The 72089-nt window shown below is 44.4% G+C and overlaps 1 pseudogene; it reads right to left on the bottom strand.

Annotated features, from left to right (window-relative positions):
- Window positions 1–38289: 38289 nt before the first annotated feature.
- On the bottom strand, window positions 38290–38382 carry LOC123381052 (annotated as a pseudogene).
- Window positions 38383–72089: the final 33707 nt, after the last annotated feature.

Below are 72089 nucleotides of genomic sequence, written 5' to 3' on the forward strand. Positions count from 1 at the left end.
TCCACCTAGAGTCTCAGAGGGAGTGTGGCCCTAATGCCTAACACCTTGATCTTGGACTTTTAACCTTCATAACGGCGACTCTCTTTTTCTGAACCTAAGTTAGAAGCCGGTTGATATGGGAGCTGCCAAAATCTAGGTTTCAGGGGCCGGGTGGAGAATAGTTCTGAGTACAAGAAGACAAAGACAGGCATTATTAGGTGCTCTCCCTGTAGGCTGGTGGGAGCAGCCGTTGCTACTTCTCTGGACAAGTCTGGAAACATGGGATATCAAATACTGCACCACTTCTCCCTAAAAGTGGGACATGAAGCTCGTTTAAAGTGCAGAGATCCGAAACACAAAGGCAGAATATTAAAATTCATTATAGTTTAATGATTAAAAGTATTGGTCAAATGACCCAGAGAAAAGAAAATGGGCACAGATTGGATTTGGGACAATTTGGACATCTGGATTTTATTATTTTTTTAAGTTCTTTTATTTATTTTGAGAGAGAGAGAGAGAGAAAGCACAAGGAACAGGGGCAGAGAGAAGGAGAGACAGAATCCCAAGCAGTCTCGGCACCATGAGTACAGAACCCGGCGTGGGACTCAAACCCACAAACCGTGAGATCATGATCTGAGCCGAGATCTAGAGTCAGATGTTTAACCGACTGAGCCATCCAGGCGCCCTGGACATCTGGATTTTAGACAAAAAAAGACGTCTTTTTTTTAAAATCACCTATTCCAGGGGCGCCTGGGTGGCTCAGTCGGTTAAGCGTCCGACTTCAGCTCAGGTCATGATCTCACGGTCCGTGAGTTCGAGCCCCGCGTCGGGCTCTGGGCTGATGGCTCAGAGCCTGGAGCCTGCTTCCAGTTCTGTGTCTCCCTCTCTCTCTGCCCCTCCCCCATTCATGCTCTGTCTCTCTCTGTCTCAAAAAAAAAAAAAAAAGTTAAAAAATAAAATCACCTACTCCACCTAGTTTTCATCATTATTTAAAAAAAATTAAATGTTTATTTTATTTTTGAGAGACAGAGAGAGACAGCATGGGCGAGAGAGGGCAGAGAGAGAGAGAGGGAAACCCAGAATATGAAGCAGGCTCCAGGCTCTGAGCTGTCAGCACAGAGCCCGACGAGGGGTTCAAACCCACGAGCCGTGAGATCATGACCTGAGCCAAAGTCAGACGCTCAACCAACTGAGCCACCTAGGCGCCCTGAGTTTTCATCATTATTTTGAGAAGGATTGAAACAATGACACTAGACACTGTTATGAAGAAATAGAGAAGAAATTTACGGCTGAAAAACCTACAAAAAATTTTTAAACAAGAGAGAAAGAAAGGTTGCACCCAGCTAAAATCTAATGGCCAATCAAGAAGTAAGAGAGTAGGGTGTTAGTGTGGTATTTATACCATGACCGCTCTATGAGGGTCCCTGTATCTCATGTTCTGCAAAAAAAGTTAAATCGGTATGTGTGATGTGGTTGTTTCTAAAAGGATTTAAAACAAGTACGGATTAAAAAAAAAAATTAAGATACTTAAAATATCCCTATCATTCTTTACTTTTTACATTTTTTAAAGTTTATTTATTTATTGAGAGAGAGAGAAAAAGTGTGTGTGTACAAGTGGGAGAGGAGCAGAGAGAAGGAGGGACACAGTCCCAAGCAGCCTCCTCACCATCAGTGCAAAGCCCGATGCGGGGCTTGAACTCACGAATTGTGAGATCATGACCTGAGCCCAAGTCAAGAGTTGGACCCTTAACTGACTATACCATCCAGGCGCGCCTGTCATTCTTTAAAGGAAACAGTATTTGGTAATGAACTGGAGATAAAGCTTTCTTTCATATAAAACAGGAAAAAAAAATATATATGCATACATATGTATGTAAAATGGAATTTGTAATAAAAGCATAAATTTTTATATTATGTAGTGATATTTTATATAATATTTTTACATTTATGATTTAAAATGCATTAAAAAATCCATTTGCAGGGACAAAAACCCTGCAACACAAAATTTATCAAACCAGTCCTGGCATAATGGGTGGTGGGCAATATCTTTAACCAATATCTCGTTTGCGCTGCTGATAAAAAAGAGAACAATATGGTAAGTCTTTAGTCAAAAATAACATTCTGCAGTTCTTTGCTTTCCAGTGTTTTCAATTAGTATAGAAATAGAAGGTAAGAAATCACACCGCTGAATAACCAGTGTGGCCTTAGCACACGTTAGAGATCCTGAGGGAGCTTTTAACATGCGTGAGATCTTAGTAAATCCATAATTATTACACTTAACATGTATAACTATTCGGCCTCGCTGATTGAAGCGAGGGTTAGCGGTCATTGGAAACGCGATACACTGTTGGGAAAGATTGAGATCATCGAACAAATTCCTCAGTGCCGATTCAGTCCACAACGAACACGAAATGAACAACGGAAGCCCACGACGAGGTCTTGAGAGATCCTGCCTGCTCACGTGGAAGCGACGGCCATCAGGCACAGCAGGACGTGGAACACAGGACGCCTGAATGGCCTCCGCAGGGTGAGATAAATCACTGCACGTCTGTGCGGCTTCATTGTAAAGGGGAGGGAGAAAAATACACCTTCAACTGGTAGTGACACTCAGGGGCGGAGTGTCGGGAATTGATTCTTGAGCAGGACCTCCACAGAGGTCAGAATCTAAGAGGAAGAGAAACAATAAGTGTGAGTTGCAAATACAAAACCTCTATAAACCCAGGGAACAAGCTTTATATGTATAAGGAGGGAGATGAGTACCTCTCCTTGGGACTCCTTCCTGTTATCCCTGTAGGGTGCTGTGGACACATTCATATAACACCTTGTAGGCTACCCAGGGGGCGGTGCATTTTAACGGTCAGGTGGGCACAAAGAAGTGAAAGGTCTTGCCCAAGACAACCCAGTAAGTTAGCAGGAGACCCGGATTAGCCTTCACGGCCCCAAAGCTTCCAGGGCTTTGATCATTTAATTGAGTCAGGCTGCAGCTCTCGGAGGAACCTACCGGATGACTGGGCTTTCTCCAGACCCGAAGCACATGACCAGCTTCATGAGTGGTGCTACCAAGATGCAGAGACCATGTATGCACGGCACCTATCCCCCAGGGTCTCTGTGCGACTTGCAACTATTGTAAGTTTTTATTGCTGAGAGATGAAAAGCGGAAATTTGAGACAAAATCAAGCTGGGCAGAGCAATGCCTCTGTACTTTATATATATACATATATATATATACACATATATATGTATGTATACGTGTATACATGTATGCATGTATACATATATATGTGTATATGTGTGTGTGTATGTGTATATATGTATATGTATATATATTCTTAGTGTTTAATATCCAAATGCCTTACCACATTTGTCTATTGAGAAACATTTTAGTGAAAAGCTACACAGAGGATATTTTGGCAATTCTTGTATAAAGCCAATGCCATCTCTTAGAAAACACAGGTCCAGAGACACCTCTATTGGGGTATCTACAAGGAAAGTATACTTCATTGACGATTCCCAGAGGATTGTAAGCAGGAAAAAATGCTTCTCGGAGCGTGAAAAATAAACAGCTACCTAACCACATAAGGGTATAAATTATTTCAAGTGATTTTAAAATGCAGTAATTTGACTGATTGTCCCTGATCGTATAGATCCTAATGACGAAAAGAAACTCCAAAGAAATTGTTATCTACACTGAGTACTTATCTTGTTACTAATCATATTGGTATTGTTTTCCTGAAACTAATGCCCATCAGATAAAACAAATAGGTAATTTTGTTAACATCACTGCAGCCAAGATTTTCATAGTAAGTGATTACAGTTACAAATATAAAATCAAGAGGTAAAAACTCTCTAACTCTGATTTCAATTGGCTACATCATTATGCTCGGAGGGTATTCTTTTTCTTTTTTCTCTTTTTTATTTTTAGAGAATCAGAGAGAGCGTGAGCAGGGGTGAGGGGCAGAGGGAGAGGGAGGGAGAAGCCCAAGCAGGCTCTATGCTCAATACAGAGCTTGACACGGAGCTTGATCTAACCACCTTGGGACCATGACCTGAGCCAAAATCGAGAGTTGGATGCTCAACCGACGGGGCCACTGAGGCGCCCCAATTTCTTTCTCTTTTAAAAAATGCTTTGTTTCTAGTCTGTTGACTAAAAGAGCCACAGAAACACACCCAGGAGCAATGAGCATCCCTTGTGTTCATATTGTGATCTCTAAGTATATTTTGTTGCAAGACTCTTTGGAGAGATGAACACTTCAGATCTGGGCCGGGAAATAGACAAGATGATCCTGGCACATCTTACTGTGCCGGAAAATAAGAACAGTTATTTAAGGGGCACTTGGGAGGCTCGGTCAGTGAAGCGTCCGACTTCAGCTCAGGTCATGATCTCACGGTTGGTGAGTTCGAGCCCCGCGTCAGGCTCTGTGCTAATGGTGTGGATCCTTCCTGGGATTCTCTCTCCTCTCTCTCTCTCTCTCTCTCTCTCTCTCTCTCCCTCTCTGTTCCTCCTCCACTAGCATTCTCTAAAGAAATACAATAAACCTAAACAAAAAAAAAAGAAAATGTATTTAAGACCATTGAGATTGTGTCAAAAGGCTTAGGATCCAACCTGAAGAGGCCTCCAAAGATGGGACAGTTTGATTTTCAGACAGAATAAGAACTTTAATGAATGTAAGGGCTTCACCTATCTTATTATTTTTTAGTTCAAAATGATGCTGAAAAGAAAACCCCCCGTGGGTTGCTGTTGACACGTGCTAGGGAACTAACTCACTATTCTAAACACTGGAAAAAAACCTAACATTTATCCTGCACAGTACAAACTGTGCTTACGGGTAATCATATAGCTCAGGAAAGAAAGTCTTTCCTTATAGAACTCTGGCTGATAAATGGAGAAGGGTTAATGTGATAACATTGTTTCTCAGTGCCTAGTAAAATAAAGGATGTAGGCCATGATCACCAATGACTGATAAACCTTTCGGAAGAACACTGACAGGGAAATTTTAAAAAATGGAAAGTCTGACAAGACCTGAGCCAGTAATCAATTTTTTCATCATAGAAAGGGAGACAATTAGACATTCTGTGTCTCCTGATGGAAGGACACAACTATGAATTACTCTTCCTCCCAAATGGAAACTTAATCTGGTAAAGACTAGATCTAGTTGCCAGTTTTAAAGAAATATGGAAGACAGAAAAGCATGTTAAATGGCACCATGAGGAATGCAATTAACAAAATTTAGAGGGGACGGACTTGGTTTCTTCAACCTCTTCAATGAATAAATTACAAAATAAAATGGAGACATGGGAAACCCATAGGTTAAAAGAGACTTAAGTTATACCAACCAAATGCAGTGTGCACCTACTAATCAACCATAAACATGAAATAACTAACCATAAAGACATGTTGAGATACTCTTGGAAGTGGAATAATGACTGTTTTATGATGTTAGGGAACTATTACTAATTTTTCAGAGGTGATATTTAGGTTGTGATTATGTTTTCAAGGAGTCCTTAACTTTTACAAGTGACTGGTAAAATATTTACAGATGATATGATATGTTGTCAAGGATTTTCTTGAAAATAATCTAGTTTGAGAGAGAGGAGTTGGAGAGATATTTCAACAAGATCAGCTACCATAAGTTAATAGTTTTTAAAGCTAAGTGATAGATACATAGAGGTTTATTGTACAATTCTCTCCTTTGTGTGAGTTTAATAATTTCATAACAGAGGTAAGAATTTAAAAATCTGTAAAACCCAGGGCTCCTGGGTGGCTCAGTCGGTTAAGCATCCGACTTCTGCTGAGGTCATGATCTCACGGTTTGTGGGTTTGAGCCCACGTCGGGCTCTGTGCTGACAGCTCAGAACTTGGAGCCTGCTTCGGATGCTGTGTCTCCCTCTCTCTGCCCCTCGCCCACTCACATTCTGTCTCACTCTCAAAAATAAATAAATAAAAAAAATCTCTAAAGCCTACCATTGTTTAAATAATTAATTTTTGTTTTTTAAATTTCATTTCTACATTAGCGGAAGTTAAAAGAACATGCCCATTACGTTGCTCATGTTTCTGCCCCATTGTCTAAGGTCATTTTATCAATTCCAAATGTTATCATGGAGAATTTGATAACACCTCCCTGGCCTCTTTAATGATTAAAACAATGGAACTGATGTCTCAGCGACTCCTGTGAAGCCATGGAAAGACAGGTTGGTGCTGACTTGGATTTGCAAAGATAGCCTTTTAAACAAGTGGCACCTTAAAGCCCCTTGCTCTGAGGCTCACGCCTGGGGGATACAAAATGGCAAAAGCGCCATCCTTAGGCCACTAAGGGGAAGAAGTATTCTAGCATTTTGTAGCAAGTGCCATAACATCAATGACTTCCACTGTGTGGTAGAGGAGAGAGGATCTCTAGATGTCTTCTCACTACTTCAATGTGGGCAGAGAGAGAGAGAGAGAGAGAGAGAGAATGAAGGTCTACCGTTGTAAAGGAATAAGCTGACTGCTTTGAAGGTCCTGCCAGATCAGAGTGCTGGAGGGCAGGAGAAGAGACTGTGGTAGGAGACAGGAGTCCAATCGCATGCAAACCATGAGCTGTAGGTGAGACGTTTGGACTTTATCCCACGAGACGCCATTGTTGGGGTGTGAAGCCAGCAAGCGCAGGGACCAGACTTGCATTGTTAAAAATTCACTGTGACTGCATTAAGTAGCAGGGACAAAACCGGGGCAAGCATGGGAATCGTGGCAGGAGTGTAATTTTCTCACTAGACAGAATGGTAACTGACAGAGGTTATGGCAATGGAGAGAAGGAGGCAGATACAAGATGTATTTCAGAGGTGGAATTTACAGGGTTTGTTGATGTATTTATTGGTTATGGAGGAGCAGGGAGGAGGATTTCAAGGGTAACTCCCAGGCTGCGTGGCACAATCAACCAGAAAGAGGGGGTGTGCCCATAACTAGATGAAGAACACAAGGAAAGAGGCAGCAGACCAACAGTCAAGTTGCATACATCCGAAGTTTGAGAGGCTGATTAGATATTCAAGTGACATCCACGTGGTGCTAGCGAACAGAAGTTAAAATACAGGTTGGGAGTAAAGGAGTGTCATGATCAGACATTTGCACAGAGCAGAAGGTACTATCTTCTAATGCTGGTCAGAGTAGGAAGTATTGAAAAGCTGGGTGGATTGTAGGGAGAGAGCCAACTGGAGTTAGAAGCCCGCTGAATTGACAAGATGCACCATACTGAGGATCTTAGGTTGTGACCAACCAAGACCGACTTTGATTCACACTAGAGTGCAGACTGCCCATCTGTTGGGTTTTGCCACCCTCAACTTTCTGAGGAAGCTCTCCTAGGATGGAGTCATCCTTCTGCCGTCCTGGACGTCCTGATCTTTCAAGACAAGGGTGGGCCAGGGGAAGACCAGGATTGAGACAGGTTACTGAGGTCTTTGGATGGTCTCCAGGAACCAAGCGAATCTTCTGCCTTTCTTAGGGGGGACTCTTACCAAGGCACTTATTGTGAGAAGTAGAAACTGACCTATGGTACCATCCAGTAAGCCTCAAAAATTCCTGGAACTCACGCTTACAGCAAGGTGAGGGAGCGTTGTGCCCTCTTCAGAATGGCTAGTGCGTTTCTTCAGCATGCAGAGATGTAGCCCATTAATCCTGCTGTGACACTGTCACACCCTCAGAGAACTATTTTTTACTTTTGGGTTTGGTGATAAAGCTGCAAACATGATCAGGGTCTTATAGACTGTCAGAACAAGCAACGTAGTCCAAGTAAACATCTGTTTTTAATCTTTTTAGTATTGCAGCACTCTTTGACTACATGATGGACACTGGATCCTCGCCTTTGGAAAATAAAAATTACATATGGAACAATTCACGTACAATTTCAAGGAGTTTAAAGAATCTCTGCTATTCATGGATCCAGTCTGTGGGTCAGTGGATTCCTGACCAGGATTCTTGGGTCTGGGAGGTGACCTAAGATGTGCTTTAATGAACACGAGCAGACAAATGAGGCAGTCTGAGGATAAACAGCATCTTCCACGCATCATCTTCGAGCATATTCTGGACGTGGACTAAATCACAAGGTCGATTCACATGGAGCTGTTCCAGGAGCTCAAAGATCATCAGGAGAGGTCATCATCGTGGATACCCCAATTGAAGATAGTTTGGAAAGAAGCAAACTCAATCCTCTTTTTTCTTTACTAAAAACCTCAAGGTCCTTAGGAGCACGAAGGAAGTGGGAACAGAGCAGGTGAGCTCCGCGGTACTTACAGAGGACCTGGGCATCAGTCGTGTATAAGGAAGACATCCATTTGGCAGAGATTCAGGTTTGGCTTTGAGTGAATTCTCTGGCTCCCAATAGGATCTCTTTCAATCTGACAACAATTTGTCCTAAGTGATGTACTTGCCAGGACTCCGTTGCACAGAGGCAGCAAAAGCCTAGGAAATGTTGCTGGCAATGTCCAGAGTGAGGCGGAAAGGGCTTCAGTGGTTTCCTGCCAACAATCATGTGCTGGGCTCGGCAATCGGAAGCGCAGTCCTGAGCATCAAGGGATGAACCAAGATACAAAATACAGGTCAAGGTGAAGGAGGCTGCAGTGCAGAACAAAGAGGGTTTTTATTGAGATGCTGTAAGATGGGGTATGAAGCTCCCCAAGCCTTCTTTATCTGACCAACGGCCAGAATTTTATTTCCTTCTTCTCACCAAGAGATGCCAGGAAACCTGTGATCTTATGCCAAAACAGGAAAGTGAATTCTTTTTAAGGATTAGTTCTGAAAGCCTTTTACAGACAGTCCCAATGAGGTAAGAGTGGCCTTTGGTGGTTGAGTCATTCCAAACTCTCTGATTGGAGACATACCAGTTAAACCTGCTCACGACTCTTCCCGTACATTCCCAAGGAAAGGGCATTCTAGAAAGGCTCAAGTTACCTAGAAATATTGTGCATATTCTTAGTAGTTTCTCAGTCCTTCAAGGACCACACAGAACTACAGCGCACATTACCTGGATTTCTGCAAAGTTGCATAGATGTGCTCACCTTCCCTTAGGAGAGACTACTATGTAGGTGTAAAATGCAGAACGGGATCATTTCTACTCTTCAAGAGAGCTCGTTAACTTTCTTACATAGTTCATGTTGCCTTTAATAAATGAGAAAAGGGAAGCTCAGGCCCAGGTGGAAATGGGATTCTGCATTTCACTTCCTCAGACAACATGAAGTTGGATTTTCTGTGGTATCTACGGTAAGGGTGCGTAACAATCACCCAGCCTGACCTCCATGAATAACACTGATGCAGGGAGATCTTTGTTAACTCGGTTCCATTAGCGAAATGAACCTGGAGGGTCTTTCTTATGCCAAGTCCTTTAGGTTAAATACGTACTGGAAACAGCCCTTCCCTCTTTGGTTCAGGGAATTTCGGAAGACCTTGCTTGAGGGATCCACCTAGGGTTTTGGAGACAGGAAAGATAGCAAGACGAAGTAAGCGTGAAAAGAGAGGCTGCAATAGGCAATGCCCGGGGCTGTTAAAACGGATGGGGAAAAAGAGGTTTCCAATGGAAAAACCAAGCAATGTTTTATTTTACTGCTCTATCGAGACCCCTTGCTCAGAACACAGGCCAGGTCTGTGACTCTTGAAGGGGGTAGTTCCTGTGAGCACAGCAGTGGAATGTGTTTGTGGGGGGGGGCCCGGAGGAGCTGGGAAGAAGTGGAGGGTGCGGCCAACACATGTGCTTTGTCATTTAGAACTGCCCAGGGAGCAATTATGAAACACACACCTGCAAATTGCAAGGCGATGGCTTCCCCAGGTGATGTGTAATAAGACACGCGCGATGTCCATTCTCAAGTGTCTCTGTAATGGAATGCCTCCGGGGAGACCATCGCTTCCCTGTGAGGAAGGTGGCCCCAGCCTAGGAATTTGGCCACAGAGGATTTATGAGTCACCTTAAGGACTGAAGAGGTTTAAAGGCGAGACCAACTGAGTATGGAAGTGTGAGAAAAAACCGCTCTGGTCATCTGCCGGTCTGGGGTCACGGTCTCCCCTACGCATCTTAGAACTAGTGACAGCCCTCCTTTCGGCTGCCTGGGAAGTCAGGCACAGTGAGAGACTGTACAACCCTTCCTAGAATCTAGAATCACTGTGCTGTCAGTGAGGGAGAGAAAATAGAGAATTTTTTAAGTCTCCCCAGACAATACCTGTTGACGTTAGCTCTTCCTCAAGGCTTGTGTGAAGCTCCCCGTTTCATGCACACATTCAAGAGACCAACTTGGAGAGCCCATCGGGGACTAGACATTGCGCCGGGTGCCAGGCAGCACGTGGCCAAATGAGGCAACGTGAGTGACCACGGAGTCCTGCGGAAGTAGTTAACCCGCGCTTGGACGGTGCTCCGTTCTTCCGCACAACGCCCAGGTTCCGTAGCCCTGCCATTTTGAAATTCGAGAAACCCACCCTGGAGGTTGGAGGGAGGCAGGGACCAGATGGACCTCCGTGGGCCTTCCAAACATTCAGGATGGGAAAACTACTCAGGACAGCGAAGCACGCTTGTCACAAGCATTCTGATCATTTGCCTTAAAGGACGGATGACTTTCGGAGGAGTCACACGCTGGGAATCTTGCAGGCGCCAGTGGGCGCTCGGTTATCCGGGCTGCCCTCCCATTTTGCTGCCTAAATGGTCACATAACTAGCTTCCTCCCCAGACCCCAGAACTCCGCTCTGGGGTCTTTCTTCATTTCCCAGATGCTGTCACCTGGGCCCTGTGACCGTTGCCTGAGACCTGATTTCTCTGACCCCTTCTCAGGCCCAGTCAGCTGTGAACCGGGCAGGCTGGGTGGGAGAAAGGGGATAGATAAAAGCTATGGAACTGCTAATTTCTTCAGGAATCTTCCAAAGTTCTCTTTGATTTCTTAAGAGGATTTCAGCGAATACATACATTTATTGTAAGCGTTTTTTAAAAGTTTATTTTGCAGATCAGACTGTCATCTTATCATCTTATTTTTGCCCAGTGACACAAGGTAAGGAATTGGAAAATGACCGTAAAATGAGAGAAAAGGGATAATCCCAGAATTGACCCCCTGCACCTTACTCGTGCTTGACTAGTTCATGCAATACTTCAAAGCCATTATAGGTAGGGTCTATACAAATTCCAAGAAATGTGTGACATACGGTCTCTGATCTCTAGTCGTTATTTTTACTTACTTTGTTAAATGTTTAAAAAATAGGGGCACCTGGGTGGCTCAGTAGGTTGAGCATCTGACTCTTAATTTTGGCCCAGGTCATGATCTTGAAGTTCGTGAGATCGAGCCCTGCGTTGGGTTTCCCACTGACAGTGTGGAGCCTGCTTGGGATTCTCTCTCTCTCCCTCTCTCTCTCTCTCTCTCTCTGCCCCTCCCCCGCTCATGCTCACAGTGTCCTTCTCAAAATAAATAAACATTAAAAAAAATCACCTAGTAATATCAAATAAATTTAGAAAATAAAATGGGAAGTAACCCCAAATCCCACCTAATCCACTCTACAATTTTCACATTAACACATACCCACCTTTGTCTATGTCTCTGCACGTTATATTCAGAGATGACCATAGGTTGTGTTTGACTTTGTAACCATTTATTGTTTATTTGATGTCACAATAGATGATGATATAAAATCTTCCGATATAGCTTTATAGTCATTTTTTAAAATTTCTAATTGCTGTTATACTCACATATAATTTTACATTAAAGGGCCCAAATCCCACATGTTGGGGGTCTTTCATAGCTTGCTTTTCTTTTCTCCTTTCTCTTCTACTTCCTTTGCTTGCCAAACTGCTGACTCAGCCGCTAGCCCCAAATTTAGCTTTTCTTATGAATGTGATATGAATTCTTCCTTACTTTCCTCCAGGTTCATAAAATATAAACACACACACACACACACACACACACACGCACAGTCTTTCGCATTGTTTTACGAAAATGGGATCATATTACGACAATTCCTTTGCATTTCTTTTTCTTGCTCAGTAAAAGCACTAATTCATTCTCTGTGATGGCTTTCTAAAATTCCATGGAGTGGCCGTGTCATAAATAATTCAACAATTTCGCTATTCATAGTTATATACCGTGTTTACAGTTTTTAACTCTACAGACAAAAGCAGCGCCTTAGACAAACATTTTCTACATCTGGCCTTATACTGTCGATACTTTTATTTCTATGGCAAATATTCCCATGAGTAGGATCGCAATTTATTTTACTTTTCAGTCGATTTTGCCAGATTGCTTTCCCCCAAAGGCTATAAATATGCTCCCATTTCCACCAGCAAATGGGGCAGTAAGCTCTTTTCTTGCCTGCCGGCAGAAGGCCCTGAACCTGGCATTATGGATGTAAGTCATATATCACTGTTAATTTAACTTCCAGTTTCCCCACTACTGGTGAACTTGAATGTCCTTTCATGTATATATACCAAGCGTTTGGAGTTGCTTCCCTGCGAATTACTTGTTATACCCTGGTCCACTTTTCTATTGGGTTGTGGGTCTTTTCCTCATCAATTTATAGGTTTTCTGTACGGTCTAATTTTTACTTTGCCAGATTTCAAGTATAATTTCTGTTTACCTATATTCCTACCTATATTACCTTTTCCTACATAAAAGTTTTCAGCTTTTATGTAAACATACCTATTTTTCCTTCACAGATTCTGGATTTCCTGCCTTGATTAAGATGGTTTCTCAGTTTTGCATGTGATCTTTTAGACTTTTTCCCCAAGGTTTTTTTTTTTTTAATTATTATTAAATATTGTTAACCTTTATTTATTTTTGAGAGAGAGCACAAGTTGGGGAGGGGCAGAGAGGGAGGGGGACAGAGGATCTGAAGTTGGCTCCACACTGATAACAGTGAGCCTGGTGCAGGGCTCAAACTCATGAGCCATGAGATCACGACTTGAGCCAAAAGTCAGACGCTCAACCGACTGAGCCACCCAGGCGCCCCTGGTTTTTTCCTAAGATTTTTATGGTTATATGTTTACAATTCAATTCTTTGGTCTGTGTGGCATTTAGACTTTCATATGATTTGAAACAGGGCGCAATTTTGCTTTCTTTCACAGATAGGCATTTGTGACCCCATATTAATTAGCCAAACCATTTTCCCACAGAATTAAAAAAAATCACAGTTCTTGTATCTTACATTCTTAGATATCCTTGGCTGTCTTTCTAGCTTAACCGTATTGTTTCACTGATCTATGTTTCTACCCCAGAAGCATTGCCATATTTATTTGATCAGTTAATATAGTTCTGCAATTCCTTCCCCTCCCTAAAAAACAAAAACAACAAAACTTTTCTACATGTCTGCTGGTATTTATTTTCCCATTTAAACGTTTATGTATTTTTGGTCACAATTTTAAAAACCACTGTTGGGATTTGCATAGCTTAGGATATAGTTTTGGATGCTGTAATAAAGAGCCAAAGTAATAGTGACTTAAACAGATAGGAGCTTTGATTTTGTTTGTGTTTTACTTACCAAAAAATGGCAAATATAATCAGTCCGGTACTGATGTGTCAGTTTCATGGTAACAGAGCCAGGATCTTTCCATCTTTTGTTCTGCCATCTGCCTCGATGGTGAACTGCTCATCTGCATTCTGGGGTGCGTGGGGGTGGGGGGGAGCGGGAAAGGGAAAATGAACAAGGAGAGGTCCAACTTGCCTCTGCCCCCTTAAGAGTGGAAGTTGCACATGCAACTTCTGTCTGCACCTTGTTGGCCTGAGCTTGATCATGCGACACAGCACCCAGTTGTAAGGGACAAAAAGGAAGGTGGCTGTGATGTCCTGATTTATAAGAACTATGTATTTTGCCTTTGTCCCCAGTCCTTGACACAGGCTCCTAAAGTCCTTATAAATTCCTAAGTGATAGGAGCATCTTTTGTTCTATTGAGGCCATTCTGGGTGGGCTGCTGGATGGCTCCTGGTTGGGGACTGGGCACCAAAAAGACCAAGCCATAATGAGAAGCTTGGAATTTTCAGCCCCAACCCCCGCTTCTCTAGAGAGAAAAAAGGGACTGGAAATGGAGTTAATCATCGTTCGTGCCTACGTGAGGAAGCCTCTATAAATCCCAACAGTATGGGGTTTGGAGTGCTTCTGGGTTGGTGAACACACCCACGTACTGCGCGGGTGATACACCCCCATGGATGTACCCCCAACTCCACAGGAACCAAACTCTGGCACTTAGGACCCCCCGCCCAGACCTCTCCCCATGTATCTCTTCATCTATATCCTTTAATACGTTGGCGAATGTAAGTCAGTCCTCCCCTGGGTTCTGTGAGCTGTTCTAGCAAATAATTGAATTCAAGAGGGAGGAGATCAAGGGAACCTCCAATTCATAGCCAAGCTGGGCAGAAGTTGTGGGTAATTCAGGTAACTACCACTTGCAATTGGCATCTGAAGGTGGATAATGTCAGAATCGAGTTACGCTGTAAAACAGCCAGCTGGTGGCACAGAATTGCTTGGTGTGGGGAAAACCCCACCCATTTGAAGACCACAGGTGACAGAAGTGAAGTGTTCTGTGTGAAAGAGAAAAGAGAATGACGCAGGAGGACACCTGTAGGTTTTTCTAAGAAACTGGCAAATACGGTTTGATTACAAATAGCGACATTCTCATGAAGAAAAGGAGAATGGACATTGGAGGATAAAACATTCTCTCCCATAGGATTCTAGTTGGAATTGCATTGACCATATAGTATAAAATTGGAAAGACGCACATCTCATGAAAGTAAATTTTCTAATCCAAAAAGTTTGTCTTCTCGTTGGTCAGCATTTATTTTATCTCCTTCAGTATGATTTTTATACTCTATTTAGGATCTCTACATTTCACATTTTTCCTCTTGATTTATTGATGTTATCAATTACATTGGTAGATTTTGTGGTATTGAAGCGTCTTTGAAATACACAAGTAAATCCAAATTGGCCATAGCATGTTTATCTTGGGAAATCTCAAAAGTATTGAGTTGTATTTTTTATATTTTAGCTTATAATTTTTAGCCATACGTAATATTGGTTGAGATGTTTTAAAACATCATCATTTTTACTGGAATTTGGTATTAAAAGTATGCTAGCTTCATAACCTTAGTCATGGGGGCCTTTCCATGTTTTTATATGGTTTAGAGTTGACAGTTTAAGATGTTTTTTAAATAGTGTTTCATGTTTATTTATTTATTTATTTATTTATTAACGTTTTATTTATTTTTGAGACAGGGAGAGACAGAGCATGAACAGGGGAGGGTCAGAGAGAGGGAGACACAGAATCGGAAACAGGCTCCAGGCTCTGAGCTGTCAGCACAGAGCCCACGCGGGGCTCGTACTCACGGACCGCGAGATCATGACCTGAGCCGAAGTCGGCTGCTTAACCGACTGAGCCACCCAGGCGCCCCAATTTATTATTTTTGAGAGACAGAGCGTGAGCATGAGCAGGGGAGGGGAAGAGAGAGAGGAAAACACAGAATCCGAAGCAGGCTTCAGGCTCCGAGCTGTCAGCACAGAGCCTGACGCCAGGCTCGATGCGCGGCTCAAACCCAGGAACCCTGAGAGCATGAGCGGAGTCGAAGCCAGAAGCTTAACCAACTGAGCCACCCCGGCGCCCCCTAGAGTTGACAGTTTAAAGAACAATGAAATCTGGATCCTAAAGATGAGATTAAGCTCAGGTGTGAAACCATCTAGACATGGAAACTCTTATATTAAAAGTGCTTTACATACCTTTCTGAGCCTTCTGTGGTAATGACTCCAGGTATGTTCTCAACTTCCACTTGGGTCAATTTTGCCAATTTCTGTTTTGTTAGAATGTTACGCATTTCCTCTTGATCTTCATGTTCATTACCAAGAAGTTGTGGGAGGTATTATATTCTAGTTCTTTTACATTTCTTCTGTGTCTATGTGATCTTCCATATCTACGGTTATGTCTCCTGCCCTATTCCCAATCAGACGTATTTTTCACTCTTTTTGTGTTTCAACTTGCATTTTAATGGGTTTTTACAATCTTTGTCGAACTCATAAAAGATTTGTTTAATATAAGGGTATTCTCACAAAACTAGCCCTTAGATGTATTTATCTTTTCTCCTATTTTTTGTCGCTGTTTCTTTCTTATTACTGTTTTCGCCTTTAACTTTGCTAATTGCCTATTCATATTTTCTTTTCGCTTATTTGATTGTTGTTTCTCTAATTTTTCTATGATACAGACTGAATTTCATTAGTTTTAATCTTTCTCTTTAGATAAAAACATGTAAGTTTCCAGGTTTTCCCCTGAGTACAATTTACACTTTCAGTTTTGATCGCCTCTTTGTTCCCAAGTTTGTCTGCGGTTGTATTTCTTAATTTCTAAGTCCTAATTTTATCACTTTCTATATTTCATCTAATTCTATTCAATGGTGGATAGAAACACAGACTTTAGAATCTCCCCTTTCTTTGTTTCATCAACTTAGGAAATAATTTTTATTATCTATATGAGGGGTGATGTATTCATAAATGCCTTTATGTTTTCAATTTTTGTCTGTTGCATATGACTGATTCTGAAAGGTTTGTATTACAATCTCCCACTAATATTACCTTTTGATATAATTCCTCTCCTTCTAATAGGTTTTGCTTCACGTATTTTGCTTTTTTTTTTTTTTCTTTTTCTTTTTTTTTGCATGCACAGGGGTTTATGAGTCCTTCTGTTTGTCTGGGTTGTCTGAGCATCAGGCACCCAGCTAGGATTAAATTGGGCCGCATTATATCAGAAGAGAGGCCCGTGGGGGAGAATGCAGAGGGAGCTGGGGAGGGCTGGAAGAGGCACCAGACCCCAAGTGAAGGAGAGAGGGAAACAAAGTTGAGTTGAAGTGGCCTCGTCTGCCCTGCAGTCTAGTGAAAAGTTCAGCAAGTTCAACAAGCCTCCAGGAAACCCTTGAGCCAAAGTTGTCTGTCAGAGGACAGACTGTGTCTTCCAGTAACGGGCTTACCTGGGTACCCTGTTCTCTCGGCCTTTGCCTGGGAACAGCCTCTGAGAAACCTGGCCTCACCGCAGAGGTGATGATGGGTCTTGGAGGCAAGTGGCCGGTGCTCAGGGTCAATGATGCTCCCTCTAGTTGGGGGCCAACTAAGTGTATTCTGATGACAATCGCTTCCATGCGCCTCCTTCAAAAAGTACTGAGTGTTTTTAGCATTTTCTGAACATATCAGAGCACAGAAACCTTTTTTTTTTTTTCCCTACAGAACCCCTGGTTCACACTCTGGGAAATGCTCTTCGAGTTGCATGTCCTTAGGCACTGTCATTGGTCATGTCTAAAATAGTGTAACAATGGTATCTGTGAAGACAGAGAAAGCATTTCGATCAAGTTTGCAGCTGATATAGACCAAAATGGAAAACAAATTCAATAGATTTATAGAAGTTCCTCTTCCTATGTACCAATTCAGTTCTAAAAGGCCATTTGCTCATAAATCCAAAGTAGGAAGGCTGTTTTAAGTTTAAAATCCCTGGATACATTCCCACCAAAATGGGCACGGGTCATGACTTTGAAGCATTAAAATGAGGCATGTATTTTTCCTGGCTGATACTTGCTCTGCTGGCATCTGAAGTTTGAGAGGCAATTAATCCCCTTCCCAACCCCTCGGGGTCTTGGAAAGCGTTTCTGTTAACTCCTTAGATGCCATGCAACCCCTCACATGCTCTGCCCCTTCGCACTTTGATCTTGGGCAGATTCAAAGGATTGTCAAGCCATTCAGCCGTTCATGGATTGTGACCGAAGTTTCCTTGGCAGGAACGTTACCTTGCTTCCTCTGCACATTCTCTAACGCCTAGATTTAGATCACTTAGTCTAATTGACTGAGGTCTAAAGAGTTTACAGAGCAGACTAATACCACCTGATACTAAGGTTGAGCTTGCAACCGCATAAATCTCGCTCCTCACCTTGCCTGTTATTGAGGACGGTGTAGGCCTGGACCTTCTCATTCATTGGTGGTTCACATTTTATCCGAAAGGATAATTCCTCCTGTCGAACGATTCCTCTCGGGGGCACGTGTCACTTATCCCGTTTTCCTACCACTTGGAATTTGTAAAAGTCACTTCCTCTCCTCTCCTTGAAATTGTGAGTCTTTGGTAGGAACACTTTCGATATTTTCTCCGTGGTTCTTTTCAAACATTATGGGTCTAATGATGTTGTTAAGCAGCTCGAGCATAAACACAGACCAGTGAAGAACGTAATGGCTGAGTTCGCAGAATCATAATAATGGATCCCCGAAATGAAAAGGATATTGTATGTCAGTTATGGTTCAATAAAAGAAAATTTTTCAGCAAACTAAAAACATAAGATAACGTGCGTATGCAGGCCACTAATGTCATCTGTTGGTGGCAGGTGGGATCTGAAATAATTCGTTCTGGAAGAAAGCTTTCCTATGTCTGTAGAAATGTGTTGGTTGAAGACTCGTAAAGAGAGATGATTCTATATTAATCTATATTGCTAAAGGGAATATCCAGGCAATGCTACCTATGGCTGTCTGGTCCCTCTAGGAGACAGATTCTTTTCAATATAACCAGGTGGAAAAATGGCAACTATGGACTTCAGGTAACAAACGAATCCTCCCCTAAAGTCTCCTTTAAACCAACTTTCCTCTGCCAGAGCTGGCTCATTGGTAACCTGGGTTTTATTTCTAACCTGGTTCAGGTGGCTTTAACCTGTATCTGAAAGCTACCAATCCTTTACTGATAATCTGATATGGATATGCAGACTTCCTGCCTTCTTCCTCGTGTGCAAAAAATAAGTTCAAACCTCAGTCACGTGGGCAATACCTCGCCTGAGGTCCAAGATTCCTTTTATTAAGAGGCTAGACTTTTGGGGCACCAAAATTGAGAGTTAAGCATCCGACTCTCGATCTGGGCTGAAGTCGTGATCTCACAGTTAGTGAGACTCAAAGAGAAATGTGTACACCCAAGTTCATAGCATCATCATTCACACTGGCCAAAAGGCGGAAGCCACCCAAGGGTCCACTGACAGATGAATGGATAAATGACATGCGGCACATACATACGATTGAATAGTATTCAGCCTTAAAAGGGAATAACATTCCAACACATGCTACAACGTAGTACTTGGAAGACATTATGCTGAGTGAAATTACCCAATCACATAAAGGAATGTACTTTATGAGTCCACTCACATGAGGTACCCAGAGTAATTGAAGTCACAGAGATAGAAAGCAGAGTGATGGTGGTCAGGGGCGGGAGGAAGAGGGCAGTGAGAAGTAGCGTAATTGGTAGAGTTTCAGTTGTGCAAGGTGAACGGAGTTCTGGAGGTCGGTTGCACAACAATGGGCATGCACTTAACACAACTGAACTGTGTGCTTCAAAATGGTTACGATGAAAAATCAGATCAGGGGCGCCTGGGTGGCGCAGTCGGTTAAGCGTCCGATGTCAGCTCAGGTCACGATCTCGCGGTCCGTGAGTTCGAGCCCCGCGTCTGGCTCTGGGCTGATGGCTCAGAGCCTGGAGCCAGTTTCCGATTCTGTGTCTCCCTCTCTCTGACCCTCCCCAGTTCATGCTCTCTCTCTGTCTCAAAAATAAACGTGAAAAAAAAAAAAAAAAAGAAAAATCAGATCAAAAGACCTAAGTAAATATCCTGACTCCGGTCTTATTGTGCATATCCCTAACTTTTTAGAAATGGAATTGTCTTGCTGTATAGTGGGAAGACCAATTTATTCCTTGCATCCCAGGAACGCTGAGAGAGTTAAATGAGTTCATAGAAAATTACTTTGTAAACAATATAGGATTACGTTTATGTAAGATGCCAGTAATAAAGTCTAAAAAGTGGGGGATGCTCAGGTTGTCTCTAAGAAGCCAATGAATGAGGAATTTGAAAGACATTTGTAGAATTAAAAGAATCCCAAGAACCTGATGGATGACACCGACATACATTTCAAGTCAAGACATTTCACTGAGGACTTACCATGTATTGGGCATGTCCTCGACACAGGATACAAGGATTGCCCCCTGTCTTTGCTGAACATATTGAAATCAAAGACAAAAAACCAAACATCCATAAAGCACTGGATTGAGGGGCGGATACAGGGAGCTGTGAGAGGGCTCGAGCATCCTAAACAACGTAGGCTTCTTAGAGAAAATGACATTGATCTGCGGTCTCAATGTTGAGTCAAATCTCTCCAGGCCAACAGGAAGGAAAATGTGTTCTAGGGCAAATAAACAACTTGTGACAAGCTATGAAGGCCAGAGAAAGTCTGGTGTGTTTGAGGAGCTAGAAGAAACTCCTCCAAAGTGTTTGGGAGGAGAACAGCTAAGAGTGGACAGAAACTAGATTACACATGGACTCATAAGCCATCTTAAGGCATTAACACTTAATCCAAAGTGTGATAAGATGCTATCAAACAGTTTTAAGTAGGCAGAGGTGGCATCAGATTTCCACTTTGTGAAGAATTCTTGGGTTGTAGGGTAGTAGAGTGTTGGGGTGTGAGCAGGGGAGGAGGAGCCCAGGTATAGAAACGTCATACAACGGTGCAATGATGGAGAGAAAACAGCATTGACACTCGTGTCACATTTAGGAATAAGAATTGACAAGACACATGGAAGTCGTTGAGGAAGGAGGCAGGGGCACCAGAGCAATGGCTTGGGCAACTGCGAAGGGGGGGACACCGTTCCCGGAGGAAAGGAACGCAAAGGAATGTGTTCAATTTTGGAAATGCTGAGTTTGAAACGCCTGAAGGGCGTGCAAACGACATGTCTGGGTCAGTTGAATGCACACGTTTGCTAGCGGGGCAGAGATTAGAGCCAGAGGCGTAGATGTGGAAGTTGTCAGCCTACAGAGGAAGGTGGTAGCCATGGGTGCATAAAAACACCAGGTAAAAGTGTAGGTGATAGAGATGACAAAAAAAGTGTGTGATGGAGCCTCTGGGTGGCTCAGTTGGCTAAGCGTCTGGGCTCTTGATTTCGGCTCAGGTCATGATCTCAAGGTTTGTGGGTTCTAGCCCCACATGGGGCTCTGTGCTGACAGTGCCAAGCCTGCTTGAGTTCCTCTCTGCCTCTCCTCTGCACTCTCTCTTTCTCTCAAAATAAATAAATAACCTTAAAAAAAAAAAAAGATGTGTCATGTGAAAACTGCGTGATGGAAGTTAAAATGTACATAACCACTTATACGTGATAACAGAATATGTATAAAAGAGAATAAATGAAAAACAGTAGAAATGTTGAGGAAGGGGAGGGAATGTTTTCTTCAAAAAGCAGGTGCAGTCACTTGCTGATGTAGTAACTGGGGAGAAAACGCCATACATCCAATGTAAAGTAGAAAACGAAGGGGGAAAGTTAAACAGTGTAGTAAATGGAAAAATACTAAATAAGATGGCAGAACGACTTTGGCTCAGGTCATGATCTTGCGGTTCGTGATTTCAAGCCCCGCGTCGGGCTCTGTGCTGACAGCTCAGAGCCTGGAGCCTGTTTCCGATTCTGTGTCTCCCTCTCTCTCTCTGACCCTCCCCTGTTCATGCTCTGTCTCTCTCTGTCTCAAAAATAAATAAACGTTTAAAAAATTAAAAAAAAAAAAACACCCAAAAAGACTGACTGGGTTTTTCAAAATATGAACATATAGATGTCATTGTGTTGTTAGCAAGAGAAAAACTCTTGAATGAAAAGCAAAAGAAATATTTGAAGCAAAGATTTTTTTTTCTGTAGCTTCTTATTTCTACGTGACTTACCATGTGTCAGACGCTGTTCTTTTTTTTTTTTTTTTAATTTTTTTTTTTCCAACGTTTATTTATTTTTGGGACAGAGAGAGACAGAGCGTGAACAGGCAAGGGGCAGAGAGAGAGGGAGACACAGAATCGGAAACAGGCTCCAGGCTCTGAGCCATCAGCCCAGAGCCTGATGCGGGGCTCGAACTCACGGACCGCGAGATCGTGACCTGGCTGAAGTCGGACGCTTAACCGACTGCGCCACCCAGGCGCCCCTGTCAGACGCTGTTCTAAGCACTTCACTGTCATTTACTCATTTAATCCTTATAGCAACGTTATGAAGCAATGACTATAGGTATCCGCATTTAATGGATGAGGAGATTGAAGGAATGAGGTCAAGTAATCAATCCAAGCTCAAACAACTAGTAACTGTCACAGCTGGGATTTGAACCCAGGTGGTAGAACCCACATGGAGAAAGATATACAAATATGAATTGAAAGAAAGCAGGTGTCCAAATGTTAACATCTGACAAAACAGAATTCAAGACAAAAAAAAATATATACTGGTCAAAAACGTGCATCAGATGCTGGTGAAAAGAAAAACAATTGTATTTGGTGGTTTTCAACATGCCCACTTCCAACTAATAGATCAAACGAAGAAAAGTACATCATATTGAGATATGTTTATATATCACTTCCTCAGAGAGGTCTTCCTGACCCATCTTTTATGAATTAACTCTTGTCACATGTGCCCTAAATTCTCTACCACCCTTATTCTGCTTTATTTTTCTCCCAAGCATTTATCACTACTATATCTGTGTTTGTGCAACATGCCGCATGCTATGGTTTACTTATTTATTTTCAACCCCACCAGAATATAAGATCCATGAAAGGCAGGAATTTTGTTTCACTTATTACTGTATAGTGTCTAGCAAATAATAGGTACCAAATAGTCATTGACAACAATAACACATAGGAGCCCCTGGGTGGCTCAGTCAGTTAAGCATCTGACTTCAGCTCAGGTCGTGATCTCATGGTTCCTGAGTTCGAGCCCCCCATCAGGCTCTCCCACCCCCCACCACCACTCTGTCCCTCATGGGATTCTCTCTTTCTCCCTTTCTCTCTGCCCCTCACTCACTTGTGCTCTCTCTCTCTCTCTCTCTATCTAAGAAAAAATAAAGGAATGCTATAATACCTAGAAATTGAAAGAGGAGTTATTTACTTGTCAAATCTAAGAGGATGTGATAAAAGCATACCTAGGTAAAACTTTATAATTTTAATATGTTTATCAGAAAAAAAAGAAATAGTAAAAGCAAGTGAACCCAACTTTCAACTCAGGAGTTTAAAAAAAGAATGCCAGAACAAGGAAATGAAAATAATAATAATAGTAATAATATTAAAGGTAAAGGACAGAACAGAATTCAATCTTGTTTATGCTTAGGAAGAAGTTTAATATTATTTGAAGATAAACCATAATAAAGATGATATTGAAAAACCTAAAGCAACTTAAAGAAAGTAAAATAAAATTACATTTAATGAACCAATAGTGGAGTAATCATTATGGATAATGATAAAATGTACTCCGTTGATCCAAAGAAGGCAAGAAAGAATTAAAGAGCCAGACAGATTGGTCAACTAGGAAACAACCAACATACATGGGCATTTTGGTGTTTTCCAGTGAAAACTTTGGGTTTCTGCTTTATCCTCTGAGAGTAAAACTCATTTGTCAACAGACCCTCCCTATGCACATAGGGCTTGCATTAGCTTTTTGATTCCTCTCTCTGAAATATAAAAATAAGAAGAGAAGTAAAATAGAGGCTTCATCCAGGCGATCTAATATCTGAGTAGCAGACATTCCAAAAGGAGAAAACTGGAAAGTGGAGAAGGAAATATTATAGAAATAATACAAGTTCTCATAGAAGCATGTGAGTTTCTAGATCAAAAGGTAATTATACGGGATAATGAATAGAATTTAAAAGGGTCACTCCATGACATACCAGTGTAGAATTTAGGGATGAAAGGCATCTTAAAATCTTCCCAAGACAAAAGAAAACACCAAACTCTGGTCACATATAAATTATTAAGAATCAGAATGGCATGGATTTCTTCAAAAGAATACAGGAGACTTGAAGACAAATAATGTCTCCAGAATTCCAAGAGAAAGTACTTTCTAATTGATAATCCTATAGCCAACCAAACCATCAATCAAGAAAACAGAATAAAAATATTTTCCAACATTCAAGCTTTCAAAAAAGTTATCTCCTTTTGCTTCCATGTTGCTCAAGAAGCTAAAAATTAGTTCCAACAAACTGAGAGTGTAAACCAAACCAAGAGGAAGGTTTATCATTTAGGAATCAAGGATACAACACAGGAGAGGGGCAAAGGGAATCCACAGGACGGTTGTTAAGGAAAGTCCCACGGCGTCATATAATATAGAAAAATAAGAAAAACAAAAGAAAAGAAAAGAAAAAAGAAAAAGGAAAACAATAATTAATTTAGTTCATTGCATTAAGGAAAGTAAGTGAAATAATAGTGCTTTACATAATTGAGCTATAAATAATAATGACATAATCAGATGAAAACCTCCAATATTGATCTGAACAAAATAACAATGTAATTGGGTGCAGGGATAGTAGGGTGTGTGTGTGTGTGTGTGCGCACGCATGAGTTGGGGGTATGAGGGATAATGAAATTCTGTCTCTTATAATAGAAAGGTAACAGACAATGTTTGAATTTGAAAAATGAAAAGCTTTTTTACGGGGTGTTATTTTATTTATTATTTTTAAATAAATGTTTATTTTGGGAAGGAGAGAGGGAGAGAAAGAATGCTAAGCAGGCTCTGTGCTGTCAGCACAGAGCCCTACTGGGGGCTTGATCTCATGAGTGACGAGATCAGGTCCTAAGTCAAAGTCAAGAGTTGGATGCTCAAGTGAATGAGCCACCCAGGCACCCCAGTGAGATGTTATTTTAAGATAGCAAGTTATAAACCAGAAGAAACAGCTGAGAGAGTTAAAGTCATTCCACTTGGCGAGTGAAAATTAGGAAAGACAAGAATGATGTGGGGACCATTCTTTTATGATAGGCCTTAGAACACTGTTTGACTGCTTCTGGATTACTTTGATAAAAACATTAAAATTTAATTACAATGAGATGAAATCGTGAGATTGCTATAATGAATCATAGTTACAACCCTAAATCTATCCAAGATGATTCCAATATCTAGAGTGAAGAAAATAAAAGGAGCCTTAGCAGTGAAGTAATATAGGATATATTCCAGGAAAGTGGTAAAGTGGGTTTGAAATAAGGACAGCCAGGCAATTCTATAGAGTTCCACACCCACACAGGGTGCTAACCAGTCATTGTGAACATCCTGTTTTCCAATGAAACCCTGGCAGAACAAACATTGACTTATCACTATTTTATAAGGAGATAATTGGCAAAGTCTATGGACTAAAGAGTACATAAAATAAAGGTCTGAAACTGGAAAGTTTCCACTTGGATTTGCAGGAAACCGTTGTAGCTCACTGGGATATTTTTTGCAGTCAACGAAGACATAATGAGTCTTTAACGATAAAGCACGTGCCAGGCTCTGTGCGGGGAGGTGCTTATGAAGAGGAATGGGCTGCAGACTCAAGAAACGAACCATCTACTAGGGAAGATAGGAGCGCAATTAAATAAGATGTCACGGTCTATACATCACGAGCAAGCTGGTTTGACGGATACTCTCATACGTTTAGAACCAGGAGGGTAGTCACACAGCGATGCGTTCTTAGCTCCCTAACCGTGTTGTAGATTTCAAGGGAAAGAGCATGAGAAAGAATGCACGCGCGTTCTGTGAAATCAAACTGGTCTTTTCCAGAACTGGGTTTGCACTGAACAAAGGAGGGAGAAAGCCAACGCCTAAAACCCAAAGAGGAAGCGGAGTTGAGAAAGCGAGAGAGAACTCGAATGAGCATAAGAGCACTGGGACCTAAGGCCGCTGAGCCAACTTACGGAACCAGTTTCAAGAAAGAGCCGAAGGGAGGGTTCGGTTTCCTTGTTTGTGCAGGTTGATATGCACTCCCATGAAGTGTCAACAGGCGATGTGACCCCACCAAGTCCCTTCACAACGGATCGCTGCCATCCATACCTTAAAATTTGCACGTGCTGATTTTTGCTTCAAAGAAACAAGCTGTAAGTGGGTGCTTGTCATTTTTTTTTTAATTTTTTTTTTCAACGTTTATTTATTTTTGGGACAGAGAGAGACAGAGCATGAACGGGGGAGGGGCAGAGAGAAAGGGAGACACAGAATCGGAAACAGGCTCCAGGCTCTGAGCCATCAGCCCAGAGCCTGACTCAGGGCTCGAACTCACGGACCGCGAGATCGTGACCTGGCTGAAGTCAGACGCCCAACCGACTGCGCCACCCAGGCGCCCCAAGGGTGCTTGTCATTTTGATGTTACTTCGGGATTTTTGTTACAGTAGAGAGTTTTAATTCATATTTGAGTTGTATTTGGAAAAAATCTTTTCTTTTTATTAATGTTTACTTATTTTGAGAGAGAGAGAGAGCGAAAGAGCATGTGCACACAAGAGCGGGGGGGCGGGGGGCAGTAACAGAGAGACAGAGATGGTGAGAGAGAATCCCAAGCAGGCTCCATACTGTCAGCACAGAGCCCTACCTGGGGCTTGATCCCAGGAACTGTGAGATCGTGACCTGAGCTTAAATCAAGAGTTGACCGCTTAACCCACTGAGCCACCAAGGCGCCCCCGGAAAACATATTTTCACTGCTTTTTACTTAAATAAAAAGCGAGATGTGGCTTTCAGAGAAGACCATTAAAATGGTAAAAACTGAAGATAAAAAAGGGGAAAAGATTAACCACTGGGAAGTCTAGATGACAAACTTCAAAACGGAAGAAAATGTAACCCCATAACAGGGCGGAAGGGAAGTCCCTGGAAACCTGGGAAAATATTTGTTTGCCCAAGAGCTGTTCGGGTTTGGGGTGACAGAGGTGGTCTTGCAAACAGAAGGACTCAAAGGACGGTGGCAGAACATGGCTCCAAGGTTGTTAGATTTGCTGAAAATACCAGGACATTTCTCTGGTAGGTGCCATATTAGAAAAAGGTATCTGACAATTCCTTAGCGAAGGCCTCTTTGGAACAACAAATAATAAAGGCAGTGGATGTGAACACTTCAAGGAAGGAATGCAGATAGGTTCAAAAATCCAAGCACCACTGTCCCGTGGCGCTAGAGGATAATTAAAGTTACAGACCTATTACTGAAGGTCATGGCCACTGTAGCCATCAGTTTAGAGAACGGTGACAATTCAGAAATGGATTGGAAATGGCTCGTGTCAAAAAGACGAGAAATAGCCAGTGTCGGTGAGGAGGCGGAGGAAAAGGAGCCCTCATGCAGTCTTGGTAGGAATGTGAATTGGTGCAGCCACCGAGGAACACAGTATGGAGGTTCCTCAAAATATTAAAAGAGAAGCACCGTGAGAGCCGGTAAATCCACGACTGAATATTTACCCAAAGAAAATAAAATCACGTATTCAGAAAGACCCATGCACCCTTGTCTTTCTTGCAACATCACTTACGATGGCCACAATGTGGAGGCAGCCCAACTGTCCGCCGACAGGTGAATGGTAAAGAAGATGTGGTGTATATACACAATGGAATGTGACGCAGCCACAAAAAAGGATGAGATCTTGCCATTTGTGATGACACGGATGGACCTCGAGGGTACTGCGCTCAGGGCAATAAGTCGGAGAGAGAAAGACAAACGGCGTATGATTTCACTTACGTGTGGAGGCTATAAAAGAAAAAATAATAATAAACGAACAAACGAAGAGTGGAATCAGATCTATAGATACAGAGAATAGACTGACGGCTGCCAGAGGGGAGGGGGTGGAGGGGTGGATGAAACGGGTGAAGGGGAGAGAAGGGTACAGGGTTCCACTTACAGAATGGTTACGTCTCAGGAATAAGAGGCACAGCGTAGGGAACGTAGTCGCTGGTATTGTGATAACGTTGTGTGGTGACAGGTGGCAGCTATGTTTGTGAGTCTAGCATGATCCGTCGACTTATCCAGTCACCATGGCGTGTGCCTAAAACTCAGGTACCACTGTGTGTCTGCTGCACTTCAATTTAAGAAATGTAACATAGGGGCGCCTGGGTGGCTCCGTCGGTTAAGCGGCTGACTTCGGCTCAGGTCAGGATCTCGCGGTCGTGAGTTCGAGCCCCGCGTCGGGCTCTGTGCTGACAGCTCAGAGCCTGGAGCCCGCTTTAGATTCTGTGTCTTCCTCTCTCTGACCCTCCCCCGTTCATGCTCTGTCTCTCTCTGTGTCAAAAATAAACGTTAAAAAATTAAAAAAAAAAAAAGAAATGTAATATAAAGAGGGAATCTATATCTACATCATCTCCATCTGTGTACATAGAGAGAGAGAGATTAATTCGATAAACAGTGAGAATTCCAATAAGGAAAAAGAAAGCGTCAGTGGTCTAAGGGAGACAAAGCACGTAGGGAAAGTGGTTTGTGTTACTGCCTTTTGTTCTTCTGTTGGAGTGCTTTGGCTTTTCTCTGTGGTATACAGAATCTAGGAACAGAAGTATGTGGTCATTTGAGGCAATAAAAAATTCATATTGTACTAATAGGGACTTAGTCCCTGCTACGAATTACATAAGGCCGCTATTAATCTGGTCTAAACCACTGTTTTATTACGACATTTAAAGCCCTGATGGGTTCACGAGCATCTGTTCAGTTTTCTGGGCTCCCCTGTCGAACCAGCTGAGCGAGCACTGGATGGGACATCAGGAATCTGCCCCAGCAGATTCCGTTCCAGCCCCAGAGCCCCAGAAATCAGGCACACAGTTAGGCTGGGGGTGCAGAAACTTCCATGAAGAGCCTGGAGTAGCCATCTCTGATGAGCCGAGAGTAATCATTTCTCAGTTTCGCGACGTGCCCCTTGCGCTCCTTCCAGGGAGGGTTGCAGGCTCCCTCGACTGCTCCCCACCCCCCACCCCAGCCCCCCAGCCCTACTTCTCTGGAAGCCCCTGTTCCCTCCCACCCTCCCACAGCAGCACGGATGGCTGTTCCCCTGGGGGCCTCTGTCGCCTGGCACGCCCCTGATCACGGTTACTCAACAGTCTTCTCAGAAGAGGTCTCTGATGTTTCTCTCACCCCTCCAGCTGTGAATTTGGCCAGGAAGTAGGGAAATGCCCTGTGGAACATTTCACTGAACAATCAGCTAAAGTAGATCACACAGGTCAAGTGATGACTCCCACTCTGGAACTCTCTTCATCCCGCCAGGAAAAATCCATACTCCTTCCCTGAATCCTCCGACATAAACTGTAAAGGTTTAGCATGTCTAAAAATAAATGCTTCCCCAGCACGGAGTTGTCACTAGCAGCAAATTCCCATATGGTTAATTTCCTGCCCAGTAACATTTTCTAAATTTATGCTGCCCTCTGCCATCGCTTCAGAAGCTGCCGTGAAACCTTGATTTGTATTTAATGAAGAAACTGTCATAAGCGGTCAAGCAATGTTTCCAAGGTCACACAGACAGCAGGGAACGGGGTGGGGGGCTGGAGTTCTGGCACCTGCCTGTTGACCTCTGCCCCTACGTCTTCCAGCCGCCTTTCCTGCGATGTCCCTTTGCATGAGCTCTCGGTTCTCTGATTCCCTGGGGCACGCGTGTCCCATGCCACCCAATGCAGCTTCTGTTGCTCTGCGGTCTTTGGCTTTTTTTCTCTTGTTTTACTTCGGTTAATGCATTCTTCCCACAAGAGGTCAACGAGGGCAGAATCTGAGGACCTAACCAGGACCTAAGTTAGATGCCCTTGTCCAGACGGCACATTAGCTGGTCCAAACCCAAAGAAGGAGCAGGCTGGGAATAGGTGACTATCTAGCAAAGCTCTAATCCCCTCAAAGGCAAGGAATCCAGTTACTGTAGGACCTAGCCCAATACTGAGCAAAAATGTGTACAAGTAATGTTTCCATACTTGATTTGTTATTATTATTCCAATTGCCCTACTACTTTAAGTTTAAATGAATTTCATGCTCACTCAAATTTCAAGTAAACTGACTACTTTTTTAAATGTTTATCCTATTTCTCAAGATGCTTGTGGGCTTCCTGAGGAGCTGTATTTTAGAATGATCGCTGTGGTCTCATGGAAAGCACCCGGGGTCCATTTCCCTCCGGGAAGACAAGACTTGAGAATGTTGGAGAACTCAGCACTGGTCTGGGGTACTAGGTACATGATCACCAGCCGCACAACTGGCTCCCAGGGTACAGGTGCCGGAAGCCCTGGATAGTAGATGCCTCCTTTCAGCTGATAGGACTTCGGGGGGGAGAGAATGCCTAGAAAAAGATAAAGTTTTAATCAAACCATGAAAACTCTTGTCCCCAATATTGGTGGTTATATCTCCTTTTAGACACTGAAGGAAACTTCTTTATCTCTTTTATGGTACTACCAAGAGTTCTTTCAACAGGATGTCACGTTGATGGATCATCGATTCAGTTTACTTATTCTGCTTTCCACCTTTATCATTCAGAGCAGATGGGTAAGGAATTGGGTCAACAGTCTTCCCTTGGCTTTCTTCTACTCTAGAACGTTCAGATCACATTCTGATTGAAGGTAAACACCAATAGTGACAACTGATAACAGACTTGTGATAATAAATGTCCTGAATCTGTGAATCCAGAGCTCCCCAGAGGGCACCAAGCAGCTCCCTCAATCTCACTCTGAGTCGGTTTCTCTGTGATTCTGTTCCATAAACCCATCCCCTCTAAGGGTCATTACATTCCTATGTAAACACTTGATTCTGGAAGATTATAAGGTATCTCCATTTGTTCCTTGCCTACAACTGATTCCTCTCTCCCTCTCTCTCTCCCTCCCTCCCTCCCTCCTTCCTTCCCTCCCTTCTTCCTTCTTCCTTCCTTCTTTCCTTCCTTCCTTCCTGGCTTGTCAGTATCCCCTCAGTTTCCAGTAATGCTCTCATTCTCCACATCTCATCCTCTGTATATAAGGTTTGCTCTTCTGGCAGATGAGGCACTGAATTTTGAATCAGGAAAATTTGGTTTCAAATGCCAGCTTGCCACTTGCCAGCTAGTGAATCTGGCTAAGTCACTTCACATCTCTGAGTCTTGATTTCCTTGTCCGTAGAGCAAAGTTCAAAAATATATTCCTGAGAATGCATTAACCCCAATGACATAATAAGTGGGAGCAGCTTTAAAACTTATAAAATGATATGCAAATGGGACAGACCAATAGTTTTATGATGCCTTGTCTTCACGGATCCTTAGTAGCAACAGAGTATTTGTGAGGGTCCAGGGTTCGATACTGTGTGGGGTGGGTGGGATGTGAAATGTCCCCTTTCTTGTGGTTTTTCTCCCTCACTTGAACTACTTAATCTGTAAATTTTACCTTCCTCGATTATATTCATTTCTGTGAGCTATCCCAAATCTTTTGTAGATTGGGAGCAATAAATTACTTAAGAAATAAATAATTAATAAAACAAATGCAATTCATTAATCCACCGTTTAAGGCACAATCCCTGCTTGTAAATGGTGTATGTCACAATGGGAAGACACAAAAATCCTTTGGAAGACATCTAACAGCACCAGGGACATTTTAAAAGCCCTGGATAAGTGGGGGAGATGGCAGGTGGCCAGGGTGGAGGTGAGCAAGGTCCTCCGGGGCCGGGGAAGCGGGGAAAGGCTTTGAAGAGCTGTGGGCGCTCAACGTAAGCCTTGAAGTCAATGAAGAAGGGTGAAGAGAACCTTTGGGGCTAGGGGAGATGATGAGCAAAGTTGCAAACACAGGAGGGAGAGGGTGTTCGGGAGGAAGTCAGCAAGGTGAAAAGCAAGACAGGGAAATGGTTTTCCAGAGTCCATGATCCTCATACAATGGAACGCACACTCTGCTGGCTCTCATCTGGCGACACACGCCCATTTGCACGACGCGTACGATCCATGGAGCTCCGAGACAAGCCACTGGAGTCAGAGTTAGTGGGTTTCCGTGCCAGCTCTGCCAGCCCACAAAACATCTCTGAGCTTCTTCGGAGTAACAGCACATCAGAATGTAACATGAGGAACTTGTTACCCCTGGGCAAGTCTGAAGGTTTGAAATACTCTTATTTCATTAGAAATCACTTGTTCCAATATTTCTTGAGTGGCAAGAAAAGGGATGGGGTGATGGTTAGTACTGGGATAACTGGGAGGGCATCCGTACCCTCATTGAGAGAGGGGGCACCCAAATAACAGCACCCACAGCGTCGTCCCAAACAGAGGAGGGAAAATGGTGAGATTTTCTTCCCAGAACCTAAAGCTATGGTTCAATATTTCAAGGCTCCCCTTAACGAAAAGCATTCATACGTCCAGGTCTGGACTGTACCTATGAAAAAAATCTAAAGACACACTCTTGCCCTTGGAAAACAAATATGCGGCCTGTCTTCAGCATATTGGGCCACATAAAAATAAGGGTTATGGAGAAGGAGGAAGAAATAGGAGGCCCTTGCTGGTTCCAAAGCAGCCTGTCCCAGGACCTCTGACTTGGCTGGCAGGCTTGGCTGGCACCTGTGATGCCACATTTGGTTTGTGCAGCTCCGGGTCTGTGATTCTGAAGCTTGTGCACCTGAGATTGGTTGGGTTTTCAGCTTCCCTTCCTGCTTCCTGTCCTCCGGTTCTGCAGGCCGACCTTGATCCCTGCCTCACGCCCTCTGTTCCAGCCAGATCCTGAGAAACATAGGAGGTGAATCACCCCTTCAAATGATGTGACGTTGTTTCAAGGGACCTTTTATTAGGTGAAGCATCTCATGAGTGATAGGAAAGCCCATGTGAGTAACCTTTTGCCAGTCTATAGTCATACATGCAAAGCTGAGTTCTTCTCTTTGAGAGGAACACACGTGCCTTGCCAAGTGGCCGTCACATCGTGAAGGTTCCACAGGGCCAGCTGATTGTTTAGTTGTTCCTGATTTTCTAATCACTGCCCGCCTACTGTGCCTCCGTGGTAAACCCTCAACCCTGATTCACCCACGACTGGCCAGCTTCTCTGTCTCCGCTAAATGATAGCACATTTTACACAGAAGAAAGAGGAGACTTTCAAGTTCACCAGCCCAAATCCAAGTGTGAACATTCTAAAGTGAGGAAAAATTAAAAAAAAATCTTTTACTCTTCCTCTTGATCTCAAATAGTTGACAAAATGGAGTGCAGTTTATATACACATAGAAACATATCTAAGTTTAAAGCGGACATGATGATTTTGATACATGTGTAGATATTGCAAGATGATTACCACAATAATGTTAATTACTATCTCTATCTTCTCATATAATTATCATTTTGCGTGTGTGGTGAGAGCATTTAAGACCTTGACAACTTTCAAGTACATAATACAGTATCCTTTTAAAAAAATTTAAAAAAAAAATTTTTTTTTCAACGTTTATTTATTTTTGGGACAGAGAGAGACAGAGCATGAACGGGGGAGGGGCAGAGAGAGAGGGAGACACAGAATCGGAAACAGGCTCCAGGCTCTGAGCCATCAGCCCAGAGCCTGACGCGGGGCTCGAACGTGACCTGGCTGAAGTCGGACGCTTAACCGACTGCACCACCCAGGCGCCCCTAAAAAAAATTTTTTTAATGTTTATTTATGAAACAGAGAGACAGAGTGCGAGCAGGGAGGGGCAGAGAGAGAGAGGGAGACACAGAATCCGAAGCAGGCTCCAGGCTCCGAGCTGTCAGCACAGAGCCCAACAGTGGGCTCGGACCAAGAGATCATGACCTGAGCCGAAGTCGGCCGCTTAATGGACTGAGCCACCCACGTGACCCCCGTATTGTTAATTACAGTCACAATGTTAAATGTTAGATTCCCAGAATTTGTTTATCTTCTAAGTAGAAGTTTGTACCTTTGGGCCAACATCTCCCCACTCCCCCCCCACACCCCAAACCCCTGGCAGCCACCATTCTACTCTACATCTCTATGAGCTCGACTTTTCTAGATTCCACTAGATCTAGATCTAGATCTAAATATAAGCGAGATCATACACTATTTGCCTTTCTCTTCCCAACTTATTTTACTTAGCATAATGCCCTCAAGGTCCAACTGAATTGTTTCAAAAGGCAGGAGTGGGTCCTTTGAAGATGGGATGCTCCATACAATGCATTCTTTTGTGAGTTCTCAGCAGCGGCCCAAAGGAGCAAACGGACAAAGAAAGTTACCATTTTCCTGCAGCAGATTCAGGGAGGAAGGAATCCGCTCTGTTAAAGCCTTGCTGAGTCACTGGGCAGCTGATGTATTAGCAGCCATTAGCCAGCCCACAGTCGTCAGAAAACAAGTACAATTGTGCAATCTTTACAGAAGAGACCTTACAAATTGGGGTTGGCAGCTGAACTGACAGATCCAGGACTGTTATTAAACAGACGAGAACCTTTTGCCTGCTGACTATTTTGGAGACTTGAACCCAGCAACAGGATTGTTTACACCCCCCCCCCCCAAAAAAAAACGTTTGGTCACCAAGGACAGGTCACACAAGACTCCTTTAAATTAATCTCTCTGTTTGCTCCTCATATGAGATTATGTAGTCACACTCATTCACTAAGCGGCTAGATGGTACTATTTAGTCCCGATTTCACCGGGCCTCTTTAAGGAGCGAACTGTCTACTCATAAGGCTATGTTAGTACATGGTGACTCTTCTGTGCGTTATGCCAAGACATGGGTGGCAATGGAAGACACGGGACTGGGAACTTAGCTGAGCACAAATGGCCTGGGAGGATGAGAACAGGACATCTTTCAATTCAGGAGAAGAAAATGAGAAACCAGAAAGCCAGCCGGGGAGATACAAGGTGTTCACCAGTCGTTCGGGAATGTAAAGAACTTTTACATCTTCGTTCTTCGGACGCTGGTGGCCTCTTTATGGATGCTTACTTGTCATCGCATCTGCAGCCACTGGGCCTAGGTCAGGTTGTAGGTAAGGATTCCTGGAAGGGGGATGGGCTTTGCTGGCCATTAGTCAGTTAGATGTCTGGCTCATCCTACCTCTACTTTGGTTCCCTACTCCCTCAAGGTCGGGTTTTCCTGTCCGGTCACTATGTCCCTGAAACTCTAGCCTGGTACCTGTCTGGGCACCTGTCTAAACCCCAGCTCCTTCATGATGGAGTCTCCTGATGTCTACTTCAGTCTTCCCAAGTGAAGGTATTCTGCCAGCCCCTGGGTTTCTCTCCCATGAACTCCAGATCTCTCTGTCACTCTTGGCTGTATATTCACATTCTTGACCATCTGCTTGGAGCCTGGCGTTGTTCTAGGCACTAGGAATACAGTGGTGAACTATAAACTGTACGGCCAAGGTTCATGCTGGCACGGAGGTGAATTTACACACTATCTAGGGCAGGATGGTACGGTATGGGAGACAGAAAATAAACAAGCAAACAAATTTACGTGGGGTGATTTCAGATAGCGACAAGTGTTAGGAAGCAAAGAAATGTAGGATAGGACGAGTCGAGAGAGAGTAACTGGGGTGGGGATATTGTGGTTCAGATCGGCGACAGGGGAGGTCAGATTGGGTACCACCAAGGAGGCCGTGGTCACAGTGAGACACTGTGGGAAGGAAGCCAGCTTTGGGAACACCCGAAGGGAGAGAGAGGAGCAAGGGTCCACAGGCAGGAATGAGCTTAAGTTGCTCTAGAAAGACGTGGGTGGAACGTAGGGACAGGAAGGTATTCAACAGGAACGTGAATAGCAGGCAAGGTGAGAGGCAGAGCCTATGGTGTGGGACCTGGGTGGCCATGGTAAGGAGCTTGAATCCTGGTCTACATGCTGTGGTAGATCATGCCATGGAGGGATTTTCTGCAGGGAAGTGACACGATTTGCTCTGCATTTTTAAAAGATCATTTGGTGTGCCTTAGAAGGCAGGGGTCATAGAAGGACATGAGTGTAGAGAGAACAGTTAGAAGCCTGTGTCTAGGGGCGCCTGGGTGGCGCAGTCGGTTAAGCGTCCGACTTCAGCCAGGTCACGATCTCGCGGTCCGGGAGTTCGAGCCCCGCATCAGGCTCTGGGCTGATGGCTCGGAGCCTGGAGCCTGTTTCCGATTCTGTGTCTCCCTCCTCTCTGCCCCTCCCCCGTTCATGCTCTGTCTCTCTCTCTCTCCCAAAAATAAATAAACGTTGAAAAAAAAAAAAAATTAAAAAAAAAAAAAAAAAAAAAGAAGCCTGTGTCTAATCTAAGTGAGAAATTCTGGTAGTGTGGCTTGGGTTAGAAAGTACAGGGACATGGAGAGAAGCTAACACAGCAGAGATTTGTCTTGGAGGTAAAGCTAGCAGGTTGTGCCAACGGACTGGATGTGAGTGTAAGGGAGGGAATGTAATTAAGGATGATGCCCAGATTTTTCTTGAGTGTCTGGGTGCCTGATGGTACCTTTTACTGAGTTACATCTGTGGGGGAGAGAAACGCCAAGGGCAGTTTCTGGGGCCATGTTCTTTGGTCATCCTTCTTAAACAGCCAAATGAGGTGATATATCCGGTCGGCATTTCAGTGGAGAAGATAGGCATGGAAATGTCTAAGTACATGGATTGTTCGGGATGGGTAATTCCTATAACCATTCATTCATTCATTCGCCCTTCATTCATTCATTCATTCATTCAACAGTCCCTATTCTAGGCATTGGGGTTATAGCAGTGAACAAAATGCAAGTCCGTGCCCTCAAGGTGCTAATGTTCTAGCAGGAAAAGAAGGATAACAAACAAATACATGATTACAATATGTGTCAGGAAAAAGAGCAGGAACGACAGAGACAGGGATGGGGGTTGGGGGTAGGGGAGCAAATGTGGCCTCAGTGGTTGGAGAAGTCAGCCTTGAAAGGCAAAGTTCTGAAAGCAAGAGTGACCCGGGGAACGGCTCACAGAGGAGCGTGCCTGGGTAAGTCAAGGAACAGGGGCGAAAATCAAAGATAAAAGCCACTGCTTCGGTCCTCAGAGCTGACAGTCAGCTAGGCTGACAGACAAGAGGACAATTTCCGAAGGAAAATAAAACCAGTCTAGCTCTTCCTTATAGTCTGTGGCCTTCAGAAGCTCCCTGAACACTTTTAAATTAGAAGCGATAACAGAAAGAAGCATGTCTGTGCTGTGAAAAGGAAGAGTATTTGTACATAAACGCCTTCTATCTCTTCCATTATTGCTGCAACTCAGTTTAAAGGTTTGTGACCTCATCTTCACACCTGCAGGAGTGTGTCGCAGTTCCCGTGCCTCCACGCTTCTGTGAGATGAAGTGAAGATATTTGCTGGGGGTGGGGGGGAAGAGGTCTGCACATGGGCAGGTAGGGGAGAGGCAGCAGCAGAGGTGGCTGTCCAAGAAAGGGTGAGTGTTCATCAGATGGCATCCAACTGTCCACCTGAGCTGGCTCAGAACTCTAAACTCAGGGACTTGAGGAGTGTAGGTTGGCATGGGGAGAGGGTGGGCAAGGAAGGGGGCGTGGGTAGGCACAGGGAGGGAGAGGTTTGCTGGGGGTGGGTGGGCATAGGAAGGAAGGGTCTGGATGAGGGAAGGGGTGTGGGTGGGCAAACGGAGGGAGGGGCTGGATGAGCGAAGGGGTGTGGATGGGCACAGGGAGGGAGGGGCTGGGTGAGGGAGGGAACAGGTGAGGGTGGATGTGAGTCCTCTCAGCCCCAACCCTCCCGATGGGACTTGGGCTAACCAAAGCCTTCATTTCCATCACCGCTGTCAGCCTAGGGTCAAGGTGTAGCTCGTGACCATCAGCAAACTGAGCAACCCAATGGCTAACCCTAACCCTAACTCACTCCCTAGCCCGTGATGGGACTCTTGCCCCACAGGCTGCTTGCCAACTCCACCTCTGGGTGTGAGGAGTGGGTCCTAAAGCCCCCACCTTTGGGTGTACCAGGAACTCCCCTGCAGAAGGGCGGTCTGCGTTCGCTGACGTGTAGCTGTGGACGGATCAATTCCTCCAGCGAAGAAGCCAACAATGAAACAGAATTTTTACATCTTTTTGGCCTGGGCTTGAGCACTGTCTGTCCCCCATTCCTGAGGACGTGGCTGGGATGCCTGCCCTGGTCACCAAGCAGGGCTCAGGGAGACCCAGGGCTTAGGGCACCAGCCCCCCTGTGCCAGCCCGGGGCTATGGACTCATGGTTGCCTCAACTTGCTGCTTCCGCGGGCAGTCCCCGCTGGGGACTGGGTGACAACAAAGACCTGGGGCCAGCCAGCCAGCCTGGGTTTGATCCTGGCCCTGTCCCTGTCAGCCACGCGACCTTGGACCAGTCATCTTCTTTAAGGGTTTGTTTCTTCATCTGTAAAACTGGAGAGAAGGATAACTCCATCCGTGTCCTCGTAAGGCATCAGTGAGCTACTACATCTGTAATTATTAGACCTGTACTTGTCATGCATTAGATGCTCGAAATGAAGTGTCGTAATTAATGGCCAGTTATTAATGGCCTTTTGTAGTGCAGATGTCTGCCCCAGCTGTGTTTAATGAGCCCCCTAATTTTTTTCAAATGCTAATAATACATTTTATTTAACCTACTATGTCCAAAATATTATAGTGTAACATGATATTTTTAGTGGGCTCACACATACATAAAATTTACCCTGTTAACTATTACAGCAATGGCATCGAGTACATCCCCGGTGTTGTGCAACCAACACAACTCTCCAGCCCGTAGACTGTTCTTCATCTTCCCCCCCGGAAAAAAGCTTCTGGAGTCGTCCTGTCATCCTTACGCAGGGGCCATGCTAACTTTCTCTGTACCGTTTTCAAAGGACGTGCTGCCCGAGGGAGCGCCACGGCGTGACGTTTTCAAGGGATTCGCTGGTGGTCTGAAAGTGACCAACATGTGTGCAGGTAGCAATCTTACGAACTAAGGTTAACAAAGGAAACCTAACATGACTTGTTCACACCAAAAAAAAAATCTTCTTCAGAGACTCCGCATCCGGCGGCATGAACCTTGCACGCACAGCTTCCCGAGACAACTCAAGCTGGAACATTTTCATTTTTACTGGCCCCGTATAAGCTGGCCTATCACCCATGTGCCTTCTCATAGAGTATATTCCTGATTGATTGGAGGCACCGCGTCAATAGATTCTTCCCAAACATACTCTTTCCGCAGATCCGAGACCTGAGTCCTCTGTAGAGACATTTTTAACTGTCTATTATAGACATGGTCATTCAATTCCAGATCAGAGTTAAACAAGGCTACGCTTGTTTTCAATTCTTTCTGTGCCACGTGACTATTTTAAATTTGGCTCAGCATAGAAAAGGATGCCTGAGACAGGATTTGGGGATCAAGTCCCACCCAGGGCTCGCCTCTGGGTGCATAACCCCACCTCCCTTGAAGCTGGCTGTGGCCGTGTGACTTGCTGTGGCTGAAGGCATATGAGCAGAAGTGACCTTGCCCCAGCCAACTCTGAAACTCTGTGTGACGCTGGTGGTCATGAAATGACGGAGCCCCCATCAGCCTGGGTCCCTTAGCAATTACGAAGAGCAGAAGCGCCTGCTGTTCGGTGCTGGACATGTAGTAGAAGTAGAAATTGACTTCTGTGGCTTTAAACCCCTGAGATCTGGGGATTAGTCATTACAGCAGCCTGCACAATCCTAGCCTGACTAATATAGGTTCTAAGTAAGAAACCTGAAAAATTTGCTGAATCACCAAAGGCTTTCTTCCCTTCCTCCAAACTTCCCCCCGAATTGCACCACCACCAACTAAAAAACGTCTGGAAAAAAAACGTGTTGGGCACAGTTCTCACGTGACTAGTTCTTTTGTTTCCCCGCTCAGATTTAGTGATGGAATGAGCCTGTAAAGCTATTTTGAACTTATGATCCTCCAAGGTACCAAAGTTCTTAGCGGGTGGCAGTGTCCGAAAACCTGTCTCTGGATCTTGTTCAAGCCATTCCCATGTCACTCTCACTTGACAGAGGTATTTTGAGGCTGAAAAACGATGTGCTTCATTTTCGGGGGGTGGGGGGGGGTGGGGGTTAGAGGAAGCCCAGTCTCCTTTCTCATTTGAAACGGCAAGCTGGACACTTTCCAAAGGTGAAGCCGTGACCAGAGGGAGGGCTTTGGGGGATTCCATCCACTCAGAAAGGAGGGAAGGAGAACCTTTGGGAAACCGGAAACGGACACACAAAATAGTCTGCGTTCAGCTCTCGGAGGTCCACGGCACTCACGCATGCAAGGCTTGTCCTTTGCACGCCTGGCTTTCTGCTCTCCAAGGTGCTCTTGTGCCATAAGGAACAGGAGCTCTGTCTCTTCGTGTGCCAGCTTGGAGAGCCAGGACCTAACTGCAAATAACGTAGCACACGTGCAGGACTCTTAGAAGCTTCATGTGAGCCCCAGGCTTCCTTAGCTGAGTTTCCAGAAGAAAGAGCTTGGGACCCAGCTAGGTGGCACTGGACTTAGTCCAAAGTTGATGACGCAAGGCTGGGGGGCGGGGGTAGGGGAGAGGGGAAAGGGGCGGGGCGGGGGAGGGGAGGAAGCAGTTTGCTTTTCTCCTCTCATTCTGCAAGACGGGACCACAGCTTCCCTTATCCTTCATGAGGAGATAAGAAGAGAAGAGAAGAAGGAGATGAGAAGACTGGAATCTACATCAGCTCACAAATTCATCATCCAGCGTACAAAGAGAAGCCATGCATGGGAAGCACTTCTGTACTCGGGAACCTCCATGGCTCCATGATCGTGAGCACAACACAGGAGGGCAAGACCTCCCTCGCGTGAAAAACAGTTGCAGCCAAAAGCCGTCCTGGCTTGGCTGAGAATCCTATTACAAGCCCAAGACCCTACCCTATCGTGTAAGCAGACTAAACATTTACTCATGCATTCGACCGACACTTCAGCACCCACTTGTGTGTGCCAAGCTGAGAACAAGGTACTGAACAAGAGACATTTTCTGCCTTCAAGAAATTCAATCTCGTGGAAGATAAATGCAGGCAAATAGAAAATTGCAAGATAGCGAGGTTGAAAGCAAATGATGGGCCGTCAAAGAAAGGACAGCAATTCTGAGTCACAGGAAATGACACAACTCTTCTGTTGTATAATTTAAAGAATTCTGAGCATGTTCATAGAATCCACGAGGTTAAATGATACCCTTTCACAAATATGACGTACAGGCCTCTACGTTTCATGGATTATTACTTATGCATTCATTAAGATATTCATGAAAACAATGAAACGGTGTTTTAAGAGCAGATGCCGGAATGGGTTTTCGGGGTTCAGAGCTGTGGTCTGCTTTATGCCAGTGACATCAGTTCCCTGTTAGTCGACACTATTCAACAATCCGCCCAAGGCAGGCGGCTTCAATCAGGGTTCTGGAACAACGTGCTGTGGGCTTGTGTGGGGATTAGCGGAAGTGGAACCTTAATTTGGGGAGGGTGACTGCCAAGCGGGACTGGCCACGCACCCCAAACCACCTTGGATGGTCATATCTTTGAGTCTACATTTGCCTTTTGGGAGCCAGGTGAGTGCTGGCTGGACAAAAAACTCCCCTCCCCACCTAAGGGTGCTGTAAGCAAAGCTCTGTCCAGGCATCCTGACCCCTCGATTTGTTCTCCAAAATGCCTGCAGTGAGAGCCAGTGTTTCTCCAACCTTCTCCAGCCAGGGGCAGGGCGTCCTTCCGCGGTCCTGGTTTCTCCAGGATTCGCTTCGTGGCTCCTTGGTCCCTGGGTGCTGTGGCCAGTGCCTGACGGTGGGTTTTCCTACTTTCTCAAACCCAAGAGTGTCACTGTGATCTGAAAGTTGTTCTAGAAACCTTGCCCTTTTCTCCTCCACTAGTGTGTGGCGAAGTATTTCTGCAGCCGTCTTAAACTTTTACTGACAAAACACTTTGGCCTCATTTCTACTAGCTTGTCCTTAAAGCACCTTTGGGAGGCGACTCAATATTGTTCCTTATGCAACACGGAAGTAGCCTGCCTTAGGACTTAGCGCTTGGCTCTAGGTAGGTGACCGTGTGAATGCTAACGCAGAGAGCAGGAGAACACGGAATGCTGAATTTCTTTTCTCTTCCAGGGCTTCAAATCTAGTTTGGGAAACCAAACATTTGCAAATTATAAAAAGACAAAAACAAAAACAAAAACAATTTCACCTCATGAGTAAATGAATAGTCCTCTCTGTGCCCACTGCCCTCACTGGGACCCTCAGACATGGGACCGATATTATGATTACATGGCAATGTTGTGCTCGTCTGTCTTCTTATGGAGGTCAGCCCGCTGAGGCTAGGAACCATGTCTTTCCAACTTTGCATCCCCAGTGCCTGTCCTGGTGACTGTTATGTGTCGGTGTTCTAGAAGTATCTACTGGATGCCGAATTTGTGGAGTGCTGCTGGGGTGGGACCCACTTCTTCACATTGACTGTAGTCACCAAAAGTTTTGTAAAAGTTTTCATCCGGTTACTTAACCATTCAGAAGTCTGTTGCACATTGCTGGGGCGCCTGGGTGGCTCAGTCGGTTAAGCGTCCGACTTCGGCTCAGGTCATGATCTCGCGGTCTGTGAGTCTGAGCCCCGCGTCGGGCTCTGTGCTGACAGCTCCGAGCCTGGAGCCTGTTTCGGATTCTTTGTCTCCCTCTCTCTCTGACCCTCCCCTGCTCACACTCTGTCTCTTTGTCTCTGTCTCTGTCTCTTTCTCTCTCAAAAGTAAATAAATATTTACCAAAATTTAAGAAGTCTGTTGCACATTGTTGACGACAAAGAAAAATGTGACTAGCACAGTGTTAATATTAGCCGGCAACTCCCCAGGCTCCAGGAAGTATCACTTGAACACTGCTCAGGGTAATAGAATGGCCAGGACAGTTTTGTTCATCAACCATTGGGTGGTCTATATATTTTGTGTGTGTGTGTATGTGAATGTGCACACATGCATGGGCATTCACATAGAGAGATCTATATGTGTGAATATAAATTTATGTACGCATATACACTCACACGTATACCCCTGTATAATGTGATTTGAGGAAATACGGAGACAGCCTCTATGAAAACTAGATTTTCCTGTTACCTCCCCCTAGCCAAGAGTGAACATGAGGAAAAGAAGGGCTCAGGAGGAAGAGAAGGGCTAACAGAGTCAGGAAACAGGTGCTTGAGAGCCAGGGTAGCATCCCGGGAGAGGAGACCAGGAAGAAGATTCCAGAGTGGAGTGCCAAGCTATGATCACTCGCCCCAGGTTCCAGAGACCCGATGGCAGGGGTTGACAGCGATCCCGTATACTTAGAGGACCCTGGACAAAGAGGGTCCGAGAGGCTGACCTATGTGGGTGGCTGAGCGGGTTCGGTAAGCCCCAGGGTACACCCACCACCTGCTCCAGCTGCTAGGTCAGAAGTACTGACAGCCTTGCGGGGCTGGGCTCCTTGCGAGTGTCTACAGAGCCATCGAAAGCACATGTTTGGAGTTTGACGGAACCTCCCTCAGTGCAGCCGCCAGCTGTGCCCTCCGACAGTTGGGAATTAACTCTGACTGTCCCCCGTTTTAAAATGGACCTACTGCTCGACCTCATAGGTTATTGGCAGAATTCAAAAACAGGACACTCAATACGGTGCCTGCCACATAGGAAAAATGTGGGACAGGATAAATCATAAGAAAAGCTATCACTGAAGGGGAGGCGGGTCATCGGAAGATATCTGGACGCTCACTGTAAACAGCTGAGATGGGGCTACGCTGGGCCAGCCAGGAAGTCTTGGGAGATGCTATTTCACGCCGATTCACAAAGACTCCTGGGAAGGATAAAGTCCTCCGTTTCAGCAGGTATGTGAACCGTAGTTTGAAAGCACTTTTCCTGAGAGCTGGTCTTGATTAAAAAGGGGAAGAGAAATGAGAGAGGATGAGGGTAATTGGATGGGGGTGATATCATGGGAGGAACTGCAAGTTACCAGATGTAAAGGGCTGTCAGAAGAAAAGGCGGGCTGGGAATAAGCTCCTCCCATTCCCCCATGGTGCTTCGAGGCACAGACCCGGCCGGACTTGGGCTGTTCTCCTGTCCTGTCCCATTTGACCATGAGTAGACATGACCAACAGTCATGATTCACTTTTGCTAGGTCATCAATTCCTCGACGGCGCAGTTAAATCCAATCTTTTATTTCTTTCTCTGCTCCCCAGATGTTATTCAGAATACCTCCATTCTCCCTAATATTCTTTTTCCGTGTTGGAATTAGGACTGAATAGATGGAATGAAACCAACTTGAATCTCCGTCAACTCGGGAGTCAAATCTTAGGATGTTTTCTTAGAGACCGTAATGAAAAAGCCAAACTTCTCGAAAGACGGTTATTCTTGGGGTATTTCTGATTTATCTGGAGCCAGAGTATTGAAGACATTTATAAAAGGCAGATTTCTATGGAAAAAAAAAGATTTTTTTTTTTTTTTTGTAATCATCCCTTTACCTGAGAGCCAGATTGTGTTTAGAATGTGCAAATTGGAAGCAGATTGAGTAAGTGCTGCTTATGGCTTGGGCCTTTTGAAGTTGAGAAAAAGCCCAACTACGAACCAATGGATTTGTCCGCTCTTAGGAGGCTTATCTGTCATGAGCTATTATCTTATACTGAAGTAACAAACACGCCTTGCCTACTGAAGAGAGAGGTATGGAGTTCTGTAAATTACCAAGAGGATATTCACTCGGGCAACATATCCAACATATGTACTAAGAGGAACCAGTTCCCTGAGATCATCATGCATTATCTGTGCTAACCAAGCTTGGAAAAATACCAGATTAAATGAAATAAACTCAGTTTCTTTTCCTTGGGAATTTTCAGTCTTTTATCTAAACTTAACACACATAGTTAAGCTTCCTTCACTGTGATTTTTCAAGGGCGAGGAATCGCTATGTAGCATTTCCTGAACTTACTTGACCACGGGGTCTTTTCGCAAGTTGGGAAATTTTGCACAAAAGTTACTCATCAGTCTAGTGATGACGGTTTAATGCATGGGAGCTACTTAAAATCATAATACATTTACTAGCATTCTAGAATCTTTTGCCTTCAACTCCGTGGGAGACAAAAACTCATTGCTACTTCTAGCAAAATTAACTGCCACTTCTGGGAGCCAATGGAACATAAAACCTGCATGATTTCTGGTAGAAGATATAGAAACAACACATAAAAACAACTCTTTTTGGGTCTGGTCTGTGGATGGGATGCATAGGACCCCACCCCAGGGCAATAGCTTTTCTCTGTCGATCTCAGCCTGTAGAGACACATGATAGCCTGAAATCCAAAAGGTAATAATTTCCATTACATTGATTAACGTTCATTTCCATCCAAAAGGAGAAAGGCAGGACGATACAGATTCCTGACTCAAGACTAGAAGCCTCCAGCAGGACGCCTGCGCGGCTCAGTCGGTTAAGCATCCGACTTCGGCTCAGGTCATGATCTTGCAGTGCGTGAGGTCGAGCCCCTTGTCAGGCTCTGTGCTGACAGCTCAGAGCCTGAAGCTTGCTTTGGATTTTATGTCTCCCTCTCTCTCTGCCTCTCCCCGACTTGTGCTCCGTTTCTCTCTCTCTCCCTCTCTCTCTCAAATAAATAAAATATTAAAAACATTTTAACAAAAGACTGTAAGCCTCCAAGATGATATGCATTTGGGTGCTCTTGCCCAAAGATTTAGAGACACTTAGATCACCAGTATATATTGCAAAACAGTGAACACAGGTAACCTGTGCATGCTTACACACTGTTCCAGGCTCTGATGAAGATGAGAAAAGCAAAACCCAGATATGCTTCCCACTGGAACAGGAAGAGTTGGGGTATGAAGCTCAGTACTTTTGATTCTCGTTGCGCTGAAAGGAGAGCTTTTTCACTTACCGTCAGCTCACCGCAAGTTAGAGACTTCCGCAAAGTAAGACAATTAGAGTATGTCTCTTAATTTCCTGCTCATTGGACCACTTTGCTGCAACTCGATGGGCATTTTCCCAGGCAGCCTCTCCATCTCATGCATAGTAAAGGCTGCTGGAGGGAAAAACAAAGAGATAAAAGTTTGCTCTTGAAGAGAACCAAATCGAGAAATAAATGATATGGAGGCACTTATGCTGTTTTGTGTGTGTGTGTGTGTGGGGGGGGGGATGTGTGAGTAAATAACACAAGAGAAATACAAATAAATTACTGGTATGGAGAACAGAGAGATTATTTCACCTGTGGAAGCTGAGTTCGTCTTTGAACATTGGGTGGAATTTTAAGATACGAAGGAAGAAGGTGTTGTTTTACCGGCCTCTAGCGTAGGACTGGGGTTACAAGCAGGGCATCACTCGTGACTGACCAAACCAGCCCGACAGACAAAGGGGGCTCCGGTGACAATCCTCAGGCACCGAAATGGAAAAAAGAGAGCTGGGGAGGGAGGTAACAAACTTGAAATCGCGGAACTGGATCCCAAACTACAAGCTGCTCGGGACCGATGAGGCGCGGGGGACGAGCACGTAGCAAGCTGAGTGGACAAAGAGAGAAGACAGCCTGGCATAATTCTGATGGCTTGCTTGGAGTTCCTGGTTTGGTCTTGACTTTAAGGACCTGGCTGCATTCCTCCCTGCCTCTATGGCACCTTCAAGGTGCCACGGGGAAGTGACAGGGCGAAGGCAGAGTGAGGAGAGGAAAGGCCGAAGGCCTGGAGACCGCCTGTGCATTCAGGGATCGGTGAGTAACACACTGGGCTCAGTCCCCCTCTGCTCTAGGGACAATCTGGATATGCCTCTGAGTGAAAACGGTGAAATGACAGAGCAGAACCCAGTCTCTGCGGAGGGGACGACCCCCTCAGAGGTCAGGCCTCTCCTATTATGAGCCAAGCAACCCCAAATGCCTCCTCCCAAGTGAGTCTTCTCCGGAAGAAGCTGTCCCTGTCGTGCAGTGAATGACCTTGACACGTGAATTCTGAATCATTTCAAAAATGGAATGCTATTTTTAAGGACACGAAGGGCTGGTCCTGAGGGAAATTAAGGATGGGAGTCCTGGTAGAACCATCCAGACAGCCATGTAGGAAAATTATGAACGATGGACCCCACCTAAAATACTAGTCACTCCACAGGATAACCTTCTATTGATATTTAGTCCGACAAGAGGGCAGAGAAGAATCGAAAGAGGGAGTTGTAATAAAGGACTTTTGGGCTTACGACATCCGACAGGGAGGAAAGACGTTCCTAGTGCCCCTCAAAGAGACAGACGCTGGCCCCCCGCAGCACTCAGCATATTAGTGCCGAGTGCATGGGGCTCTGGACATGGACAGGGGAAGTTGGTGATAATCAGAGTTCAGCTAATGTTGTCTTTGAGTCATTGCTGCTGCTACCGAGCTGAGTCACAGCCCTGAACGAAGCGTGGGGCTGACGAGGACCAGCGTCACAGCAGACCTTCTAGCCAGTGCTGACTCAGGGACGGTGCCCCCCCCCACCCCCGCCCAGGGGAGCCTGAGACCTCCGAGCTGCAGTTTCCTCTTTGTTCTGCCTTAGTTGAGGTGACTTTGACTGAGTGTGTGTGTTCAGGGAGAACAGAACATCATCAGTAAGCCCAGGTTCTAATGACGCTCCCCGGGACAGGTTATCAAATGGCAACATCAGGCTTCCTAAGGAAGGAAGTCGGGATCAGAACAGGACACGGGCCCCCAGAGCCCGCACTGGGCTTGCCAACCAAGAGCAATGTTCCGTGTCTCTGGGGTCAGCTTTTCCTGACGGCTTGTATCCCATTTAGAAATGCGTTGCGGTCCTGTCCCAGCTAAGAGACATTATCATCAAGCAGTCTGAGCAACGAGGCCACCCAGATACTTCGTGTCTCTGAGGTTCGTTAATAAAGGAAAGCCAGGAAAATCAGCATATGGCTGGGACATCTGGCTGCCACCGTGGGGTCCTGGAAGAGGCAGCCGACAGTGGCTAGCCGTGCCCTGCGATCAGAGGCGGGTCTCTGCCAAGAGGAAGCTTTCTCTCTTGTCGAACATCTCCTGTCAGAAGCCCTTTTCCAAGTAAGCTGCCCATCAGGCATCACGAGAAGAGTGTCCGATTTGGGGGCTACCCGGCGGGTGTTCCCAGTGGCGGGTTTCAGTGGAGCTCGGACGACCTTGCGTGGAGGTCTGATGACACGCCGTGGTGGCCCGTTCATCCCAGTTCATGGAACTGATAGAAGCCTTCCGAACACTCTGTTACTGGCACAACAGGAAATTCCTCAGAAGGGGCCCTTCGGAAGCCCTGGAGGGCCTAGTCCACTGGGACGGGCGTCCCATTCCTTCGTGCCTTCATTCACCACACATTTATCTAGCACCTGCTGTATGCCCGGCCACTGCTCTGGGTGGCAGGGACTCAAACATCCACAGGTCATAGTCTTTCTTGAAGCAGCTTACGTGAGCAAACCCTTTATCAGGAGAAAGGCAGCTGGCGATACAGACGAGGGCTGGATTTGGCACGCGAGAAGTACGGCCCTTGTTCGCTGCATGACCAGGATAAACTACGTGCTTTTTCCTTTTTCAAAATGAGGGGACCGGACCCCAACTTCATTGGGCCATCAAGTTCAGACCCTCTGAGCTCGTCACACCTACCTGTGCTCCTTGGGGAGGCAGTTGCCAAGTCGGTGCTCTGTCATCCCCGCAGGAGAAAGGCCGGCCCCCTGGGGCAACACTGGGACCAGAGTGTCATGTCACCTCAGCTGTCTGGATGTGACGCTGCCCTCTCCTTCATGCGGGATGGAGGGGGAAGGCTCGCGGGTTCCCAGCAGGTGTGGGATGGGACATGTGATGGGCAAGCTACTTAGGAAGGGAAAGACTTGTTTAGTAAGCTCTTTCTCTGTGCCAGATCCCTTCACTTAGCTTATTTATATTCACGTCAAAATACTCGTAGGGCATTACTTCCCTCATCTTTAAAGATAAGAAAACTGATGCTTGAGGGCCTGAGTAACCTGCACGGGGTCATGGAGCTAGAAAAGAGCAGAGCCTGTGGGGCTCCAGAGCTCAGGGTGGCTTCACATACCGTGAATGAATGAATGAATGAGTTATGGGTGAACAATAGACTGCTGTAGCTATTGCCAGCAGAGCCTGGTCAGGGTGAGGGTAGAGATCATGGGCATTCGACTATCAGTTTGCAAAAGCAGATAAAGGTAGGCCTAGAGCACCAGGGTGGCTCTGACTTTCTACAGTGGCGAGTGGGAGCTACTGAAGGTCACGAGCGCCAGTGGAGAGGAGGGGTCGTCACTGTGCTCTAGGAAGGGCATCTGGCAGCGCCCGGTCTGGGGGAGGTGGAGGGACCAAGATATGTTTTCTGAAGTCGGAAAAGAGGGTCTGAGTAAGCTGGAGATGAGTGGAAAGGGAGAAAGAGACACAGAAAGATACATTATGGGGAAATTAACAAGACCCACTGAGTAGGAAATAGACGGGAGAAAGGGATCCACTCTAGCCCCGCAGTGATTTCTGTTCGCTTATGCTTAGTACTTCCAATGAACCAAGCACCGTGACAAACACTTTGCTTACATTGTCTTCTCTGGCCTTCTCAATAACCCCATGAGAGAGGTCCTATTAGGATCCCGTTTTACGGATGAGAACACTGAGGCACACAGAGCTCATATGCAATTTCTACACTCTGGTAGACATCTCACCCTGGACGGCCTGCCCCTCAAGCTCAACACTTCCTGAACTAAATTCTCCATTGTCCTTCAACCTGCTCTTTCCCTGAGCTTCTCTATTGTAATTAACACCATCGCCTTTCTGTCCGTGACCCGGGCCAAAGCTCAGAAGAAATGTTTCATGTCTGTTCATTTATCGTATGTTCCTGCAGAGCCACAGATTTGGTAAACCGGGAGCCTGTGCTCTAATGCCGTCCTCGCTGTTAGGCTTCTGGAAGAAGTCATTTATTTTCCGGTTATGCCCTGCCCATTTCCAAAACCGTTAAAAGCGCAAGTACAATAAAACTATTTAAGTGACGTGTGTGGGTTCAGCTCTGAGTAACGGGGTGGGGAGAATGGGAATCCCAGAAATCTAGAGCTAAGAGGAGGCAACCAGTGTAGGCATTGACTCTGAACTTCCTGGCAGCCAAGAGAAGAATAGGGAAGAAGAGTTTGATTTTTTTTTTTAATTTTTAAAAATGTTTATTTACTTATTGGGGTGGGGGGAGAATGAGCGGGGAAGGGGCAGAGAGAGATAGAGAGAGAATCCCAAGCAGGAGTTCAACCCCAGGAGCCTACAAACCATGAAATCATGACCTGAGCCAAAATCAAGAGTCAGATGCTCAACCAACTGGGCCACCCAGGTGCCCCCCCCTTTTTAACAGTTTTTTTTAATAGGTATAGAACAAACAGAGGGTTACCGGAGGGGTTGTGGGAGGGGGAATGGGCTAAATGGGTAAGGGGCATTAAGGAATCTACTCCTGAAATCGTTGTTGCACTATATGCTAATTAACTTGGATGTAAATTAAAAATAAATAAATAAATAAACAAATAAATACATAAATAAAAATATTTTAAGAGGAGCTTTAAAAGCATTAGCTAACTTTTAAAACTGTTTATTTTTTTACATGGGATGTACCCTCCTAACAAATTTTAAATGAATATTACTAGTATTGGCTCTAGAGTTCAAAACTTTGTGCCCTCCATTGTCTTTCCTTCCAGAAAAGGAAGGATTGCCTCTTGGCAATCACCATCCATTCTTTGATTCTGTGAAGTCAACTATTGAAATACATCATATAAGTGGAATCATACAATATTTGTCTTTCTGAGACTGGCTTATTTCACTTAGCATCGCGTCCTCAAGCCCCATCCCCATTGTCACTTGTGGCAGAATTACCTTCTCTCTCATGGCTAAATGATATTCCAGTACATTTTGCCTATCCATTCATCTTTCGATGAACATTCTGGTTGTTTCCACCTGTTGGCTACTGTGAATAACACTGCAATGAACATGGGAGTGCTAATACCTACTTTGAGACCCCGATTTCAATTCTTTTGGGTGAGCATCCAGAGGTGACATTGCTACATCACATGGCAGTTCTGTTTCTACCATTTTGAGGAACTTCAGTATTGTTTTCCACAGTGGCTGCACCATTTTGCTTTCCCACCAACAGTGCATGAGGGTTCTAATTTCTTCACATCCTCACCAGTACTTATGGTCTTGTCTTTTGCTGATAGTAGCCGCCCTAATAGGTGTGTGGTGATATCTCATTGTGGTTTCGACTTGATTTGCATTTCCCTAAGGATGAGTGACGTTGAGCTTTGTTTTTTGTTTTTGTTTTTGTTTTTGTTCATATACCTGTTGGCCACTTGTGTGTCTTCTTTGGAGAAATGTCTATTCAAGTCCTTAGCTCATATTTTTTTTTATTGGTGTGTTAGATTTTTTACTCTTCAGTTGTACGACTTTTTGTATATTTTGGATATTAACTCCTTATCAGATACACAGTTTGCAAATATTTTCTCCCACTCCTTGGTTGCCTTTTCACTCTGCGACTGTTTCCTTGGCTGTGCGGAAGCCTTTCAGTTTGATGTAGTCCCACTTGCTTGTTTGTGTTTTTGTTGCCTGTGGTTTTGGCATGATACCCAGGAGATCATTGCCAAGGCCAATGCCATAAAGATTTTTCCCTGTTTTCCTCTAGAAACTTTATAGTTGCGGGTCTTACATTTAAGTTTTTAATCCATATTGAGTTAATATTTGTGTGTGGTATAAGGTAAGGGTCCAGTTTCACTCTTTTGCATGTGGTTATCCAGTCTTCCCCATTGGATGCAAGTCTTACATAATTAGTGGAAGCAACTCGTGTCCCAGCTCTGATTCTGAGAGCATTCTATGTCCCCCACTAGTTTTCAGACTCTCTGAGGTCTATCTCTTAATGGCAAATAGGACAGAGCTTTAGGTAAAAATTTTGAAAATTGTGGATGCTGTTAATTTGACTATATCTGATGTCGGGGCTCACTGGACATCTGGGTATGACATTAACCCCTGGGTCTTCGGTTCCTTTCACTGAAGCCACTGAATTTAGTATGCAGTCTAAAGAGGTATGTGCGTCCCAGAAGCTCCTTTTACCAATTATTTTAAAGGTATTTGCGTGGCCTTTTCTGTACCGAAAACAGGGCTTACGCTGATTTTTTTCTCAAATGGAGAGGCATAAAATTTCGTACCATTTCTGTAGCCAGTGCTGAATATGTTGAATGAATGAATGAGTGGATGAATGAATACTGCCTTCTGACTTCTCTGGGTCTTTATTTTTTTTTAAATTTTTTTTTTCAACGTTTATTTATTTTTGGGACAGAGAGAGACAGAGCATGAACGGGCAAGGGGCAGAGAGAGAGGGAGACACAGAATCGGAAACAGGCTCCAGGCTGTGAGCCATTGGCCCAGAGCCCGACGCGGGGCTCGAACTCCCGGACCGCGAGATCGTGACCTGGCTGAAGTCGGACGCTTAACCGACTGCGCCACCCAGGCGCCCCATTCTCTGGGTCTTTAAAAAGAAATGATTGAGGTTTCCAAAGTAAAGTTGTATTACCTTTGAGGTCAGCCAACCAGACATATGCACCTGTAGAACTGGATACTTTATCTGTATATTTCCATACAGCCTCCAGTTGCTACAACCATTCAGTAATCCCTTTTACACAACGAGCCCTGCCCATATTTCATTCTACGATAAATATTTATTAAACATCTCCTAAGTGCCCGGTCCTGTTTTATTTTATTTATTTATTTATTTTCAACATTTATTTATTTTTGGGACAGAGAGAGACAGAGCATGAACGGGGGAGGGGCAGAGAGAGAGGGAGACACAGAATCGGAAACAGGCTCCAGGCTCTGAGCCATCAGCCCAGAGCCCGACGCGGGGCTTGAACTCCCGGACCGCGAGATCGTGACCTGGCTGAAGTCAGACGCTTAACCAACTCTGCCACCCAGGCGCCCCCCGGTCCTGTTTTAGACACATGGAATATGTCAATGAGAAAAACATGGAAGTTATTTTCTGTTCTTTCTGAATTAAAAAAAAAAATCATTTGTTTATTTATTTTGAGAAGGGGGAGGGGGAGAGAGAGAGAGAGAGAGAGGGAGAGAATCCTAAGCAGGCTCCTCGCTGTCAGTGCAGAGCCCAATGAGGGGCTCAAACTCATGAACCGTGAGATCATGACCTGAGCTGAAATCGAGAGTTGGACACTTAACTGACTGAGCCACCCAGGCGCCCCTCTTTCTGAATATATTTATATGCATACAATAAACACCCAGAAATCACATCCTGTTTTGTAAAGTAGTTGTGGGTTCAGAATGTTAAGTCTGAAAATTTTAGCAATTTCACAGAATGTATAATAGGGGGAAGGGGCAGAAATGTCCAGTTATCTAGGTTGGGACAAGTGTTCAAGGGGGTTAAAAACCATAAGCGTCCTTTAGTGGACTAAAAGATTTCTAGGTGAGCAGTGACATGATCCAACTTTTACAAAGATTATTCTGGTGGCTGTGTGTACAATGTGTGGGGAAACTGGAAAGCAACAGATGTGTTAGGGGGCATTCCAATCGTCCACGGAGAGGCAATGAGGGTCTAAAATGTGGGAACTGAAGAGAAGGAGCAGGTGCTGGAGACTCCTGGACGATTTTATTGAGACTTTTGAGGACTTTTCCTCTGCAAGTGCTTTCAGGTCGCGGTAAATTGGACTCTACCAGAGAAAAGTTCATTGTAGTTATTCTATGGATAGTACTCAGCACTCAGCACTCACGGTGTTCGCCAAACTACAATATATATAATTCTTTAGATTACACACACAATTGCGCATGGCCCTACCACCCTGAGAGTTTCCAACACGATCTGCCTCTGAAAGCCAAGCACACCTAGGTCTGGTCCATGGTTGCATGGAGAACTCCAAGGCACCCAGGCCGCCCGGGGCTGCTGCAGGGCAGTGTGACATGGAAGAGGGTGCCAGACTGACCGTCCAAACCCCTCAACTCCAGACCAGTTTTTGACCAACTTATCATAAATTTGGGAAATTTACGAACCTCTATGCCCCTTGGTCGGATTAGATCAGACCTTCTTAATTTGGGTTCATGGTCTCACTAAAATCATATAGGACGTTTTTTCTGTACATGTTTATCATAGACTTGGGTCACTAAGGGAGGGGAGAATGGAAAGGAACCCAGACAGGCTTGACTTGACTCGCATTGAAAATGGCAGCGCTATGGTGGAAGAAAATGGAATAGAGTCTCATGGAGTGTGGCGGGTATAAGAAGAAAAGTCAGTGCTAACCGGATGGATGGAAAGAGAATTGGGGGCAGCACTTTGAGAGAGGAAAGACAGCTTTTCAGTTGGCCTTCCAATCTGTGTGAGATAGAATTAGTAAAATGAATGAAATCTCCTTTGATACTTGGTGAGAAACGTCAGTAATGAATTAACTTGATTCGCTGATACCACCGACACTACTCCCGCCCAAGCGTCATGACCTCACAAGCAACCCCACCCTCAAAAGGGGACGACTCTGCCTCTGTATGCAGTAACAAGATGGATCTAGAATGCATCGCTTCTCCACCGTCCAAATGAAGTCTTGGGCAAGTGGGTCTGATCGGCGAAGCCTGCGTCTCACACTCATACCTTAGTTTCAAAGAAGTAGAAAAAAGATGAGTTTTCTATGTTCTTCCTTGCAAAAGTAGGGTGTATAGGCTGTATATTCCCCAAACATCGCTTCCAGGCAGCCCACAGATGTCAAGACTCACCGGGCTAGCTGGTCACTGACGTCTTCTATGGAAAATGGTACGCTAGACAGAAGTCACTGGTGCCTGCCTCCCTGGGGACCCTTATGTGTGTGACTTGTGTGATTGTCACAGCAGGAGAAAGGGCAACTCTTCTCAGCCCAGCCATTGACCCCCCACCCCCAAGTGTAGAACTGAGGTAAGCTCTCCAAGAGCAGAGCTGGAAAATAGGAAAAAAAAAAAAATAGAAGGAAAGAAGGCTCTGGAAGAGGAGGGCTGGACTCCATGGGGCTGCAGATTGTTAGGTATTTTCTTGAGTGAAACACATGGACTTTCCTCTAACATTGGTAAGAAACTGCAGCAGTGAATTACATTGATTTATAAAATTTTGATTGAACTCATCTCCGCGATGACAGAAGCCTCCTGCCCACACTGAGGCCCAATTCTCTAGGTGCCTTTGGCATTGAGACATGTCCCTAGAACTGCAGAAATGATTTTCATCACGGTGCTGAGGCAGCCACCTGCTATTCTTTGGTAAATTGATTCCCCCTGAAAGGAAAGGGAAAAACCATTTACCCTCCTTGATTTTCTCCTTAACTATTTTCTTCCCATCCTCATGTGCCCAAGAATCCCATTTGTGCTTTGCAAAACCCACTCCCTCAAAGAAAAAGAAAAAGAAAATCATTGCTAACATTCAAAGCATTTTTGCAGGTTTCGAAAACTCCTAATATCTCAGATGACTCCAGGCAGGATGGATTGCCAACTTCCCGCTATGCCATTTTAGTATTTTTTTTTAACCTTTGGTTACTACCCATTCCAGCACTGACCACAGTGCCTTAGCTCCTCCTGCTGTAACTCGGGTGCCCCGTGCTGGATAAGCAGCACCAGGGCCCATGTTTACCACCTACATTACTTTGCACATCTTTCACCTAAGGTCGGCGTCTACCTTCATTACCAATGGTCAAAAGCATATAACGTGGGTTTTAATGTCCATTCCACATGAGGAGTTTCCAATTAAGTTTTTGAAAAGGCCGGCACGTTGAAGTTAACTGGAGAACTACTTAAGGTGTCTCCTTGGTAAGGCCCAGAATTTATCTGGATATGGAAGTTGTTGGTATGTTTGTCTGAATAAAAGGAAGTCCTCATACCTAAGGTCCTTATTATCTTTGGGAAGGAGGCCAAAACTCTATCTTTCCTGCCCAACCTGTGCCATCCTGTTTCTTCTGTACTACCTGTGGGACCCCAGGGTGCTTAGGCTTTCTCCAACTTTCCCTGTCAAACATGCTCCATAGGGAGGATGTGAACTAGACACATGGGTTGAAGATTTAGGGGCACCTGCATGGCTCAGTCAGGTAAGTGTCTGACTTCGGCTCAGGTCGTGATCTCCTGGTTCACGAATCTGAGCCCTGCATCAGGCTCTGGGATGACAGTGCAGAGCCTGCTTGGGACTCCCTCTCTTCCTTTCTCTCTGTGCCCCTCCTCCCATCCCTCTCTCCCCAAATGAACATATAAACCTTAAAAGAAAATGCACAGGATGAAGGGACAACTCTCACACATCTGTTTCTGCTTTCTTCAGAGAGGGGAATGGTTCTTAGGCAGAGCCAGCTGGACCACTCCCCAGAGGCAAATCTGAGAATAGCAATGAGATGAATTTAGATGACGGTGCTTATTAACTCGGGTTATCTTACCCAGCTTCTTAACTAGATGCTGAAACGTGGGTTGGTCCTGAGTACTGCTGTTGGGAATCATGTGTATGTGTTCAATTATTCAATGAGCCTACTAAGAAGGACTGAGATCAAAATAAACCTGAGGATCGATTTTCAGGAAAGTGGGGAAAGTCTCGCCAACTGTTCTGAGATTGTTGATTCTGTTCTAGTCACTCAGAGGGTATCGGTTGGTAAATTAACATGTTTCTGTAACGAAATTTTTACTGAGGGAAAATAAGTTTCTTCCCGCCGCTCATTAATGAATGCTGAACATAAATTTTAAGAATATCAGTCTCCAAAACCACATGTCCTCACTGGAGTCTCAGCACACCCACCTCCTCCCATAATCCACAGCCATGGGCCAAGACTGCTCACACATGCACGCTGGAAACACCACCTCTGACAGGGCTGCAGAGCTCAGCTCTGTCCCACCATGCCGTTCTGTCACCTACTTAAAGCCTGTGGATCTGCCTGTCCACGAACCTCTCCCCTTCTACCCGTGTGTCCCTGCTGTGACCTAGTCATTCCTATCTCGTCTCCTGTCATGCTCTTGTATACGTTTGCCCATTTCTGTCTATCTATAGGGTCCTTGAGGACAGAGACCGTTTATTACTTTTCTATATACCCTCCAAGAGCTAGCATAATGCTAAAAGTAGACCCTAAATACGTGGGTGTTGAGTGAAAATATAGCGGATGAATTAGTTCTAGAGACTTGACCCTTTGCCTGCCTGCACTTGTAGCTTCTGCCAACCCACCTATGTATCAGTACTTCCAGTCCCGGTTCCAATGATTCACCTTGCCTTGTAGATTGCAGATTGCCTATAGATTGCTGTCTACACCCTGGATAAACCGACAGTCTTCATCCAAAGGAGGTGGTGACATTTCAGTCATCACCGCAAGATGGGTAAGATTTAGATGAGGCGGGAAGGGGAGGGGGGAGGAAAAGCAGGGGAAACTTTCTGGGGGTCCCGATGGGCCTTCTTGGTATCTACTGTTTCCTCTGCTTTGAGCGTGTTTTGTATGCTCACCCCCACCCCACCCCATGCCTCCTCCCCAAACAACATTCCCAGCTTCCAGAGCTTTTGACCAAAGGACAAGTCTTGCAGTACACCTTCCCTGATGTCCAGCCAAACTTATTACTAACCTTCTTGCTTGGCAATTTTAGTATCTTTTCTGAACCTTTGATTCTAGTTCTTCCTAGCGCTTGTCTCAGGGTCTTAGCTGTTTGTATTCACGTCTCAGAGCCACAGCTAGGTTACGGCTTCCCTGCAAATGAGTCTGTTTTTCATCTTTTTATTCCCAGAAGTGCCTAGCACTTGGTGTTCAATAAATATTTATTGCAGTGAACGGAATAACCACAATGCCTTCCGGAGCGACTACTTTAAAGGACAACCCTTGGGGCGCCTGGGTGGCGCAGTCGGTTAAGCGTCCGACTTCAGCCAGGTCACGATCTCCCGGTCCGGGAGTTCGAGCCCCGCGTCGGGCTCTGGGCTGATGGCTCAGAGCCTGGATCCTGTTTCCGATTCTGTGTCTCCCTCTCTCTCTGACCCTCCCTCATTCATGCTCTGTCTCTCTCTGTCCCAAAAATAAATAAACGTTGAAAAAAAAAATTTAAAAAAAAAAAAAAAAAAGGACAACCCTTGACCGAACATTAATTCACGTGAAGTTTCTTTAACACCATCCTCCTCATCTGGGGGTGCCTGGCTGGCTCAGTTGGTTGATCGTCTGACTTCAGCGTGGGTGATGATCTCACCGTTCACGAGTTCAAGCGCCACGTCGGGCTGTCTGCTGTCGGTGCTGAGCCCACTTCAGATCCTTTGTCTCTCTCTCTCTGCCCCTCCCCCACCCATGCATGCTCATGCTCGCGCTCTCTCTCTCAAAAATAAACATTGAAAAGAAAATCCTCATCTCCTCGTCTGTAGACCATGAGTGCTAATTAATGCACTTCTAATTACCCCTGCTTATTTCAAAGAATCTGAAGTATTTTAATGATTTTGCTTGTCGAATTCAATCCACAAATGAAGTGACTTCCTTTAAAATATCAACACAAGTGCCTGGCAGAGCCAGGAACCCAGGAAGCCGGAAGCCCGGACGGAGCTTCCTGAGCCCTCCCCCCTCCCCCCCACCGCCATCTACCCTCCCCAACAATGACAGTCAGAGTCACGGCTGTAATCACACCGCCCTCCACTTAGACTGTACCTTTCCCCATAGGCTTTTCCTGGAGCTCTATAAACAGTAATTAATGCAGTTTAGACGTTAGACTCAACTGTTTACCCTGGATCTCAATTAATTAGTTAATTGCCAAGCTAGGAAGACATGGTGTGCATATATTTTTCTCCCCCGCGTACTGGTGACTCAGATTTGCGGATCTGCTCTTTCGGGAAGCAAAAGACACACACAGGCTGTGGCAGCAAAACCAACCTGGCAGCCGGCAAAGCCTCGCGGGGGCCTCTGGACGCAGGTGCTGTTTATCGTAACCGCCCTCTTCACAGTGGGTGAAATGACTCACCCAAAGGCCAAACAGCTTTTCCAAGGTGCGAGGAGACCTTGCTGTAACTTTGTTGAAAAACCGTTCTGTTTGTCCAAATGTGTTTGACGGTGTTGGGGAGGAAAGGGCTTGTCCTCTTAAAACAGCCTGTGTTAACAGAAAAGCGAACGGTCCAGTCCCCGCAGGGCTTTTCCAGGGTTTGTGAAGGGCGGATAAAGGAAGGAGAGAGTTGGGGGGGGGGGCTTCCGGGCTTACCCCGTGTCCCTGCGTCCCCCACTGACCCACCGTGTCAGTCTCAGGGGAGCTGGCGGGTGACCCCACCTTCCGAGGATGTTGGGGAGGAAGGAGGGAGCTCTGCTCTGGACAGAAGGCGAACCCAGAGTCCTGGGCGTGGAGGCTGGATTCACATCTTGGCCGGGTCTCTGGGCACTTTCGGGCATTTGTAACTTCTCTCACGGCACTAGGTACTATATAAACTGATTTTGCACATGTATCGTGTTAAGCATTTTCACGCTAACCATTCTGCGAAACAAACCATATATGTATTATGTGTGTATGTATGTGTGTGTGATATATATGTGAGATATACATAATGAGAGATTATGAGTGACCTAACATTTTACTAAGTTCTTAATTGTCGTGCCTAGCTCTTCACAGCATTCTGCCTACGTTCTCATTCAGTTTCATTCTTTTTTTTTTAAATGTTTTTTAATGATTATTCTTGAGAGAGAGACAGAGCGCAAGCGGGGGAGGGGCAGAGAGAGAGGGAGACACAGAATCCGAAGCAGGCTCCAGACTTCAAGCTGTCAGCACAGAGCCCGACGTAGGGCGCGAACCCACGAACCATGAGATCGTGACCTGAACCAAAGTCTGACGCTCAACCGACTGAGCCACCCAGGCGCCCCTCATTCAATTTCATTCTATTTCATTTTCTAATCAGGCGGAGAAAGACCTTCCCAGCTCCTTACTCTTTTGGATCTTATTTCTGAACCAGCGGGAGGACAGTGCTATGATAAGAACACACGATTTTATAAATGTTGACAAACCATCTGCCTAATAACCCATTATGTCATTTCTAAGGTATTTTCATAGCTTGGGCAATCTCAGCTCTGCTTCAGGATAATATCTCTAAGGCCTCTGAAGTCGAGACACTAAGGGAGAAAGGACCAGGGTACCACCTTGATTGCAGGGTCATTTCAGCCATGGGACTGGCCTCTGAGGTGGCCAGTCTGCTCTGTAGCACCTAGAGGGGAGAGTCAGGGCTTGCTTTGAGCTGGTGCCTGAATTTCAGGAAGTTCAAGTTAGTGGATGGATCAAAGCATCACAGACTGGAGAATGGTGGTGTTCCATCTCAGGCAGGGAACATTCTCAGGGTTCTGAGCGAGAACTTCGGCCAGCGGCCGTGGGTTCAGGGGACAGGGTTAAGCCTCCTGAGTACCTTGCTCCAGACTAATTCTAAAATGTGTATTTCTTTATGGGTTGTTACACAAAGGTGGCAATTAGCGTTTAGTTAAAATTGTGTTGTGATCTTAATGAAGGGTTATATTTTTAGTAGAGGAAACACAGCAGCCGAAGGTTGGGGGGGGACAGTTCTCTCAATGAAGCGTGCACGTAGAACACAGATTTGCTGGACGTGCCCATCCATTCCCAACCCCCACTGGCTGTTCACCGGGCTGAAATTCTGGGCCTCGTTAGTACAGGACTTCAAAATGCAACCTGTCCAGAGACCACGAATCTGTGCCCCGCAAGCCCTTCTTTCCTTTTATTTACATTTTCTCTCCTGACTTCCTTTCTCCCTCCTCTCTTTCCTCCCTTCCTCCTTGTTCTTTCTCCTTCCACTCTTTCCGTGCCTCCCGTGTGCCAGACTGTGAGGGCCCAGGGACGGTGACCTGCAGGTAAGGGCTGATGGAGGCCGCCGCTCGCTAAGCACGGTGGAGAATTTACCAGAACATCTATTTCAGTCTCGGGTGTCAGAGAAGGCTTCCCGGCCGGCCCCGGTGGGAGCTGACTCCTTCCAGGGCATAGGATTTGACCAGGTGGAGGAGGGCCTTCTAAGTAGAGGGCATCACAGACGTGAAGAGTCAAGTGTGGGCAAGGCCTGAGACAAAACCACAGTGACGGGGAGCTTCACGGGGGCATGTCGCTTGGGGTATAGATGGTTTTAAAACCAGCCTCGGCTAGGGCCTCCTCTCCCCCTTACAGTCTCTGAGTATAAGCCTTGATGATAAGTAAACCCTTTTCTATGTCACGTTTATTCATAAAAGATGTAAGAAACAGCTTTCTTGATGGAAGCTCACGTCTCTCACATCCTGAGTTTTCCTCATCTCAACGGAGAGCTCTCTGGTGAACTTGGCGTTGACTTTGCATATGATTAGGGCACAGAGAGAGACAGCACCTCCTTTTCCACACCTGCTGTATAGGATTTAGGTGACCTGATATACTCTTTGCATTTTGTCGTATGGATACCACACATTTTGACGTGAACTTGATGTCTGAACCTAGGTGTCAGAGTGCTGGCAATATCAGCGCCTTTAATCCCGACAGGTGGTTGTTCTGGATCTCTAGATGCCAGTGGCCCAAGAGAAGAGAGAAGACAGTGAAAACACCAGAGGGGAACCCCTAAAATGAATATCCAAGTCCCCATCTTTTGCCTCTTGATAGTGGCCGCAACTCTGTGACTGGGTATGAGACGTGTCATTGAGGAAGGATCAGGATTAGGGGAGAATTGCAGATACTATTCTAATGTGGGCGAGGATGCCACCTGTAAAATCTGTGTCAAAGTTTCCATTCTTCACGTGGGCGGAGCTGGTGCAACATCTGCTCTTCCATTATTACCTGGCCCTACTTGAAGATAAAACTTAAGATTCTTTTAGTGTCCCTTAAGTTGTCCCCGAGACCACAGAGGTCAGGACCACTGAACAGAAGGGAGATTGGTACCAGTACAGAAAGGTCTTTGGAGCAAAGGTGGGTGTGGGACAGTGACAGGCTTTGGAGACAGGCTTTGGAGCCTGTGGGAGACACAGGCTTTGAGGAAGCGATCTGGAAGTGATTGTTTTTTTTTTCTTTCTTTAATATTATCACAATTTCAGACTGCTCACAACAAAAAAGCGCATTTGGGATCGAGACCAAGAGGCTGCTTTTCTGGGGTGACATTCCAGGGACAAAGAGAAAAAGAACGGTTACTGGGATTCGTTAATGTACAATTCCTTGAACACCAACAGTCCATTACTTTTCTTCAAATGATTATGCTAACTTGCCTCTCAAAAAACAAAACAAAACAAAACAACAACAAAACCTCCATAGGTTTAGACTTCTCACGTTGTATTGGAGGGACCAGAAGGTTTCAAGAATAACTATCTTACCATCAGCCATTATTACATTTTCTATCAATATTTAGAGAAATATGAAGAGTGATACAAGGTAATGCAGTCTGTAATGGCTTTTCTTCACCCTTTGGCTCTGATACCAGGAAAGGGGTGGGTATCATTTTTTTTTTTTCATGCTAATACAGATCCTGAATTTTAATGCCATTGCAAAAGCCAGAATTGGCGAGAACAGACTTCTGATCTCCGGTAACAATCATCATTGGCATAAAACAAGGCTATGCTCCACTCCCTTCTATTTGACTTCTTTTTGAATTATGTGAAATCACCCTCAGACGAGCTAGACACGTACTCACTGCCGTGGAGACCTAGAAGCAGTATCTTCCTCTATGCTCAAGGTTAACCAAAAGCAATTTCAGAAGACATCCGATTCTGGTAAGTAATTGTGTCATCAAGATGGCTTGGAACCAACCATCCTTTTGGAAGATCGTTATTCAGGAGAGATTTTGAGAATTCTGTTAGTTTTATTCAGGGACATAATCAAGCTCTTTTTCATTTGCTGCAACAGACCCAAGACTGCCTCCTGAGGAAAACCGTGGCTTTACCCGCAGGAAGAAAAGAGTAAAGGCCATTTGGGGCAGAAAACCAGAAGGCCAGAAGAGATCGTGTATACCACGGTTGACAAGACGTTTAGAGAAATTGGAACTTGATGATGCATTTCTCAGAGCAAGAGGTTAGTATTCCGTCCTAGGTAGGACACCTAAGACGTTCATCGGTCGTGGGTGGTAGTGGCATTCTTGGTTGTGGGTGACATCACCTGGAGCAGGGCAGGCTACATAATTTGGGGGATCCAGTGCCAAAAGAGAAGGCAGGGACCTCTTTTCAAAACTGAGGAATTTCAAGGCGCCTTGATCTGAGCGCAGGGCCCTTCGAAACATCTGGCTTTTGCAACTGCCCGGGTCACGTGCCCATGAAGCGACTGCAGGAGGGAGAGAGGGTGAACATAAGCGTTGATTACAGAATTCCCCGGGAAACCAACCCTGGTTTTAAAGGGAAGGTAAAAGAGAAGTCAGCGGACATTGACATGGGGAGAGCAGCGAGGTAGAAAAAGAACAAGGGGAAAATCGTATCTCAGAAGCCAAGAGAAGACATACTTGAAAACACAAACCACGTGAACCTTCTTGTACATCCTGGTCCTTCCAGTAGACTGGCAGAGAATAAGCACCCAGCAACTGAATGATGTAGTCCCTTGTCTAATGTTATCAAAGACCAGGGGATAGAAGGACTCAAAAGTACCCTTGGCATTTTATAGCCAAGAGGTCATCACTGACCTGATTTTAAAAGAAAGAAAGAAAGAAAGAAAGAAAGAAAGAAAGAAAGCTTCATTAACGAAAGAGGCACAGCCAGATGCCAGATCGTGCTGAGAATGGACAAGGAGGTAAAGTAGTGGAGACGCTTCCAAAGACCTGGGTGACCAGTGTGGGAAGAAGGGTTGAAAAGAGGGCAGCGCCTGGAGGGAGATCTTGAACTGTGAGAGGTGGCAGTGGGGTTTCTGTTTGTTTATGAGGTGGGAGAGACTTAAGTGTGTGTGCCAGAGAAGGAGTCAGTAGTACAGAGTAAAAAGTTGGAGGAAGAGAAAAGAGAGGAAAAAGAAGAGGAGATAGAGAAAGACGAAAGAGGAGATGAGAACATTCCTGAAGATTTGAAAGGCACGGTGTTCAGAGCCCTGGGGAAGCTACTCATTTTGGAAGGAAAGGGAAAGCGTATATTGGGGGGGGGGGAGTAAGAATGGGGGTGAATGGTGAATGTGGATACATTCTCAGGGACATGCTTCCATTTTGGAGAAGGGACTTGGGAGGTGGGAACTTAAGTATTTCACACCCCTCTTCTTTTATCTTCTGTACGAAGTGAGAGAGGGGGCCATTCTCTCAGGATAAATACTGAAATTCTTGCCTCGTCATAAAAAACTTCCTTTGATTTATATAGTTCCTTCCCTGCAGACACTTCAAAGTCCTTTACCAACTGTTCCTCTCAAGCAACCTATTCTGGTATTTTGATAGACCCTTTCGTTGTGGTATTAATTTCTTTTCCAACTAATTATTTCTTTATATCAAAGAAAGACTTGGAAACTGGCAGTATTTCCACAAAGATTTAACCATCATCAGAAGTAGATTTTCTTTCTATAGCATTTTATGGGGCAATCATTCCAGAACACGTAGAATTCAGAATCAGAACATGATGTCTGGAAATGCAAGACTGTTGGGGCAAGCCCCTTGCAATGCCAGTTACCCCGGGAAAGAATATTGTGTTGGACATACAGCTCTGGGTGGGGATCCCTCTGTAAATTTTACTCCCACATTACAGTGTTTCAGTTTCTTTTTTGCAGGAGGATAACATCTAAGCCCAAATGGAAGCTCATCTACCATGGTTTAATAATGCAGAGCTAAGTGAAAATCCCAGCCTACCCTGGGCTACCTTGGCAAGAACACACATTGAGACTTTATTATTCTTATTACCAATACCCGATGGAGGCAACACCTTTCATAAAGCTCAGAAATATTTGCCAGTTACCGACATATTTAACCCTCATTCATTCATTCATTCAGCCCTCCCCATCCTGTAACTGTGCTGTTTTATAGGCTTATCATCACTTAGCTTTTGTAGAGTTTACCTATTTTCTATGCTTTTACCAATCTCTCCACTGGAATGTAAGTTCTAAGAGAACAAAGATTAAGGTCTGTGTTCTCAACACCTAGAACCATTTCTGGCTATAATAGGTACTCAGTGAATATTTGTTCAATGAGTAAATAAAAATACATGTGGAATATTTTCTATTTCAGTGTATCATATTACCTTGCCCAGAGATATTCAAGATAATTTTCCACCCTGATCCCACTGCTCTTGGCTGAAATTTGTGACAGCTAGCCTTTTGAAAAAACGTTGTGCTTAGGTGTGGGCTAAGAGAGAGTTACCCCCAACTGACCTGTCCACCTCCAAATCACAAACAGTGGAAGAGAGGCTCAACTTGGGAAAGTGGGAGGGGTTTTGCATTGAAGTCATTTCTTTTCCCTCAAACTTTACAAGGTTATTATTTCCATCTTATAAAGGTAGAAACTAAAGCCTCAAAAGGTTAAGTGGCCCAAAGTTACAAAGCGAAAAAGCCAAAGGCGCGAAGTTCAGCACAAACTTGTTCTCAAACCAGAGTTCTTCCTGAAACTGTTTGAAAATGATTCAGTGACGCATATTGTGTTGAGAAAGAAATAAATAGAACAAAACAAGATGTGTTTCACCTTTAAAAGAGAAAGGGAGGGGGAAAAACTTATGCCTGCAGTTTTCATCAGTAATTCCGACATGGAAAACAAATCTATTTTCAATTTGGCAAAGCATCTAACTCTCTTAGAGGATTGATATCTTGGCTTGGATCTGAGAAACCATATAAATGTAATTCAAAAATTATGAGCAATTGAGAAATAATTTCTAGGTACAAAAAAGGCTAAGGCAACTTCCCTTTTCTTCTCAGTACAACAAAGGTCACTCCTGTTTGTTCATGGCTAAATTTCAGCATCTATTATCCCTTTAGTTCCACCTTCTCAATATGATTCATACTGTTTCATCATTGCTTATTCTGAGGGTATGAGTGGGTAGCTAGATTTAAGTCCTTGCCCACTTTTTTCCGTCTTTTTTCTTTTTGGCTTTTATATATACACCACCGAAACATCTGGCCAATTTACTAAATATCCAGATGTTTTGATCTAATTTGCATCACTTTTTCTTTTTAAACGCTGAATGTATTGGCTTTATGGGTAAATATAGACTAAGTGAAAATGCGTGAAGGTTGCCAACTGATGGAAAATGGACCCAACTGGTAATCACAATAAACTTCTGCTCCTCCTTCCTCGATTGCTTCCTGGCTCACTCAAAAATAATGTTTCTAACATTTGAAGAGATTCCTAGAGGAGTAAAAAGTCACTTGCCCATCTTTCCCTTATCAGTATCACAACCGGAAGGCAGCTTGACAATATGGTAGCTGAATTGGCGATATGGAGGTCTAGACTAAATCTCGACTAAATCATACTTCGTGCCCCTTCCGTACAATCTAAAGGCACAAACTAGACTGAAATACGTATGCCATTCCTATCAAGCTCAAGGTAACTATTTTCTGGCTGGGGGGGGTCACAAGCCAAATCTCCTTTCCTCTATGTGCAATGTTATCATCGTAGCTCTGTTCTTAGACACACCTTTCGTAACACAAATACACCAGACTTGATTACAAAGAGTCAAGAAGAGGAAATACAAATATGTGATTTTACAACTTCATATTAATAACATAGGACAAAGAACTGTTCCTCATCTATTTACTTCTTGTAAATTTTGTAAGTACAACACACAAGCAGAAAAGTGCAAAAAATCGCACATTTATAGCTTGAATTATAATTTCATATACCTGGGTATCTACCACCCGCATCAAGAAACAGAACATTACCCTGTTTCCGATTCTGTGTCTCCCTCTCTCTCTGCCCCTCCCCCGTTCATGCTCTGTCTCTCTCTGTCTCAAAAATAAATAAACGTTGAAAAAAAAAAAAAAAGGGGCGCCTGGGTGGCGCGGTCGGTTAAGCGTCCGACTTCAGCCAGGTCACGATCTCGCAGTCCGTGAGTTCGAGCCCCGCGTCAGGCTCTGGGCTGATGGCTCGGAGCCTGGAGCCTGTTTCCGATTCTGTGTCTCCCTCTCTCTCTGCCCCTCCCCCGTTCATGCTCTGTCTCTCTCTGTCCCAAAAATAAGTAAATGTTGAAAAAAAAAAAAAGAAACAGAACATTACCAACCCCTCGGAAGACCCCGAGCCCCTTGTGCACATGGTATATTTCTGCCTCTGGTCAGGTCTCATTTAATTCCTCTCAATCAAGTTTTATGGTTTCTGTGTAGAAGTCTTGCCCTTCCTTCATATATATTACTAGGTGTTTGGTAGTTTTTAATGCTAATATAAACGGTATCATTTTGTAAGTTTCATTTTCTACTTCTTGTTGATATATGAAAAACAATTTTTACGAGTGAAATTAATTAAGATCTTTGATAAATCCATTTATTGATTCCAACACTTTATCTGTAGATCCTTTTGGATTTTCCATGTAACGGTCTTTTTACCTCTGAATAATGCGTTTTGCTTTTTATTTTTCAGTTTTTGTGTCTTTTCTCTTCCTTGTTTTATTTCTCTGGCTAGAACCTTCAGGAGCAGATTGAACAGAAATGCTGATAGTGGGCGTCTTTGTCTCCTTCTTGATCTCTGGGGGAAAGCTTTTAACACTTCACTATCACGTAAGATATTTGCGCTGGGACTTTTTTATATACTCTTGGTATCATGGTTATATATCTTTTAAAAATTTTTTTTTAACGTTTATTTATTTTTGAGAGACAGAGCATAAGTTGAGGGATGAGCAGAGAAAGAGACACAGAATCCGAAGCAGGCTCCAGGCCCTGAGCTGTCAGCACAGACCCTGACACGGGGCTCAAACTCATGAATCACAAAATCATGACCCAAGCCGAATTCGGACGCTTAACTGACTGAGCCACCCAGGCAACCCTCATGGTTATATATCTTGCTGTAGACTGATCTCAAAAGATGTGGACACATTCCCTCTCTTTCTATTCTTGGTAGGGATTTGTATATAGTAGGTGTTACTTTTCTGTTGACATTTGAAGATTTCACTAGTGAGGTCACCTGGGTGGGCTGTTTTTGTTTTGAGAAGGTCTTTTAACAATTTTTTTCTTTTTGTGTCAATTTTGGTAGCTTGTATTTTTCTAGGAATGCGTACGATTCGACTAAATTGTCAAACACATTAGCATATGCTTGTTCATTTTATTCTCCTGTGATCATTACCTGTGATATAAGTAGTTTTGCCCTGATAACGGTTATTTGTGTCCTCCTTTAGTCTTTTATCTGTATTTTGACTCAGATTTTTTATATTTTGTTATTTTTCCCAAAGAACCAAACTTTGACTTGCTGATTCTATTTTGTGTTCTTCTCTTTTCTTTTTTAAAATCTCCCTTTACCTTTTTATTTTCTTTCTTACAGGTTCTTTGAGTTTCTCTAACTTCTTGAGATGGATGACTAAATTGTTTGCGGTTAGCCTTTCTTCTTTTCTATTAAGCCATAAATTACCCTGCCCACATGGGTTAGTTGCATGCTACAAGTTCTGACATGTAATCATCTTTTTATCATTTTGTGTAAAATATTTTCTAATTTCCAGTGTGATTCCTTAGTTGACCAAGGCACTACTTAGAAGTTATTGCTTAATCTTCAAGTATGTTGAGATTTTCTACCCTGTTATTGATATTTTATAATGGTCAGAGGGCATCATCTGTATGTCAGTGCATTATAATTTGCTGAGATTGTCACAACAAATAGTCAACTTTGGTAAATGCTGGTAAATTACCTCCCTCTATCCTTTCACTTTCAACCTCTCAGGTCCTTAAATTTGAGATGTGTCTCCTATAAGAAGAATATAATTTTTTAAATCTCTCTTGAATAGTTCTGTCTTTTTTTAATGTTTACTTATTTTTGAGAGAGAGAGGGAGAGAGAGAGAGGGAGGGAGGGTCAGAGAGAGAGGGAGGCACAGAAATCTGAAGCAGGCTCCAGGCTCTGAGCTGTCAGCACAGAAAACAGTGGTATATAAGATGAAATGGGGTAAAAGATGTTGAAGAATGCTAGGACCCTTACATTGTCCAGAAAGTGGGAAATGTATCGACTTTGATTTAACAAGTCAAGGAAGGGAGCTCCCATGTCTAGGTAACCACCACATGAGGAGTAGAATAATGAGATGGAGTAGACTAATGAGATAGAATAAAAATAATCAATCCAAAAGTAGATAAGAAAGAAGAAAATGAGAACAGAAAAATAAAAAAAGGTGGGACAGATAAAAAAACAAATAGTAATTGCCTTAAATTTAAATGGACTGCCTGCTTCAATTAAAAGACAGAAGTATACAAGGGGCGTCTGGGTGGCTCAGTCGGTTGAGCATCCAACTTCGGCTCAGGTCACGATCTCACGGTTTGTGGGTTTGAGCCCCACATCGGGGTCTGTGCTGACAGCTGAGAGTCCCCTTTGGATCCTGTGTCACCCTCTCTCTCTGCCCCTCCCTTACTCGCATTCAAGATTACTCTCCCTCTCAAGATTAAATAAACATTTAATCATTTAATAAAAAATAAAAATTTTTAAATAATTCATATTTCTGACTGGAATCTTACTATATTAGATTCTGTCAATACAAAATGTGCAAAACGTTCTTTTAATTGTCCTTAGGGAGCTTATAGTCTAGTAGAGAAATATATATTTGCTTATTTAAAAGGTAACTTCATGCTACTTGGAAACTTTCTTAAGGACAAACTACATTTTAATGACGTTTGAAGAAAATTCATTATATATATTCATATAGGCCCACACGGCAAATCTTCAGACTCAAGCAAAATAAATATTCACTTAACCGTGGAAGGGAAAAGGGAAGAAATTCTGTACTTAGCTTACATGAGACAGTCTGATACTTGGAAAACAATAATAAATTTTAAAAGCATGAAGTAGGTAAAACCAGAGATTGAAATGAAATACTTTTTAGAAACAAACAAACAAAAAAACCAATGTGCTTTTATTTAATTTTCATTTTACTATGCTTTTACCAAGAGTAAATTTTTTACAAATGTTTATCTTTGGCTAAAGGTACGACAATATGGATAAAGCTAGAGTATTTGTACTAAGAATATCAGTAGCTAACTCATGTTTGCTCAGATAAACTTGGTATTGACCTAAATAGAAGTGAGCTGGTGAGAAAAACACTCCTGGAGAGAATGTCTTTCTTGGAGAGAAGCATGCTCCAGGATCAGTAAAAGAAGCAAAACATTCCTTTTTTTTTTTTTTTTAATTTTTTTAATGTTTATTTTTGAGATAGACAGAGCATGAGCAGGGGAGGGGCAGAGAGAGAGGAAGACACAGAATCTGAAGCAGGCTCCAGGCTCTGAGCCATCAGCACAGAGCCCGACGTGGGGTTCAAACCCACAAATTACAAGATCATGACCTAAGCCGAAGTCAGATGCTTAACCGACTGAACCACCCAGGAGCCACTATTTATTTATTTTTGAGAGACAGGGAGAGCACAAGCAGAGGAGGGGCAGAGAGAGAGAGGGGGAGACATAGAATCTGAAGCAGGCTCCAGGCTCTGAGCCATCAGCACAGAGCCTGGAGTGGGGCTCGAACCCACAAGCTGTGAGATCATGACCTGAGCTGAAGTCAGACTCCTAACCAAAAAGCATTCCAAATACAGTGTTTCTTCCATCTTATTGCCTTTCCATGACTTCACCCCGTGGATGACTTGTGCTAAGAGCCATATGAGCCATCTCAAGCATTGTTCAACTGTCTCCTCCATTCTCCTGTGTTTAATCCACTGGTCTTTGTCTGGTCCTCCATGTATCGCCAACCACATGACCCTGTACTCTAGTCTCCCCAAACCAATCCAGGCTCTTATTTCTCTGAGTCTCATTTGTGGGCGCTGCTCCAGCACTGGCTGTGGGTATCCTCCCTTGGACGTGATTTAGTGTTTGTTTCCTGTCTCCATGCACTGTGGCTGCCGCTCACGGTACATGTCTGCTTTCCCTCCTATCCACGTATGCTTCGTGGGAAGATGGATTGGAAGGGGGGATATGTGTAGACAAAAGACTTTTAATAACCTCCCAGCTTCGATGTAGGAAAATTGACACTAGTTCATCTTTTGCTTATTTTTTTCAGGTCTGCGAAATTAACATCCTATTCCGGGCCCGGCGATCAAAAAGTACATATGTTAGGCTGTTATAATTTAATCAGCAACAACATAAGAACATTGAGAACAAAAAGTTCAATTACAAAGAGGCTTGGGCGATGGAGGTGTATTTTTTATAAGTAAAAAATCATATGAAGGAGATAGAAAATCTTTAAAATTCACCATCCTTGTTTCCTTGTACCCTGTATTTGGGTTTTAGTGAGCTCTTTCAAAAAATGAAGGATAAAGATCTGTAAGCCCTACCTCATGTTGTTAATAGCCTAGATTCATCTGTTTCCTCTTCTCCATGGTTTTATGGCTCTCCCCAGGCCTATAAATTACATGGTAGTAATAGGCCCTTCCAGAAGAAAGGAACTAAATGAGATAATTGACGTCTCCGCCAATCTTAAAGCACTTGGGTTCCATTATTCTTTTCTTTAATGGACCTTTCCCCCAACCCTTCTCCCTCTAACATAAATCATATGCTATATGCGTTTCCAATTAGCTATAGAAGGTCAACTTCTGGATCGGATCTAGATGTGAGCAAGCAGCAAGAGAGCAGAGTCCTAGACTGCCACTCACAGCCGACCTCTGGCAGTCATCTCACGACTTGCTCATGTCAGATACGCTTTTATATAGCACATGTGTTGGGAAGGTGGCTCCCCTGGACAGATAGCTCAGCACCTTTGGTATCAGTCCTTGATCATCTCTCCAAGCGCTCATGCAACAGCCCATGCAGACATGTGTATGTGAGGGCAAGGGACTGTTCCTTACCAAAGACTTCAGTCAGTTATGTTTGGTGTTGCAGCCCAGTGATAACTATTCTCCAAGTGGCTTGCTTCGTTCCGCATAGACTATTTCCAAGCTCAGATTTCTCGCCTGAGTATCTTCTACTCTTCGGGGAATAGAAATCACTCTTCCATTATTATTAACGCAATGTGATTTGGCTTGTGCTTGAGTTTAAGAAGGTAAATGTCTCTAAACTTGAGGTCATTCACATATTAGACGGTTCTGTCCATTATAATGAATTATAGTTGTTGGCCAAGCAGCAGTTTGGTTATTTAGAATATTCTTAAACTCCACGGGTTCTGCACCGCAGAAACCCCTCAGGATACTTGAGGGCAGGCTGAGTCAGGTAGACAACCCCTTTACAATCACTTACTCACAAGTTCATATCAATATAATGGTCCAGGGGATAACAGTTTACAGCCTGATACATCCTTCATCGCCTAAACCACAGATGTTCACTGCCTGAGAGCTCGGTCTAACATATGTCCCCATAAAATACTGGAGCTACTCAAAGCACAAGGCACAAAGTCACAAAACGGTAGTTAATACTCAAAATCATAAGATCTCACACAAAGTTTTTGCTTGTCGCTTCTCTTGAAAAATGGAAAATTCTGGTAGCATTAGGCAGCCTCGTCTCCCTCAACTGAAGGAAAGAAGACACTACCTCCTTCAGACAGGCATGGACTCATGGGTCACATGTCTGGCTTCCCTGACCCTTGAGGTTGTGATTCCCACAATTCCTTCCTTAAGGTCCAGTTACTAAGTATGGACTCGGCTGCACAAAATCGGAGGTCCTGAAAGTTTTTAGGAATGGACAGAGAGGCATTAAATCTAGG

This window comes from Felis catus, chromosome D2 (genome assembly GCF_018350175.1).
Source record: "Felis catus isolate Fca126 chromosome D2, F.catus_Fca126_mat1.0, whole genome shotgun sequence".
Classification (NCBI taxonomy): Eukaryota; Metazoa; Chordata; class Mammalia; order Carnivora; family Felidae; genus Felis; species Felis catus.